Source organism: Benincasa hispida, chromosome 11, assembly GCF_027475165.1.
Source record: "Benincasa hispida cultivar pf3 chromosome 11, pf3_genome.v1.1, whole genome shotgun sequence".
NCBI classification, from domain to species: Eukaryota; Viridiplantae; Streptophyta; class Magnoliopsida; order Cucurbitales; family Cucurbitaceae; genus Benincasa; species Benincasa hispida.
In genome coordinates this window covers 8,131,312-8,203,400 of record NC_143488.1, presented here as the reverse complement: position 1 = coordinate 8,203,400, position 72,089 = coordinate 8,131,312, and the positions used below count along the sequence as shown (strand labels likewise).

General features: G+C 34.7%; 2 protein-coding genes, 1 long non-coding RNA gene and 1 pseudogene across 4 annotated transcripts in view; 3 read left to right on the top strand and 1 right to left on the bottom strand.

Moving 5' to 3' along the window:
* Window positions 1-33,212: 33,212 nt before the first annotated feature.
* LOC120069018 (uncharacterized) lies at window positions 33,213-34,068 on the top strand. Its single transcript, XR_016524664.1, has 2 exons — window positions 33,213-33,704; window positions 33,789-34,068. It is a non-coding gene; the product is annotated as an uncharacterized LOC120069018 (long non-coding RNA).
* A 7,904-nt stretch (window positions 34,069-41,972) lies between these two features.
* Window positions 41,973-44,921, top strand: LOC120069015 (short-chain dehydrogenase TIC 32 A, chloroplastic-like). Its single transcript, XM_039020674.2, has 7 exons — window positions 41,973-42,241; window positions 42,330-42,570; window positions 42,682-42,761; window positions 42,858-43,020; window positions 43,095-43,176; window positions 43,260-43,347; window positions 43,425-44,921. The coding sequence occupies exons 1-7, from the start codon at window positions 42,127-42,129 to the stop codon at window positions 43,661-43,663; spliced, it is 1,008 nt and encodes a 335-aa protein (XP_038876602.1). The 5' UTR covers window positions 41,973-42,126; the 3' UTR covers window positions 43,664-44,921.
* An 11,312-nt stretch (window positions 44,922-56,233) lies between these two features.
* On the top strand, window positions 56,234-57,668 carry KUF1 (KAR-UP F-box 1). Its single transcript, XM_039020691.2, has one exon. It carries the CDS (start codon window positions 56,438-56,440, stop codon window positions 57,554-57,556), a length of 1,119 nt encoding a protein of 372 aa, XP_038876619.2. The 5' UTR covers window positions 56,234-56,437; the 3' UTR covers window positions 57,557-57,668.
* Window positions 57,669-65,489: 7,821 nt separating this feature from the next.
* The window catches only part of LOC120069010 (putative glucan 1,3-alpha-glucosidase), a 6,757-nt pseudogene continuing 157 nt past the window's right edge, over window positions 65,490-72,089 (bottom strand). Inside the window, exons 1-11 of the transcript XR_016524498.1 lie at window positions 71,996-72,089; window positions 71,759-71,926; window positions 71,049-71,156; window positions 70,911-70,966; window positions 70,775-70,835; window positions 70,574-70,694; window positions 69,737-69,930; window positions 67,502-67,632; window positions 66,928-67,101; window positions 66,628-66,774; window positions 65,490-65,837 (exon numbers count right to left, since the gene is read on the bottom strand). The exon at window positions 71,996-72,089 is cut by the window's right edge and continues 157 nt beyond it. The product of XR_016524498.1 is annotated as a putative glucan 1,3-alpha-glucosidase (transcript). The remainder of the gene's footprint in view (window positions 65,838-66,627; window positions 66,775-66,927; window positions 67,102-67,501; window positions 67,633-69,736; window positions 69,931-70,573; window positions 70,695-70,774; window positions 70,836-70,910; window positions 70,967-71,048; window positions 71,157-71,758; window positions 71,927-71,995) is intronic.

Genomic DNA, 72,089 nt, shown 5'->3' with positions numbered 1-72,089 from the left:
AGTATCGCATACTTAATCCTATGACATAGACATATGAAGCATGTAGCAAACCACCGGGAGGTATGTGTTGCGTGGATATTGTGTGAAAATCCTATTTGCTTAGAGTGAAGCTGTAGCAACGTTTGTCTATAAGTGGACGCAACGCTTGTCTATGAGTAGAGTTAGCAGCAACCAACTGCTCGGGATGATAAGTAGTTGATCGCATTAAGCAATGTAAGCAAGTGTTCGCTAGAGATAGGAATAATCTTACGTCAACCATGTTTTATGTGATTATCTTGTATTATGAGTGCATCATTCATCATTTAGGCATACTCGGGAGAGTAGTCTAAAATCCAAATCGAGACTGGGAGAGAAGATTGGATCGCATAAGCAAGAAAGGGGACTTAGGAATAAGCTCCATTTGCCACTACATAGTGTATGCACCCTTTAAGTAGGATATGATGGTATGCGATCATCTTGCTTATGTGTGAGAGCACATGAGCAGGAATAGAGACTTACAAATAAGGCGTCTCGACACTTATCGCATATACACCGCATGTGTCTACGTCAAGTGTGTATAGCATGATCACATAACATGCATTGGCTGGGGTTACCCTTGTGGTCAAGCTTAGTATTGCGGTGAAGACATCATCGCCATTTTATCTATTTTCCCATGCATTTTACTACGCGTTAACAGTTGCCGTGTCTCTACCTCTCATCGCCATACTTCCACTGCTTAATCTGTTAGATAGGAGTAGGAGTAACGCATAGCCATAACCCTCAACATTCTTTTATTCTTCGCCGCAAACACATTACTTCATGACATTTAGCTACAAGTCCCTGAGTTCAACCTCGGATCACCCGAGAATCTTTCGATCTCGTTATACTTGGCGAGAGCACAAGAAAACTTGTGATAGGAATGCATGGTCATTGCATACGAGATTAATGCATACTTTCCATTCCAACGCATGACCACCGACGCATGAATGTAAACACATAGTTTAAGACATGCATCACATAATTGCGTTCTGAATTCTGATCATCAAGTTTTTGGCATCGTTGTCAGGGATTTTACAGCAAATAGTTTGTTGAGTTTTGTGTTTTCGCAGGCAACCATTTTACCCTGGGAGTATTGTAGCTTGTGTGACCAAGCTGCAAACAATATTTGAAGTGTAGGCGATGTGTCGAAAACCCGTATTGATCCCATGATAGAAGGGCAATCAGTCGCATGAGCTGAAGGTAGTTATAAGCGTGTGGTGGCCAACATGCGTCCAACATTTGCCAGAAGTTCCACTGGTCAGGGTGAGCCCCTTGACCTAAACAGTTGAGAACAATCTCCTGCATGGAAAACTCCTTATAGTGACCTCATTCCAATTTCTCTAGGGACGTCTTCTACTCTATCTTTACCTTGCTTTCCTAGTTTAGTTTATTTTTATTGTTATTTTGGATACGCGGCTGCTTTCTTGGATGTGGTGCGTTTGCTCCTTGTAGGTGTGATAATAATTCTCCTCGGTGCGCAGTTAACACGGAAGAATCCTCTCCATCATTTAATGCATGGCTTAAATCGCATGAATTCTAAAGCATGATCGCAAGTGTTATTCTACTCAAAGGTTCTTTCTTGTTACTTTGCACGCATTATCCTTTTGAACTTCTCTTTTGTCCGCTTGCCTACCTTTGCGATGCATCTATGATGGTACGTATAATTCACTACATCCACTAACTAAGTATCGCAAAGCTCACCTCACTTTTAATAGTTTATTCAAATTTTGACAGTCTAAGTTTTATTATGTATAAACCTCTGCTCAAACATTTGTTACCGCATTCCTGTTGAGTTTGTCTTTAGCTTTGTGGCGAGAGCACTGCCAATCTCTGAGTTTAAGGGTGGCAGCGGTCCCGAAGAAATACGTCCACTATATTGAGATGTTCTATAAAAAAAAGAAAAAAACTTTAAAAAAAAAGTTCGAGAATAAAAACTTCACTGTCAGTGACCTGGGAAAACTCATGCTGATAAGAGTTAAGTTGTGAAAGGTACTTACCCGTAGTTGGATACTTCACATGACACACGTTCAGGTAAGCCAAAACGAAGTTAAGTGGCCAAGATCAACGCAGAAGAGTAAATCCACTGTCTGGTGCAAAATCAAGCCAAAACAAGAGTTGAGTTGAATATGGTACGCAACTGAAGTTTGCTGTCTGCATGACACACGTAGGGGCAAGCCAAAACGAAGAGCGTAACCAGGTTCAACGCTACATTCGAATAATACATCGCAAAGCTTTGAATTGTCTCAAAGGATGCATTGTTAAAAGCTAAACGCAAAGTTGTGGGGAATGAGTAAAAAAATTTTGAGCAAAGGTTTGCCGGATTTAAGCTTAGAATAGATCTCTTTGAAGAAGTAGCCAAAAGTTGGGGAGAGTGTTGCTGCCAAGGTTAGAGGGATGAGTAAATTATATTCTGAGAGGCTGGTCATCACAAGAGAAAGCCAGATGGCGAATTAAGAATTTCCTAAGTATAAAGCATGCTTGAGGACAAGCATGATTCTAAGTTCAGGGGTGTGATGACAGACAAAAATGTACGTTATGTAAGTCTTTTATTTAGAATTATGAGGGCTGTTAAGTAGAATATGCGGCGATTATACTAAGGATTCATGAGAAAACGAGTTTGCATCGATCGACATTAAGAATCTCGGCTAACCCACTTTTATGCGTTATTATACGTTCAATTGTTTATTTTTTATGCGTTCAATTGTTTATTTTTGTAGCAAACGCAAAAGTCGATCGCATGCGCGGAAGCAAGGCTATAGTGAAGACGATCGCATGTGGTGATCGCATGGGTGTTGCGGCGATCAAGCGAATGCAGTCATCGTAGGGAGATTACGGCTAAGAGTAATAACCATAATAGAGGGATGAACGCAAGGGTGGTGGAATGCGTTGACACTTCGGAAACCAAGTATGAACGCATACCTCGGGAGTGTCAAAAGGTGATGTTGACATTTCACGTACCATGCCGTTAGCAGCAGAGATTCAGAAAAGGACCATCACGCCGCGAGTGTTAGATTCAGAGCAAGGCCATTAATGTTGTCGACGATCAAGCTCTATAAATAAAAGCCTTAGAGCATAATTTCATATCATCCAAGGTTTTCTACCTGAAGGTGTCCAGGTTTCTACCTGAGGGCAGATCCTTGTGATCCAGACCAAAGCGTGAGAAGATAGTCTTGAGAGTTCTTCATCCCCCCTCAACCATTCCGAGTAACGATCGGAGCCTTCGCTGGAGTTAGAGCTCGAGAGAGTCTACTCCACCGTCCATTCATGGCACCACCGGCAGCCTTGACACACATCTGCTGGAAGCAAGACATTGCTTCTAGCTGCCTTCCATTTCTCTTCTTTCCTTTTATTGTATTACATTGTGGCTTAAGAGATCAAGAAGTTCCAATGGTCAATGCATTTCTATATTTTTCTTTGATTCCATCTCCATCTTCATTCACTTAGCATCCTTTACTTTCATTGCATTACTAAGTAAGACTGCTAGAGTATCGCATACTTAATCATACGACATAGACATATGAAGCATGTAGCAAACCACCGGGAGGTGTGCGTTGCGCGGGTATTGTGAGAAAATCCTATTTGCTTAGTGTGAAGCTGTAGTAACGTTTGTCTATAAGTGGACGCAATGTTTGTCTATGAGGAGAGTCAGCAGCAACCAATTGCTCGAGAGGGTAAGTAGTTGATCGCTTAAGCAATGTAAGCAAGTGTTCACTAGAGATAGGAATAATCTTACTTTAACCATGTTTTATGTGATTACCTTGTCTTATGACCGCATCATTCATCATTTAGGCATACTCGAGAGAGTAGTCTAAAATCCAAATGGAGACTCTGGAGAGCAGATTGGATCGCATAAGAAATAATGGGGACTTAGAAATAAGCTCCGTTTACTACTACACAGCGTATACACCCTTTAAGTAGGATATGGTGGTATGTGGTCATCTTGCTTATGTGTGAGAGCACGTGAGCGGGAATAGAGACTTAGAAATAAGGCCTCTCAACACTATCGCATATACACCGCATGAATCTACATCAAGTGTGTATAGCACGATCGCATAGCATACGTTGGCTAGGGTTACCCTTGCGGTCAAGCTTAGTATTGCGGTGAAGACATCATCGCCATTTCATCTATTTTCCCATGCATTTTACTATGCGTTAACAGTTGCCATGTCTCTACCTCTCCTCGTCATACTTCCACTGCTTAATCTGTTAGATAGAAGTAGGAGTAGCGCATAGCCATAACCCTTAACATTCTTTTATTCTTCGCAGAAAACGCATTACTTCATGATATTTAGCTACAAGTCCCACAGTTCAACCTCGGATCACCCGAGAAACTTGCGAACTCATTGTACTTGATGAGAGCACAAGAAAACTTGTGATAGGAACGCATGGTCATTGCATACGAGATTAACGCATACTTTCCATTCCAACGCATGACCATCGACGCATGGGTATAAACGCATAGCTTAAGACATACATCACATAATTGCTTTCCAAATTCTGATCATCAAAGTTCATGTAATATGATCTACTATGTGGATTGTGCTGCCAAATATGATCCTCATCTAGGAAAGTAGCATTCGTAGAAACACACTCTGTTTTCTGTAGGATCATAAAAGTAACCCCCTCGTGTACCTTTGGGGTAGCCTACAAAGAGGCATAACCTTGACCGTGGTTTCAATTTCTTTGGATTAGCTTCAAGCACATGTGCTGGGGAACCTCATGTGCAAAAGGGACGCAAACTAGCTTTACGCCCATTCCACAACTCCAAAGGTGTTCTTGCAACACTCTTGAAAGGAACATAGTTGAGGATATACACTGCAGTCTCCACTACAAAACCCCAAAACAAGTCCCATAAGGAAGCATACCTCATCATCGACTGAACCATATACAACAAAGTTCTATTTCTCCTCTCCGCTACACCATTCTACTGAGGTGTACCTAGCGTCGAGAGTTGGGAAACGATTCCATGTTCTTGAAGGAACTCTTATTCTAGAGTACCTATGAGCAGAAGCAAATCTTTCCAATTCATTGTGATAAAATTTCTACATATACATTCAAACATACAGATATGCATTGTAAAGCTACATTACTAGCATGCTTAAAGGATCAATAAATAAGAGACCGAGAGATCATACCAACTGAAGACTTTTCTTCACAACAAATCTCGATTTTGCTAGAACGACAAGCTATCGTTTAACAACCCCAATCATCTACCACGAACAGTCTCCACATGAACAGAAGGAAACAGGGACGACACCACCACTCAGAGCCCTCAGTATTCTCGAAGTGAGAATCCAAAGGGAGGGCCTTGTTTGGATTTTGTAGAGAGGAGGAGGTGAAGAGATCGTATACAACTATCAAACAAGTGGGAGGAAGACTCGTCTATCGTATAGACAAAATGCTTGATCGTTTAGGTGAAGTATACGATCATGTAGGAAAAGGTAAGCGATTGTCTAAATGATCGTGTAGGAAAAGCTAAGCGGTTGTCTATATGATTGTTTAATAAAGCTCGGGCACTAAAGGATTGTTTAATAAAAGACAAGCGATCGTTTAGTACAAGGCGCACACGAGCGTAAACGTTAAGCGATCATTCAGCACTATTGTATAGGCTCTGATTTTTACTAAGCGATGAAACACTTAAACGCTATCTCTTATGCTTAATACACCATGAGCTATTTAAGCATCTCAAAGTAATTCTTCATCTTACTCATCCGTTACGAAAACAGAAGAGACATGGGCCAATTATCCCATAATTGTCCAATTAATAAATAATAAATATAATCTCATTATATCATAACCTATGGCTTAATATCATATATTAACCATAGTATTTTTCCTCCACTAGATATAAATTATATTTATATCCAATTTCCTTCAAATTAATGAATCTCATATATAAAGTCAATTATATCATTGATAATTAACTAGTTCAATTATATCATATATAATCGAACTCTCACTTGTCAATTTGAACATTTCAAATTGACCCAAAAACTGATTCTCAACTTATATCCAAGCTACCAAGGGGACCTTATGGACCTATGGCTCGAAGCTCCAACGGTACGTGAATAACTGACTAAACTCTTTAGCCACGATATCCACCATCCGTTAACTATTAGGCATTCCACTAAAGACTGATAGCTGAACTCTTCTTACCATAGATATATTTCTATGTCTATTGGATATAACCAATCATCAGTACAATGACCCTTAACAGATGCTCAGAAGTACAGCTGGACCAATTTACCGTTTTTCCCCTATAGTTACATCTTACTCCTTAAGTATCACTGATCCCTCTAATGAACAATACAACATAATCCTACTATATGTGAACACCTCTCAGGCCATGAGAAGGTGTGTGGCACCACATTGTTCAAGCCCCGAGATCAGCCTTTAAGGGAGAAATCTATCTACTTACTTGCTTCGGGGAAGGAGTGAACTCCATCTTGTGAAGCTGGGTTCCCAGCTCCCAAATCAGACAAATCCCGAAAGTGGTAGGTTTGAGTCGGCGCTCTAGCACTCGTACCCATGCAAATCAAAGGACCACCCTCAATGGCAGGAGTTCCCAACTCATTCAGGATTGAGGTCATGTTACCTATGGTCATCTTAGTGAAGTGAAGTCTCCATGATGAACAGAGTTATATGACGAGACGTTAACACTTCGTGGTCAGGTCTTATACAAACTCTCTGTATAGGACGCTCCTGCTCATATGTCCCCTACACGAATGATCAGGATCAGATCATTTATGACAAAGTGAGCCACGTTCGTAGTGTTACCAGGATAAGGTTTCCTTCATATATCCATATACTACAGATCATTTTGGTTATCACTTAAGACATGATCCACTTGTATGTCACTACATACATGCTTAAGTTACATAAATACAACCAGAAATTTTAAGTTTATAGGTTTGTGGTAAAGTAAATAAAACATCTAAATGTGCAAAGTCAAGAAGTGAAGTAGATATCATATATTATACATCACAAGCGTTCATATAAAATGTGTTTACAAACTACAGGACACGAGACTTTAGGGCACAAACCCCAACAGTTCTATCATATAGTTCTGGAACTCCGAATCCAAAAACACTCCATCCCGATTCTATCGATGTGTTTTAATCCATCTATCCAATGCATTTTTAACTTCAGCCTTGAACTCTCTGAACTTTTCAAAGGATTAAGACTTTCGTTGCATCAAATAAACATACTCATACCGAGAGTAATCATCAGTAAAAGTGGTGAAATACTCATAGCCTCCCCTGGCTCACACATTCATCGGACCCTAATGGTCTGAATGCATTAACTTTAGAGGCTCTTTGGCTCGATAACCTTTTCTAGTAAAAGGTCTTTTAGTCATCTTGCCTTCAAGGCAAGATTCACACACGGATAAAGAATTTTCTTCTAACTCGCTTAGAAGTCCATTCTTCACTAACCTCTCAATCCTATTGAGATTGATGTGCCCTAATCGAAGGTGCCAAAGCTGGGCATTTTCTTTAGAAGAAATCTTTTGTCGTTTATTTTGAGTAACGACAGTTTTAAACATCTCTATGTTATGAAGGGAACTTGTTTCTACTTAGCACATACAAGTTATTTTCCAATTTTGCTGAACATATCTCAACTCCATCTTTATGAATAAATACTTTATTCAATTATAAATTAAGAGTATATTTACACTGAATCAGATACTTTAAAGAAATCTGTTGATGATGTCCTAAACTCTCGTGTCTTGTAGTTTGTAAACACAGTTTCGTACGAACGCTTGTGATGTATAATATATGATATTTTTTTCACTACTTGTCTTTGAACATTAGATGTTTTATTTGATTTACTATAAACCAATAAACTAAAATCCTCATTTTCATTATGTAAGTTAAGCATGTATATGGTGACATACAAGTGGATCATGTCTTAAGTGATAACCAAAATGTTTTGTAGTATATGAATATAGGAGGGAAAACTTATCCTGGTAACGCTACGGATGCGGCTCTCATTGTAGAATAGTTACAAGTGTTATGTTTTGCTACAGATGGTCTAATCCTGGTCATTCATGTGGGGACGTGTGAGTGGGGGCATCCTATACAAAGAGTTTGTATAAGACCTGACCATAAAATGTTAACATCTTGTTATATAACATCGTTCATGACAGAGACTTCACTTCACTAGGATGACCATAGGTAACATGACCTCAATTCTGAGTGAGTTGAGAACTTCTATCTTTGAGGGCGGTCTTTTGATTTGCATGGGTACGTGGCCAGGTCCCGACTCAAACCTACCACTTTGGAGATTCGTCTGATTTGGGAGCTGAGAACTCAGCTACACAAAATGGAATTCACTCATTCCCAAAGCAGGGGTAAGTAGATTGATTGCTCCCTTAAGGGCTGATCTTGGGGATTGAACGATGTGGCACCATACACCTTCTCATGGCCCGAGAGGTGTCCACACATAGTGGGACTATGTTGTATTGTTCATTAGAAGGATCAGTGGTTAAGAAGTTAGATGTAACTACAGGGAAAAAATGATAAATTGGCCTAATTGTACTTACGAGCATCTGTGAAGAGCTATCGTATTATTGATTGGTTAAATCTCAAGGACACAGAAATATATCTGTGGTAAGGAGAGCTCAACTATCGGTCTTTAGTGGAATGTCTGACAGTTAACAGATAGTGGATCTCGTGGTTAAAGAGTTTAGTCAGCTATTCACATACCATTGGAGGTTTGAGCCATAGGTCCATAAGGTCCCCTCGGTAGCTCAATGGATTCAAGTTGAGAATCAGTTTTTGGGTTAGTTTGAAATGTTCAAAGTGACAAGAGGGAGTTCGATTATATATGATATAATTGAATTGGTTAATTATATATGATATGATTGGCTTTATGTATGAGATACATTAATTGGAGGAAAATGGATATAAATATGATTTATATGTAGTGGAGGAGAAAACACTATGGTTTATATGTGATATTAAACTATAGGTCAATGAATATAATATGATTATATTTATTATTTTATTTTGACATTTATAGGATAATTGGATATCGTTTTCTCCGTAACCGTGCGTTAGTGGGAAGTTCCAATCAGTTTTCTTAACTGAAGAATAAAATGAAAATCGTTTTCATTTTGCAAGGGATCACCGAATTCGCTCAAGTGAAGTGTGCTGCCTATCGCTTAGTAAAATCACAGACTATACGATAACTTGAATTTACTACATGATCGCATACACGCGCACGCCATCTTCTAAACGATCGTTACATTTTACTAAACAATCATATAGCACCCGAGCTTTACTAAACGATCAAATGGACGATCGCTACTTATTTCCTACACGGTCGTGTACTTCACCTAAATGATCAAGCATTTTGTCTATACGATAGATTAAGTCTTCTCCCACTTGCTTGATCATTGTATACGATATTCATTCCTTCTCCTCTCTACCAAATCCCAATAGAGCCCATTCTTTGGATTCTCACATCGAGAATACTGAGGGTTCTAAGTGGTGATGTCGTCCCCATCATTCTGTATGTGTGGAGGCCGTTCGTGGTAGACGACTGGTGGTTTGCTGAACGATTGGCTTGACGTTTCAGTGAGAGCGAGAGGAGCCTGTTCCCTTGGAGAGAGCAAGATTTTGCTATGAAGAAAGGTTCTTCGACTGGTAACTTTTCTTATTCTCTTGTTATTTAATCTTAAAATATGTCGGTAATTTATAGTATGATGCATATCTATATGTTTGAATGCAAATGTGGTAATTTTTTCACAATGTCTTTAGAAAGATCTGTTTCCGCTCAGAGGTACTCTTGTATAAGAGTTCCTTCAATTGGTATCAAAGTCAGGTTTCTGATATTCCAAATTCATTGATGCAAAGAATTACATTTACATTCTCGATGGGTGAAGCATGTCTACTTTCCGTTTAATCGTTAAATCATTTGTGGATGTGTGGGATTAATGGAGTTTCTGGGATGAAGCCTCAGATTGTTTAAATTCTTTTACATTTTTGAAGTTAATTGTAAAGGCCCCTGCGTTTTTGGGCATATTAACTGCTATCGAGTTTGTAATTTCAAAGAGTTTGAGTATGTGAGTCATTTGTGAAGAAGCTTCGTAGCAAGGGTTGTTGTTCTTCGAAGATGAAGAAGACCAAGTATTGATCGGGCCATATAAACTATGAGGTAGACGATCGTTGAGTATTGGATACTCGGGAGCTATTTTTCCCGCGCGCACTAGACAATTGCATAGCTTAGCAAGCTTTATCACTTAGTTACTGACTATACGACCGTGGAGTAAATCGTTTACCTTTCATGTGATAAGTGATCGCCTAGACGATCGAGCTATGCGACTTTGTTGTCGTCTAAATTATCGTTTAGCATCCGCGTGTTATCATCTTGTGCGCTACACGATTGTTTACCTGGTGAGCGTTTACTAAATAATGGGAGCTTCGCCTGGTGGTTCAAGACTGAACTGGTTTGGTCAGTGGAAAAATGTAATAGATAGAGTTTTTTCATTCCGATTTTTAGACATGGTTCATCTCGGTCCATTAATCTGTGTTATATACATAGGATGTGTATATTTATCTGTCATATGGTATGCCATATAGAAAAATCCCACCTTAGGTTATGCATTTTTCATGAATCATCTCTTTATTATAAATGTTATGATTTAGAGAAGCATGATATAAATTACGTAAGAGATTGCTCATGTATCATATAATATAAGAGTTATATTTATATATGCATAAAGCATTGACATGCATCATCTTTATATTATAAATGTTATAGTATAAGGGTGTATGGAAAGCATGTGCGCTTGGTTGTTACTTGCATATAAAAGTTATGTATAGTAATGACTGGACATTGCATGAAGCATGAAACATAGGTTAAATTTATAAGCATTATAAATACCTAGTTGTGTGACAATGTATGTTTTTAGTTGTTTCTTTTATAAGGGTTATAAAGAAATTAGAACTAAAATCGATAAGAAAGATATGCATGCTAACTTAGGTTTAAATCTTGATTTTAAAATTGTTTTAAAACTTGGATGAGATAGACTTAAGATCTCGATTCTAATATGATTAGCAACCTTAGGCTTTAATCCTTTTATCAGTTTAATATGATTAAATTGACTAATAAAAGGTTAAAGTGTAGCAAATCTATCTATAAGGGACCTTTTATCTAAGACAGGTTCTTTCTAGGCTAGGGTTTTTAAGGTGACGGAAACGGAATACCCCTACCTAGGAACCTACCTGGAAAGGTGAGTTAGATAGATTTGATGCATGCATACAAGATTAAGGACAGACCATTAAAGAGTTTAATGTGACTACTTGAACTTGTTTCATTTTCAAAGACAAAAGTTATTTTTGAGCGGATTAAAAATGACTTAGACTAAAATTAGTAGCCAAATTGTCTAGGTTAATGAACCTCTAGGTAGAATATTAAGTGGGAGGTACTTGGGGCATTTGATGCTTCATTTAACCCTCTCGCGTTTCTCCCTTTAATTATCCACACCGTGAGACCTATCCTCGGCCTCGTGGCACCCTAGGAGTGTCCCTCTAAAGAATGGTGTTTGGGTAGGTCAAGATCAAGGTGGATAGAGAGAATGTTCATAGTAAGTGGGAGCGGAAAGTGCGATAGCATATCCCACGGTCTCTCTCGTTAGGTTGAAAAAAGTTTCTACGCATCGCCTTGGGTACCCTGGGAGTGTCCCCCTATGGATGGCAGTTTTGCGCATTTCTTTATTTGATTTCTTGTATAGGATAAGGTTACTTAGTCTCTTGTCCTAATCTGCTTCTTCCTTACGATGGGCGCATTAGGGCGGGACTCTAGGGCCGAAAACGAGGGGTTACACTTACGCGGAATTGTTAAGGGTTAACAGTTATGGACCAAATAAATGGTGATTGTTAGGTTCAGTTCCAAGAGTTGGTTCTGCCTAATGGTTGAGAGTGTCTCATTTCTAGTGAAGGGGCATCTAATCACCCATCGGTGATGTTTATCCCACCTCGCTGGGACATCATTGCAAAATAGAAGTCTTAATCATTCAGGGTACTTGGTAACTGTTTTGCTAAAACTAATTGGTTAAAATGTGGTTTAAAAAATCCTTATAAAAGTTTTTTTTTTTTTTCAGAAACGGATTTAAAAATGCCTACAACCATTATTGCATCGCTAAGTGCCGAAAAACTAACTGGCGATAACTACGCTAGTTGGAAACATATGATCACGACGATACTCATCATGAGGATCTTATGTTCACCCTTATGGAGGTTTGTCCTCCTATTAAAACTCCAAACGTCGCTTGAAATGTTCGTGAGGCGTACAAGCAATGGACATGGGTGAAGAAGAAGGCCCAAGCCTATATCCTGGCCAGTCTTAGTGACTGTTGGCCAAGAAACATGAGCCCATGGTCTCAGCGCGTGAGATCATGAAGTCCCTGTGAGGGATGTTCGGACAACAATCTGAATAGCTCAAGCATAAGGCTCTAAAATACATCTTCAACTCCAAAATGGAGAAAGGTACCTCTGTTCGTGAACATGTGCTTAACATGATGGTCTACTTCAATGTAATGGAGATGAATGAGTCTAGAATCTATGAGTGCATTCAGGTTAGCATAAACCTACATTCATTGCTGGAGAGCTTCCTCCACTTTGTTAGCAATGTGATTCTTAACAAAGTGGAATATACCCTTAAAACTCTCCTCAACAAGTTGCAGACATACCAATCTTTACTGAAAAGTAAGGAAAGGAAAAGGGGTGAGGCAAATGTTTTTGTTGGGGTTGATGCCCTAAAGTCTTGTGCCCTGTAGTTTGTAAATAGATTGTACGAACGCTTGTGTTGTATAATAAATGATATTTACTTCACATCTTGTATTTTACTCAGTTGCTTGTTTTATTTGCTTTACCACAAACCAATAAACATAAAATCCCTGGTTATCTGTATGTGACTCAAGCATGTATGTGGTGACATACAAATGGATCATATCTTGAGTGATAACCGAAATGGTCTGTAGTATATGGATATAGGAGGGAAACCTTATCCTGGTAACGTTACAGATGCAACCTGCCTTGTAGAATGGTCACAAGTGTTGTGATGTCATAGATGGTCTGATCTTGATCATTCGTGTTGGGGACATGCGAGTGGGGGCGTCTTATACAAAGAGTTTGTATAAGACCTAACCACGAAGTGTTAACGTCTTGTTATATAACACCGTTCATGACAGAGACTTCACTTCACTAGGATGACCATAGGTAACATGACCTCAATCCTGAATGAGTTAGGAACTCCTGTCATTGAGGGCAGTCCTTTGATTTGTATGGGTGCGAGTGGCCAGGTCGCCAATTCAAACCTACCATTTTAGGGATTCGTCTAATTTGGGAGCTGGGAACTCAGCTACACAAGATGGAATTCACTCCTTCCCCAAGGCAGGGGTAAATAGATAGATGGCTCCCTTAAGGGCTGATTCCGGGGCTTGAATGATGTGATGCCACACACCTTCTCTTGGCCCAAGAGGTGTTCATACATAGTTGGACTATGTTGTATTGTTCATTAGAGGAATCAGTGGTACTTAAGGAGTGAGATGTAACTACAGGAGCATAATGATAATATGGTCTAGTTGTACTTACGAGCATCTAGGAAAGGTCATCTTACTCATGGTTGGTTATATCTAATGGACACAGAAATATATCTGTGGTAAGAAGAGTTCAACTGTTGGTCTTTAGTGGAATGCCTGACAGTTAACGAATGGTGGATCTCATAGCTAAAGAGTTTAGTCAGCTATTCATGAACTGTTGGAACTTCGAGCCACAGGTCCATTAAGTCTCTTGGGTAGCTTGGATAAAGTCGAAAACCAGTATTTGGGTTAATTTGAAATGTTCAAATTGAAAAGAGGAAGTTTGATTATATATGATATAATTAGACTGGTTAATTATATATGATATAATTGGCCAAATGTATGAAATACATTTTCTTGGAGGAAATTAGATATAAATATGATTTATATCAAGTAGAGGAGAAAATACTATAGTAGATATGTGATATCAAACTATAGGATAAAAAATATAATATGATTATATTTATTAATTAATTAAATAAATTGGTTAATTATAAGATAATTATGCCAAAAATTTCACATTCGGAAGTGGGTTAGTGGGCAACAACGATTATGGTAACTGATGGGTTAAAATGAAAAATGTTTTCATTTTTGAATAGTTCAATCGATAGTCCGTCATTCGCCCAAGAGAATTCGAAAGCGTGCAGTGTTTTTTAAAACGATCGCTTGAGAGACTATACGATAGCTCTTCTCCGCCTAAATGATCGTCTACCTCGCGTTAAACGATCGCACACTCTCGCTTACACAATCGGATAGCTTTTATAAATGATCGTATAGTGTGCTGATTTAACTAAACGATCGTACACCTTTTCCTAAACGATCGTTCAGTATATCCTAGACGATCGTATAGCTCCTCTAGACGATAAGTACTTCTGCTATGCGATAGCATTGTTTTCCCTCCCAATTGCTTATCGCCTACACGATTTGTATTTCCTCCGTCCTCTGCCAAATTCACCAAAGCCAACCCTTTGGGTTTTCACTCCGAGAATACTCGGGGCTCATTAGTGGTGGTGTTGTCCCCGTTGCGGTCGTGAATTCGCGTTGATCATGTTGCTGCAGTCGACGTTCCCACCAAGCGTTGGTAGATCACTTAGAGGGTTCCGCTGCGTTGGAGTTCTGAAGATTGAAGATTGTCTTCAACTGGTATGGAAATCTGTCCCTTTATGTTATTTGTTGTTAGTAGCATGCCGTTAATTAGAGTTTATTTGCATAACTGTATGTGTTGAATGTATAATGTTATATTTCGGTCACGGTGAGATTGGAGCGATCTGAACGCGCTCATGGAACTCTCGGTATGAGATCTTTCAGTTATATAACAAGACGTTAACACTTCGTGGTCAAGTCATATACAAACTCTTTGTATAGGACGCCCCCACTCACATGTCCCCTATACGAATGATCAAAATCAGACCATCTATGACAAGTCACAACACTTGTGACCATTCCACAAATCGGGCCACATCTATAGTGTTACTAGGATAAGGTTTCCTCCTATATCCATATACTTCAGACCATTTTGGTTATCACTCAAGACATGATCCACTTGTATGTCACCACATACATGCTTGAGTCACATACAGATAACCAGAGATTTTATGTTTATTGGTTTGTGGTAAAGCAAATAAAATAAGTAACCGAACAAAAATACAACATGTGAAGTAAATATCATATATTAATAACACAAGCGTTCGTATATACTATTTCCAAACTACAGGACACGTGACTTTAGGGCATCAACCCCAATAATAACACCGTTCATGAAGAAGACTTCACTTCACTAGGATGACCATAGGTAACATGACCTTAATCCTGAGTGAGTTGGGAACTCCTGCCATTGAGGGCAGTCCTTTGATTTGTATCGGTGCGATGGCCAGGTCGTCGATTCAAACCTACCATTTTGGGGATTTGTCTGATTTGGGAGTTGGAAACTCAACTACACAAGATGGAATTCACTCCTTCCCCAAGGTAGGGGTAAGTAGATAGATAGCTCCCTTAAGAGTTGATTCCAGGGCTTGAACGATATGGCGCCACACACTTTTTCTTGGCCCGAGAGGTGTTCACACATAGTTGGACTATGTTGTTTTGTTCATTAAAGAAATCGGTGGTATTTAAGAATTGAGATGTAACTATAGGGGCAAAACGATAATTTGGTCTAGTTGTACTTACGAGCATCTGTGAAAGGTCATCCTACTTATGATTGGTTATATCCAATGGACACAGAAATATATCTATGGTAAGAAGAGTTCAACTGTTAGTCTTTAGTGGAATGCCTGGCAGTTAACGGATGATGGATGCCATGGCTAAAGAGTTTAGTCAGCTATTCACGGACCGTTGGAGCTTCGAGCAACAGGTCCATTAGGTCCCCTGGGTAGCTTGGATAAAGTCAAGAATCAGTGTTTGGATTAATTTGAAATGTTCAAATTGACAAGAGGAAGTTCGATTATATATTTGATATAATTGGACTAGTTAATTATATATGATATAATTGGCTAAATGTATGAGATACATTATTTTGGAGGAAATTAGATATAAATATGATTTATGTCAAGTAGAAGAGAAAATACCATAGTAGATATGTGATATCAAACTATAGGTTAAAAATATAATATCATTATATTTATTAATATTTTAGTTGGTTAATTATATGATAATTAACATAAAAATCACGTTCGGACTTGGATTAATAGGAATGCATCGGTTATTGTAACCGATGAATTAAAGTGAAATTGGTTTTCATTTTGAATCATCTATCCAAAAAGAAATAGAGCGAGCACATTGGTGAAATCGTAAACGATCGCTTAAAAGAATCGAGAGCCTATACGATAGCCGCTCTGCGTCTAAACGATCGTCTACCTCGTGCCTAAACGATTCACACTAGTTTCTACACGATCGGATAGCTTACCTAAACAATCATATTGTGTGCCGAGTTTGCTAAACGATCGTTCAGTAAAACCTACATGATCGTGTAGTTTCTCCTAAACGATAAGCATTGTGCTATAGGATAACGCCTTTTCCCTCCTACTATCTTATCGCCTACACGATCTAGACTTCCTTCTTCCTCTACCAAATTCACCAAAGACCACGCTTTGGGTTCTCACTCGAGAATACCTAGGGCTCTTTTCTGGTAGTGTCTTCCCCGCGGCGTTTGTGTTCGTGCAGTTGTTAGGGCGTTGGTTGATCGGGTAGAGGTTTCCACTGCGTTGAGTTCCGAAGTTTGAAGAAAGTATTCGATTGGTATGACAACTCTCTCCCTCGTTTATTTCTTGTTCAAAGCATGTTAATTATGATTTATTTGCATAACTGTGCGTGTGAATGTATATTGTGTATTTTGGTCACGATGAGATCGGAGTGATTCGAACGTGCTCATGGAACTCTTCAATTGGTATGACAACTCTCTACCTCAGGGACAAAGTCTGCACTTTCTATTTCTAACTTTGGAAAGGGGAAGAAGAAGAAAGGTGGTAGGGGAAAAGAGAAGCCACCTACTAACCAACCACCTGTCGCCCAGAGGAATAGGCGTCTGCCGGTTGACAAGGGAAAATGTTTCCACTGCAACCAAGACGGACATTTGAAGAGGAATTTTCCTCGCTATCTGAAGGAAATGAAGGCCTCCAAGGCTAAGGCCAAGGCGAACAAAGGTAAATGTGATTTTCGTGGAATAATGATTCTGCCTGGATAATTGATTCGGGCGCCACTAATCATGTTTGTTCTTTTTTTCAGGGGAATAGATCCTTGCGAAACTCGAGGCTTGTGAGATGACGATGCGAGTAGGCATCGAGCACGTTGTCTTAGCTGTGGCAGTGGAAGGAATCCAGTTAACTTTACAAAATAGATTTCTTGTTTTAAAAGATGTATTTGTAGTTCTTAAATTAAAAAGGAACTTAATTTCTATAAAGTGCTTGCTACAATGTAAATATACTCTTTCGTGTAATGTGGATAAAGTGTTTATTCATAAAGATGGAGTATAAATTTGTACACCTAAACTGGAAAATAACTTATATGTGCTAAGATTGTTAGCCTTAAGTTCCCTCCATAACATAGAGATGTTTAAAACTGTCGTAACTCAATCTAAATATCAACGCATTTCTCCAAAAGAAAATGTTAAACTTTGGCACCTTTGATTAGGGTACATCAATCTCAAAAGGATTGAGAGATTGGTGAAGAATGGTCTTCTAAGCGAGTTAGAAGAAAATTCTTTACCAGTGTGTGAATCTTGCCTTGAGGATAAGATGACTAAAAGACCTTTTACTGAAAAAGGTTATCGAGCCAAAGAACCTCTAGAGGTAGTGCATTCTAACCTTTGTGGTCCTGTGAATGTGCGAGACAGGGGAAGCTATGAGTATTTTATCAGTTTTACTGATGATTACTCTAGGTATGGGTATATTTATCTGATGCAACAGAAGTCTGAATCCTTTGAAAAGTTCAAAGTGTTCAAGGCTGAAGTTGAGAATGCATTGGATAGACGGATTAAACTACTTTGATCAGATCGAGGTAGAGAGTTTTTGGATTTGGGATTCCAGGACTATTTGATAGAACATGGAATCATTTCCCAACTCTCAGTGTCGGGTACACCTCAGTAGAATGGTGTAGCAGAGAGGAGAAACGGAACCTTGTTGGGCATGGTTTGTTCAATGATGAGTTACGCTTCCTTACCGGACTCGTGTTGGGGTTTTGCAGTGGAGACTGCAGTATACATACTCAACTTTGTTCCTTCCAAGAGTGTTGTGAGATCACTTCTAGAGTAGTGGAACGGGCGTAAAGCTAGTTTATATCACTTCCGCATATGGGGTTGCCTAGCACATGTGCTTGAGGATAATCCCAAGAAATTGGAACCACGGTCGAGGTTGTGCCTCTTTATAGACTACCCTAAAGGTAAACGAGGGGGTTATTTTTATGATCCATCGAAAAATAGGGTGTTTGTTTCCACTAATGCTACTTTCCTGGAGGAGGATCATATTAGGGAGCACAATCCACGTAGTAAAGTCGTGTTACGTGAGCTTTCCAACGAAACTACTAAAACTTCAACAAGAGTTGTTGAAGGGCCTACTTCATCAACAATGGTTGTTGATGATAGTTCATTTGGCAGGTCGGTTCTACCTCAAGAGTTGAGGGAACCTCGATGCAGTAGGAGGGTTACGAACCCACCCATTCGCTATCTGGATTTCACTAAAATCCTGGCTATGGTAGCCGATGGCGACGTTGAGGATCCGTTGTCTTAGCAGAAGGCAATAGAGGATGTTGACCGGGATGAATGGGTCAAAGCCATAGATCTCGAGATGAAGTCGATGTACTTCAACTCAGTGTGGATCTTATAAAATAGCCTGATGGGGTAAGACCTATAGGTTATAAATGGATCTACAAGAAGAAACGGGGTACCGATGGGAAGGTGCAAACTTTCAAGGCTCGACTTGTGGCAAAGGGTTAAAGTCGATCCGCATCCTCCTGTCCATTGTTGCTTTCTCGCTTGTTGCCATGTTAAAGTCGCTTGTTGTCTACTATGAGTAGACTTTCTCGCTTGTTGCCATGTTAAAGTCGATCTGCATCCTCCTGTCCATTGTTGCTTATGATGATTATGAGATCTGGTAAATGTACGTCAAGACGACCTTTCTGTATGGAAATCTTGAGGAAATCATTTATATGGTGCACCCTGAGGGATTCATTGCCCAAGGTCAATAGCAAAAAGTTTGCAAACTGAATCAGTCCATTTATGGGTTGAAACAGGCATCTCGATCTTGGAATATTTGGTTTGATACTGCGATCAAATCATACGGCTTTGACAAAATGTTGAGAAGCCTTGTGTCTACAAAAAGATCTTCAACGGTTCAGTAGTTTTCATAGTGTTTATATAGACAATATCCTACTCATTGGGAATGATGTAGGTCTACTGACTGCAATTAAGATCTGGCTAGCGACCCGATTTCGAATGAAATATTTGTGAGAGGCTCAATTTGTTTTGGGTATACAGATCTTTCGAAATTGTAAGAATAAAGTGCTAGCGCTATCTCAAGCATCGTACATTGACAAGATGTTGCTCAAATACTCGGTGCATGACTCCAAAAGGGGCCTACTGCCGTTCAGACATGGAGTCACTTTGTCTAAGGACATGTGTCCTACCTTCACTAAGATGCCTCAAGAGGTTGACAAGATGAGACGGGTCCCATATGCATCTGTCATTGGCAATTTGATGTATGCGATGGTCTGTACTAGGCCAGACAAGTGGGAGACCACAGTTAGGAACATCCTGAGGTATATTCGAAGAATGAGGGACTACATGCTCGTGTATGGGTCTAGGGATTTGATCCTTACTGGATACACAGATTCTGACTTTTAGACTGATAAGAACTCTTGGAAGTCCACTTCAGGGTCAGTTTTTACTCTTAACGGAGGAGTTGTAGTATGACAAAGCACTAAGTAGCGGTGCATTGTTGACTCCACTATGGAGGTCGAGTACGTAGTGGCTTGTGAAGCTGTTAAGGAGATCGTTTGGCTTAGGAAGTTCCTGAAAAAGCTAGAAGTTGTTCCAGATATGTCTAGGCCCATCACCCTCTATTGTGAAATATTGGTGCTATGGCGAATTCCAAGGAGCCCAAGAGTCACAGGCGCGACAAACACATAGAACAGAAGTATCATCAGATCCGAGAGATAATGCAATGAGGGGACGTGATCGTCACGAAGATCACTTTGAAGCACAACATTGTTGACCCATTTACGAAGGCTCTCACAGCTACAATGTTTGAGGATCACCTTCAGAGTATGGGTCTACGGGACCGCCTGCTGCTAGACTATGGCAAGTGGGAGATTTTTATGTATTGGGCCTTAGTGCCTTAATTTATTGTTTTGTACTAGTTTTATGTACACCCCACTTGCTTTAGGACAAATGGGAGATTGTTGGGGATAATACCCTAAACTCTCGTGTCTTGTAGTTTGTAAACACAATTTTGTACGAACACTTGTGATGTATAATGTATGATATTTTCTTCACTACTTGTCTGTGAATATTGGATATTCTACTTGCTTTACCACAAACCAATAAACTAAAATCCCTGGTTGTCTTTATGTAACTTAAGCATGTATGTGGTGACATACAAGTGATCATGTCTTAAGTGATAACCAAAATGTTCTATAGTATATGGATATAGGAGGGAAACCTTATCCTGGTAACGCTATAGATGTGGCCCGCTTTGTAGAATAGTTATAAGTGTTGTGATTTGCTACATATGGTCTGATCCTGACAATCATGTGGGGATGTACGAGTGAGGGGTCCTATTCAAAGTGTTTGTATAAGACCTAACCATGAAATGTTAACATCTCGTTATATAACATCGTTTATGACAGAGACTTCACTTCACTAGGATGACCATAGGTAACATGACCTCAATCCTGAGTGAGTTGGGAACTTCTGCCTTTGAAGGCGGTCCTTTGATTTGCATGGGTATGAGTGATTAGAACGCCGACTCAAACCCACCACTTTGGGGATTTGTCTGTACTTACAAGCATATGTGAAGGGTTATCGTACTGTTGATTGGTTATATCCAATGGACATAGAAATATATCTGTGGTAAGAAGAGTTCAGTTGTTGGTCTTTAGTAGAATGCTTGGTAGTTAACAGATGGTGGATCTCGTGGCTAAAGAGTTTAGTCAGCTATTCATGTATAGTTAGAGCTTCGAGCCATAGGTCCATAAGGTCTCCTTCGTAGCTCAATGGATTCAAGTTGAGAATCAGCTTTTTGGGTCAGTTTGAAATGTTCAAATTGACAAGAAGAATTTCGATTATATATGATATAATTGAACTGGTTAATTATATATAATATGATTGACTTTATATATGAGATACATTAATTGGAAGAAAATGGATATAAATATGATTTATATCTAATGGAAGAGAAAACACTATGGTTTATATGTGATATTAAACTATAGATTAATGAATATCATATGATTATATTTATTATTTTATTTTGACAATTATAGGATAATTGAACGTCATTTTCTCCGTAATCGTGCGTTAGTGGGAAGTTTTAATAAGTTTTCATAACTAAAGAATAAAATGAAAATTTTTTCATTTTGTAAGGGATCACGGAATTCGCTCAAGTAAAATGTGTTGCCTATCATTTAATAAAAACAGAGACTATACGATAGCTTAAATATACTTCACGATCGCATACACACACGCACCATCTTCTAAACGATCGCCTACGTTTTACTAAATGATCATATAGCACCCAAGCTTTACTAAATGATCCTATAGACGATTGTTGCCTATTTCCTACATGATCGTGTATTTCACCTAAACGATCAAGTATATTGTCTATACGATAGACTAAGACTTTTCCCACTTGCTTGATCGTTGTATACGATCTTCATGCCTTCTTCCCTCTACCAAATCCCAATAGAGCCCACTCTTTGGATTCTCACACCTAGAATACCGAGGGTCCCAAGTGGTGGTGTCATCCCCATCCTTCTGTACGTGTGAAGGCCATTTGTGGACGATCGGTGGTGTTGTTGAACAATTGGCTTGACGTTCTGCGAGAGCAAGAGAAACCGATTACCTTGGAGAAAGCGAGATTTTGCTGTGAAGAAAGGTTCTTCGACTAATAAGTTTTCTTGTTCTCTCATTATTTAATCTTAAAGTATGCCGACAATTTATAGTATGATGCATATCTGTATGTTTGAATGTAAATGTGGTAATTCTGCCACAATGTCTTTGGAAAGATCCACTTCCACTAGGAGGTACTCTTGTATAAGAGTTCCTTCAAAATCAAGTTCTATTTAACTCGGGAACTACATAAACATCATTCAGAATGATAAACTTCTTCTGTAAAGTCAACTGGAGTCCTCCCACTGCTACAGCTGAGACGATGTGTCCGGTGCCTACTCGCATCGTCATCTTTCTAGCCTCAAGCTGCTACAAGGATCTAATCCCCTGAAAAGAAGAACAAACATGATTAGTGGCCCTAGAGTCAATAATCCAAGTAGAATCATCATTCTTCACTAAACAGGTTTCCAAAACTAGTAAATCATATTTACCTTGTTTTGCCTTGGCCTTAGCCTTCTTCTTCTCCTTTATCCAACGTGGACAATTTCACTTCCAATGCCCATCTTGGTTGCAATGGAAACACTTTTCCTTGAAAAACTGGCACCTTCCCCGTTGGGTGACAAATTGTGGGTTAGTAGGTGTCTTCCCCTTCCCCTTATCACCCTTCTTCCTCTTCCACTTGGAAGTGTTAGAAGTACAAGATGCAGACTTTGTTCCTGAGCTCGAACCTTTATAAATATTTTTTTGATGACGAGGCAACATTTACCTCACCAACCTTCTTCTCCTTCTTTTCAGCAAGGATTGGAATGTCTGTAACTCGTTAAGGAGAGTTGTAAGGGTATAGTTCACTTTGTTTAGTATAGCGTTACTAATAAGCAAGTGGGAGAGTTTAGAGTCTAACATATAAACCGATGCTTAATCATTTATTAAAGGCACACAATCGTATAGGTAATCAGGTCTGATTGTTTAGACGATCGTTTAGTGAATCTCGCTCAGGCACACGATCGCTTAGTAAAAGCTACACGATCGTTTAGGAAACTGCGCGTGTACACGATCATTTAGGAAACACTTGAGCTGTCGTGTAGGCTCTCGTTAGCTAAACGATAGGCAGTGTGCAACTTGTGAAGCGATTATCTGATTCCATTTCCAAAATGAAAATCATTTTTATTTTATCCTTCAGTTATGAAAAACTGAATGAATCCTCCCACTTTCACACATAGTTATGGAGAAAACCACCAACAATTATCTCATAATTGTTTTAATTATAAATAAATATAATAACTAACTTATCATATTATATTTATAACTTATAGTTTTAATATCATAACATATGCAACATTAAACGATTGTTCTTTTCTCATTTAGTTGATATAAATCATATTTATCATTTCCCTCCAATTCATGTATCTCATACATCATTTCAACTATATCATATATAATTGAACCAATTTAGTCATATCATATACAATCAAACTCCCTCTTGTCAATTTGAACACTTCAAACTAACCCAAAAACTTATTCTCAACTTGAATCCATTGAGCTACTAAGGGGACCTTATGGATCTATAGCTCGAAGCTCCAATGATACGTGAATAGCTGACTAAACTCTTTAGCCACGAGGTTCACCATCTGTTAACTGGCGGGCACTCCACTAAAGACCGGCAACTGCACTCTTCTCACACAGATATATTTCTGTGTCCATCGGATATAACCAGTCAATAGTATGATAACCCTTCACAGATGCTCATAAGTACAACTGGGACAGTTTACCGTTTTGCCCCTGTAGTTACATCTAACTTCTTAAGTATCACTGATCCCTCAAATGAACAATACATCGTAGTCCTACTATGAGTGGACACCTCTTGGGCTATGAGAAGGTGTGTGGCGCCACATCGTTCAAGCTCCGAAATCAGCCTCTAAGGGAGCAATCTATCTCCACATACATGTACGATGTGGCGCTGTAATGGGAAATATATATGTAGTGGGAAGAGTGTAGCTGCCGGTCTTTAGTGGAGTGTCCGACAGTTAACAGATGGTGGATATCGTGATCAAAGAGTTTAGTCAGTTATTCACGTACCGTTGGAGCTTCAAGCTACAGGTCTATAAGGTCCCCTTCGAAGCTCAATGGATTAAATTGAGAATTAGTTTTTGGGTTAGTTTGAAGTGTTCAAATTAACAAGAGGGAATTTGATTATATATGATATAATTAAATTGGTTTAATTATATGTGATATAATTGATTTGATGTATTAGATACATTGATTGGAGAAATTGATATAAATATGATTTATATTAAATAAAGGACAAAAGATCTATGATTTAAATATTACATATGATGTGATATTCAAACAATATGTTATAAATATAATATGATAAGTTAGTTATTATATTTATTTATAATAAAAACAATTATGTGATAATTATTTGTTGGTTATTTATTTTCTCCGTTAACTGTAAAAGTGGGAGGTTATTTTTAGTTTTAATAACTGAAGAATAAAATGAAAAATGTTTTCATTTTATGTACATCGATTCATTATTGATTTCTAATTGATCGCTCACGAGAGACTATACGATAGCCCTCACGAGAGACTAAACGATCGAGCGAGAGATTACTAGATGATCAAGTACTCACTGTCTATACGATAGACAAAACCATTCTCCAACTTACTTGATCGTGTAGCTCGATTGTGTACTTCTTCCTTCCCTCCACCAAATTCACACAGAGCCCACACCTCCTGGATTTTCACTTCGAGAATACCAAGGTTGCCAAGTAGTAGTGTCGAGAGGTTGTTGTTCGAGGATCAGACAGTTTGTGATTGTGACTAGAGCGAGAGATTATTGTACGATTGCTCACGAGAGCGAGAGATTTCCAGAAGAAGAGTTCTTCGAAGGTATGTCTCTCAATTCCTTTTGTTTTAGTAAGAAAGCATGTTGTAATTTTCTTGTTTGTGAATGCATTTATTCTTTCACAATGGGCTTGGAAAGATCTTATTTCCGCTCACTGGTTCTCTTGAATAAGAGTTCCTTCAATTGGTATCAGAGTCAGGTTGTTATGATATTCCAAATCCATTGATGTATTGAATTGTATTTACATTCTTGGTGGGTAGCATGTCTACATTATGTTTAAGTGTTAAATGTATTTGTGGATGTGGATTAATGGAGTTTCTGGGATGATTGCCTCTGGTTATTTTTGTTTTTACATTTCAAAGTTAATTGCAAGGGCCCCTGTGTTTTTGGACATATTAATTTGCTATCGAGTCTGTAATTCAAAGAGTATGAATCTGTAAGAGTCGCTCGTGATGAAGCTTCAAGGCATGGAGATGCAGTTTACTTCAAGGAAGAAGAAGACCAAGAGTCGGTCAGATCATTTAGCCCAGGCTAAACGATCGTTTAGATTTGGATAAATGATCGAGTAGAAAAGTTCTAACTCGATCGTGTAGCATTTACTAAATGATTGTATGGCTAATGCTAAATTAATGAGTAAAGTGTTTACTTAATCGGTTTGCGTTGGCTACTTGATCGTGTAAACGATGAGGGTAAATGATCGTTGAGTATGGGATACTCATTGCATGGTACGCGCACGCACTAAACGATCGTGTAGGCCAGCATGCTTCATCGCATAGTCACTGGCTACATGATCACTAGATAAATGTTACACGGTTCTTGCTCTTCGATCGTCTAGATGATCATGCTTCATCGCATAGTTGTCATCTACACGATCGTTTAAGGTTGCGTTTAAACTTGGTGTGCTGCACGATCGAGTGGCCTTCATGCTTCATCGTATAGTCAAAGGTACTCGAACGTTGCTACACGATCGTGGTTACTCGACCAACTTTACTAGACGATCACAAGAAAAAGCTACACGATCATGGAATGAGGCTTTGCCTAGGCGATTTAAGACCCGATTCGCCTGTTTGAACAGGTTTACTCGATGGTTTAATGTAATAGATAGATTTATTTCCAATTTTTTAGGCTAATCATCCCAGTCCATTAATATTTATTTCAAATTTTTTAGGCTATTCATCCCAGTCCATTAATTTTGGTGAATGTACATGAGATGTATGTTTAAATTATATGTCATATAGTTTTAAATCCCACCATAGGTTATGAATTTTGTCATGCATCATCTCTATATTATAAGAGTTATGATATAGTAGCTTACATGATTAAATTACTTCAAGAGCATACTCATGCATCATATAATATAAGAGTTATATTTATGCATGCATTAAGCATATTCATGCATCATCTTTATATTATAAATATTATAGTGTAAGGGTGTATGAAAGCATGTATGCTTAGTTCATTACTACTTTATATAAGAGTTATTTATAGTAATGAATGGACATTGCATGAAGCATGACACATAGGTTAAATTTATAAGAGTTATAAATACCTAGTCTAGCTTAGCAATGTGGATGATTTTGGTTGTTTCCTTTTATAAGAGTTATAATAAAAATTAGAACTAAAATCAATAAGAAAGACATGCATGCAAACTTAGACTTGAATTATGTTTTAAAAGAGTTGTAAAATTTGATGGAGATAGACCTAAGATCTTGGTTCTGATGAGATTAGAAACCTAAGTTTAATCTTTTAATCAGTTTAACAGGATTAAATCGACTAATAAAAGATTAAATATGTACCAAATCTATCCATAAGGGACCTTTTGTCTAAGGCGGGTTCTTTCTAGGCTGGGGTACTTAAGTTGACGGAAACATAACACCCTTACCTGGGAACCTACCTGAAAAGGTGAATTAGATAGACTTGTTGCATGCATATAAATTTAATGATATTCCGTTAAAGTGTTTAATGGGACTTGATTTGAACTTGTTTAATTATCAAAAACAAGAGTTGTTTTTTAGCAAATTAAACTCACACTTAGATAAAATCAGTAACCGGATTGTCTAAGTTAATGAATCCCTATGTAGAACATTCAGTGTGAGTCATGCCATGAACGCGAGATGACTAAAATACCTTTTACTGGAAAAGGTTATTGAGCCAAAGAGCCTCTAGAGGTAGTGCATTCAGATCTTTGTAGTCCGATGAATGTGCGAGCCAGGGAAGACTACGAGTATTTCATCACTTTTATTGATAATTACTCCTAGTATGGATATGTTTATTTGATGCAACGGAAGTCAAAATCCTTTGAAAAGTTGAGTTCAAGGCTTGGATAAATGGATTAAGACACTTCAATTAGATCGGGGTGGAGAGTTTTTGGATTCTGAGTTCTAGAACTATATAATAGAACATGGAATCGTTTCCCAACTTTCAGTGCCTGGTACACCTCAGCAGAATGGTGTATCGGAGAGGAGGAATAGAACCCTGTTGGACATGGTTTGTTCGATGATGAGATACGCTTCCTTATCGGACTTGTTTTGGGATTTTGCAGTGGAGACTGCAGCTTATATCCTCAGCTGTGTTCCTTCCAAGAGTGTTGCCAAAACAACTTTGGAGTTGTGGAACGGGCGTAAAGCTAGTTTGCGTCACTTTCGCATATGAGGTTGCCCAGCATATGTGCTTGAGGTTAATCCAAAGAAACCGAAACCACGTTTAAGGTTGTGCCTATTTGTAGGCTACCCCAAAGGTACACGAGGGGGTTACTTTTATGATCCTAAGGAAAACAAGGTGTTTGTGTCGACAAACGCTACCTTTCTTGAGGAGGATCATATGAGGGAGAACAGTCCACATAGTAAAATCGTGTTATGTGAACTTTCCAACGAAACTACTGAAGCTTCAACAAGAGTTGTTGAAGGGTCTGCTCCATCAACAAGAGTTGTTTATGGAAGTTCATCTGGCAAGTCAAATCCACCTCAAGAGTTGAGGGAACCTCAACGTAGTGGGAGGGTTGTGAACCCACCTATTTGCTATATGGGTTTCACTGAAATCCTAGCTATGGTAGTCGATGGCGAGGTTAAGGATCCATTATCTTATCAGAAGGCAATGGAGGATGTTAACCGGGATGAATGGATCAAAGCCATGGATCTGAGATGGAGTCTATGTACTTCAACTCAGTATAGGATCTTATAGATCAAAATGATGGGGTTAAACCTATAGGTTGTAAATGGATCTATAAGAGGAAACGGGATGCCAATGGGAAGGTGCAAACCTACAAGGCTAGACTTGTGGCAAAGGGTTATACCTAGGTAGAGGGAGTTGACTATGAGGAGACTTCTCATTTGTTGCCATGTTGAAGTCTATCCGCATCCTCTTGTCCATTGCTTCATATTATGATTATGAGATATGGCAAATGGATGTCAAGACTGTCTTTCTGAATGGTAATCTTGAGAAGACCATATATATGTTGCAGCCCGAGGGATTCATAGCCCAAGGTCAAGAACAAAAGGTTTGCAAACTGAATCGGTCCATTTATGAGCTAAAACAGGCATCTTGGTCTTGGAACATTAGGTTTAATACTGCAGTCAAATCTTATGGCTTTGACCAAAACGTTGATGAGTCTTGTGTCTACAAGAAAATCATCAACAATTCAGTAGTTTTCCTAGTGTTATATGTAGACGTTATCTTACTTATTGGGAATGATGTAGGTTTACTAACATCAGTTAAGAACTGGCCAGCGTCCCAATTCCAAATGAAAGATGTGGTAGAGGCTCAGTTTGTTCTTGGTATTCAGATCTTTTGGAATCGGAAGATCAAAGTGCTAGCGCTATCTTAGGCATTGTACATTGATAAGATGCTCGTAAGTACAGCTGGGCCAATTTACCGTTTTGCCCTTGTAGTTACACCTCACTCTTTTAGTACCACTGATCCCTCTAATGAACAATACAACATAGTCCAACTATGTTTGAACACCTCTCGAGCCATCAGAAGGTGTGTGGCGCCACATCATTCAAGCCTTGGAATCAATCCTTAAGGGAGCTATCTATCTACTTACCCCTATTTTGAGAAAGGAGTGAATTCCGTCTTGTGTAGCTGAGTTCTCAGCTCCCAAATCAGATGCATCCCCAAAGTGGTATGTTTGAGTTGGCGGCCTAGCCACTCGCACCCACGCAAATCAAAGAACCGTCCTCAATGGCTGGAGTTCCCAACTCACTCAGGATTGAGGTCATGTTACTTATGGTCATCCTAGTGAAGTGAAGTCTCTGTCATGAACGATGTTATATAACGAGATGTTAACACTTTGTGGTCAGGTCTTATACAAACTCTTTGTATAGGACGCCCTCGCTCGCATGTCCCCTACACGAATGATCAGGATCAGACCATCTTTGACAAGTCACAATACTTGTAACTATTCCACAAAGTGGGCCGCATCCGTAGCATTACCAGGATAAGGTTTCCTTCCTATATTACAGACCATTTTGGTTATCACATAAGACATGATCCACTTGTATGTCACCATATACATGCTTAAGTTACATAAAGACAACCAGGGATTTTAGTTTATTGGTTTGTGGTAAAGCAAATAAAACATCCAGATGAGTAAAATCAAGAAGTAAAGTAAATATCATATATTATACATCACAAGCATTCATACAAACTGTTTACAAACTACAGGACACAAGACTTTTGGGCATCAACCCCAACAAATACATCATGTAAAAACCCTGAAATAATTTATTAACATCTTTCTGAAACTCCACTACTCCACTGCCCGAACATGAGGGAGAGCCCTTTTGCTCAATCCCTACTAATCTTAGTTGAGAGAAATCCTTTTTTCTCGATCTCATCAATGTCGATAATATAGTCATACGTGCACATAGAGCTAGATTAGGTCTTGACCACCTTACCATACCTTCGGTGTCAAGGATCCCTAACATCATTGTAATCTGGGTATCTTACCATACCTTCGGTACCAACATTGGAGTAGGGTTTATACAAGGCACCAACATTTAAACATTTAAGAACATATACAAAATATGCATATTTGAAATAATCACACCTCATGGTTTCATATCAATGCATAGTGCTTTGTAAAACATGGAATATACTTGATTAACTTCATCATGCAATAAAATATGGCATAATATTACTGGAAAATACATGCTAAATCCTTAAATAACTTCATCATATAAAAACATGGATTATGAGATCAACATTCATTTTAAGGCATGTGTTGGAGACAATCATGATATAAAAACTTCATATGAAATGAATGTTGTGTTAGAAAACATTTATTAAAATTTTTCACTCACTGTCTTATCCAAGGGGTCGTACGCCTCTCTTATTTGCATTTGTCCTGAAAAGGCAAGGTCCCTTGGTCAGTATACTTAGCTCCCTTTTGAGCTTAGTGCATAACTTATCTTTACTGCATACTACTAGTCATTACATCCTAGCTAAGTTCAACACATTTAAACTATCCTTAACACATCAACTATCCTTGGCCATCTTACCTGATAACTTGGTGGATAATTAGAAATCTTTTCGCAAGATGCTTGGTTAAGCACTGAAAAACTTCTCAATCTATGCGATATAAATCCACTATGCGATGATTGCCTTCGTTGTGGGTTGGCTATGTTGTACGTGTTAACGCATAACATCACTGAGTCAGCTATTTGCTTGTTTTTCATATGCAGTTGTCTGCTTATTCATCCACAACATCATTCCAAATACAAGTTCCCAAATTTCCTAACTGTAATTCCTACATTTATTTAACTAAACTTCTTCCAAAGAAAATGCTCCTAAACATCTTAACTTTTGCCTACCTTAGAATTTGAGCATTATTTCCTCCAGAATCGATAAAAAATCCCTCAAATTCTCCTTTAGTTGGTCAAGAGTATAGGATTGTATCAACAACAACGGAAGCATAAGGATCATCTAAGCATTCAAATTCACTAATTTTGGCAAAATATAAAGCATGTTCTTGCAGAAAAACAAGTGAGTTTCAAGACATATCTCTTGTAGAACTTCTACAAAGCTCATTCTCTAACTGTTATCTTCTCCATATCTTGTTGAAGACCACCTCAAGATCTTCCCCACTATTCTCTTGGTGCTCTAGATTGAGTTGTGGGACTCAAAACAAGTTTGAATCAAGGGATGAAGGAGAAAAGCTCACTGCAACAACCTTGTTGAAGAACTCTTTCTTCAACCCGAATTTTCTCTAAAATTCTCTATTGATTGCATCCTCGTTTTTCACTCCAAAATTCAAACAAATTCTAATTAGAAAATTGTAACTAAATCCAAAATCAAGTTTTAGCAAAAAGTAATAATGTACCCATAACCATTATTTATTTGCAACAATATTTTAGTGAGTCAGACCGTGGGACAGTAGATACTCCTTCACTAAAACAAACAATTTTGACCAAACACTATCCCCGGAATAGCTCTTATTCCTATTGTTGTTTAGTTATCATTTTCGATCAAGATCTTTACTAACAACTTAGTAATTCTTGTAAGTGTGACCCACCATTTTCAGATCTTATAGAATGGTATGAACTTGCCTCCAAAATGGAAGACAATATCCAAGATGGAACTATAAAACCCTATTCATTTTACTGAAGTCTGGTTCTGAATTCTATTTTACAACCCTTCGTGTGGATAGTCGTCGCTAAACGATTAGCAAATGGCCGCTTAAGGCAAACCAGCAGGCGCAACATAGGAATCTCATGGTTCAGACTAATGGAGGAGACCATAGGATATATTGACACATATCCTTCACCCACTTACTATGAACTACTTCCTCCGTTTACCTTGATATTGACTCATACAAAACACTTTCCGTAGGGAGGTCACTTCCAGGGTGACACAAAGCATCATATGAATCTCATAGTGTAAACTATATAGAGATGTAGCAGTTGAAATCTATTTATCGTATAATAGACTTATATTTGAACAACTTCCTCTTATTCATTGAAATCTAGATTTAAGCTAAAAATTACTCTCAGCAGGGAGGTCACTCACAGGGTGACACGAAGTACTGCTTAAATCTGGATTGTGAACTCTTAGAGACGTGAGAGCTAAAAATAATGTATCGTATATGTTATTAATCTCCCACTGAAGTTTTCTAATAATTCTATCATATAGAAGATATTAAACTGCCACTAAAGTGTTCTATTTTGGCTAGATTTATACTTAGGCTCTTTTCGGCTAATAAAACAACCCTAAATCAATGTGGTTTATCCAAGTATAACTCTTATAATTGGATTTTAACCTACGATGTCTAGGTAATAAACTATTTTATTACCTCATATCACTCACGTATGCTCATAAAACCGGTTACCAACGCTCAATTATTCGGCCATAATCCCCAGGTAGGAGGTGTTTTGTAACCCGTCAACTTAAATACCCCAAGCCTTAGACAGGATTATATACTGGTTGAGTTATTCTATGTTTTATAAGTTTTAACAATTAAAACAGGTGATCAACCTATGTGAGCATGCAACCGTTGTTTATGAATTTTAAATGTCTAACCCAATTTTATAACAACTTATAAAACTTTAGACATGCTATTTATCCATAACTTACATGAGGCATTCAACATTTAATATAACATTTATATTAAATACAAGAAACCCTAACATGCATACTATATATTATAACAATTATAACATACTTTCAATGTATGTAACATGCTTCCTATGGTGAGATTTTAAATCTAAATGGCATACTATATGCACATACAAGATTATAACATACATCAAATGGATAAATAATTAAATACAGACTGATATGGTTTTAGTTTTGGCAAAAACAAGCAAATAGAATGTAACACACCGAATTTTCACTTTTTTTTATATATAATTTCAAATTTTGTTATTGGAGGGCATTTTTGGAATTTTGGATTTAAAGCATAAGTGCGGGAATTTAAGTGTTGATGTGAAAATTATTCAATTTTGAAATTCAATTTGAAAATTAATGGCAGGAATTAATTTTCTTTTAAAAAAGAAAGAAAATATATAGTATAAAGTGAATTAAGGAAATGATTTAAATGTCTTCCATTTTAGATATTGTCTTCCATTAAGTAAAAAATAATAATAACCAGGCTTCAAAGCTCAAAAGGGATGATTTAAATGATTTAAATGATTTAAAGAAAGAAAAATAATAATATTATTTCCTTTTTACTTATTATTATTATTATTTTTTAAATAAAAAGAAACTCATCCCTTTCAGTTATTATTATTATTATTATTATTTTAAAATAACAAGAAACCCATCCCTTCTCCCCACGCAAGAAACCCTTCTTCCCCAAACTTTTTCCTCCTGCCGCTGCTGCCACCCTCACTGCCCAGACCGACCTTGTCGCCGCCTCCCCCACTGTCCAGACCGACCTCGCCGCTGCCCACGTCTGCCAAACCTGAAGCCGCCAGTTTTCGTCTCGTCGTCGATCAGCCGCCGCAGCCGTAGCTCTAGACGACGTCACGTCGTCACGTCTGAAGGTCTCGGTCGATGGTCGGTCGTGTCGCACGCCACAGATCTGCCGAGCTATGCGCTGATCTTCCTTCACTGTTCACCGTATCGTTGCCGAGCCAGTCGCCTGTTAGTTTCGTCTGAGCCACTCTTCTCCAACAAGCCGACGCCGTTGGATCTCTTCAGCCCAGACCACTCACCACCCTCGGACGTCTTCGGCTCCTTCTCGTTGGATTTTGTTTTGATTTCGCCGGAATCCTTGATTTTGGGTAAGGTTTTGGTGATTTCTTGAATTTGTTTTTGTTACCTATTGGGTATGAGTTTAAATTATTTGTTTTATGATAATTTTGGAGGATGGTTTTGGGTATTTTATGAAGATTTTGGAGTCAAAGCTTGGAAGTGACAGTTGATCAAGTTTGCTTTGGGTTCTAGTTCACACTCTTTACTTTATCATCAATTGCTTGTTTGTAGAATAATGTATTTAGATTTAATTCTGAGGTAAGTAATCTTACTATTGGAATCGCTTTTGTGTTGATAAATCTATGATTTATGTTGAGGGGTGTAAGAATAGTTACAAGGATAATTTTGATTGTTTTGAGATTGAATGAAATCTTTGGAAAAGATATATGAGCATGTGATAATATGTCTGAAGCATGTTAATGTATGAGCATGATTTAGAATTTTATGAGATATATGAAAAGGATGATTGAGCATGACCCTAACTTATGAGTTAAGCGGCACTATTATTGGAATGTCTTAAAGTTAGGCAAAAGTTGAAACTTTTGTTGATGTAACGTGCATGAAAGTGATGTACTAGAGTGGGTCCATTAATAGTAGATTAATTACGTATGTTGAGGTTAATTAATATGACCTTGATCAGGAGATTTTAGAGGATTCATAATCATGTGAACGTTATATGTAATATGAAGTTAAATGCAATATATTTTCCTTTCCAGACTATGTGATTGCATGAAAGTGATGCATGTCCAAGGGCACTAGTACATGAAAGAGATGTACTAGAGCTGGTGTGTATGAAAGTGATACATACCTAGAGTGTACTAGTGTGTACTAAGAGGTGCACACTCAGTGGGTTATGTGTATACGAAAGAGGTGTATACATAACCATGTGTACGAAAGAGGTACATATCCCTACATTTATAGAGAGGATCTGGGGTGTACGAAAAAGGTACATACTCAGTGGGTTATGTGTATACGAAAGAGGTGTATACATAACCATGTGTACGAAAGAGGTACATATCCCTACATTTATAGAGAGATCTGGGGTGTACGAAAAAGGTACATACTCAGTGGGTTATGTGTATACGAAAGAGGCATATACTTAACCAGGTGTATGAAAGAGGTACACATTCAGTGGGTTATGTATATACAAAAGAGGTGTATACTTAACCAGGTGTACGAAAGAGGTACAAGAGGTACACATTCGGTGGGTTATGTGTATACGTAACCATGTGTATGAAAGAGGTACACATTAAGTGGGTTATGTGTACACGAAAGAGGTGTATACGTAACCATGTGTACGAAAGAGGCACACATTAAGTGGGTTATGTGTATACGAAAGAGGTATATACGTAACCATGTGTACGAAAGAGGTACACATTAAGTGAGTTATGTGTATACGAAAGAGGTGTATGCATAATCATGCGTACATAAGAGATTGTGTTTCCTTCAGGATTAACTATAGGTTGTGGGTCCTACGGGACTTACTAGAGGTAGTGGGCATATTTAGCTACAGTAGGATAGAAATCAGTTTTTCATGTATGTATGAGTCCCAGGAGGACTAGGACAGTTTATATGTTCCACCAGAGGTTGACATCTAGAGGACATAGATGCTTAACCTGACCCTAGTAGTGAGGTTACTTATTGAGTATTTTTATGCTCACCCAGAGTAGGGACGCATTGGCGAGTGACAAGCGGAATCCGTGATCGAGCCACTGGGACCAGTTTTATGCTTCTGCTCATGATGTTTAGATTTCTTTAATGTTTTTTTCCCACTTTCAGTCTTCATGTTTGAAACTTACTGATTAGTATTCGTTTCCAAACTTTTATGGTTTTCTAGACTCATTAAATTTCTAATTATGATTTATGGGTATCCTGTTATTTGGCTTTTATTTAGTTTTAATGAAAATATTTTATTTGACTTTATTTATTTAGCATTTATTTCGCTATGAAAATGTATCATTTTAAATTCTATACATGCATGTATATAGTAACGACCTAGCTCGAGTCCTAGGGAGTCGGGTCGTTAGATAGAAACCTAACTATTACAAATCAGCTTCAAAATTGCCTTTGAACCGTTCGAACTGCTCCAAACCGAACCCAAGTAGCTTGAACCAGACTCGAACCGTCTGAACCGGACCAACCAAGAACCATTCGAAGCTGAACCAGACTAGACCACAAGAGAACCGGTCGAACTAGCAGCCTTTGCTCATGTTCAACATCTCGCTATGTCTCATCGTTTAGCAATGACGACCATCATCTTGCATTTTTCCTTATCGTTTAGTAAATGTTTGATCGTTTAGTAAATGTAGTATTTTCCTTTTATCGCATAGTTACACGATCGCTTAGTGTCTACACAAACGCGCAGGTCTATCGTTTAACACTGACAATTTACTACATGATCGCTTAGCTCTATAAAGGTAAACGATCGCTTAATGCCATTGCATAGCATTCAACGCATCGCCCAGCTGTCGCACAAAGGTAAGCGATCACGTAGTGCTATCGCTTAGAAACTCAACGTATCGTTTAGCTTCCGATCAAAGATAAACAATCGTAGTAAGCAATCGCTCAGGGCTATCGTATAGCTCTTCATCGTATCACTTAGCTCCCACTGAAGCTACATGATCATGTAATGCCATCGTATAGCAATATAACACATAACACATCGCTTAACTCTAGCAGGTACACGATCGTCTAGCGCAGAATACCTCAACGATCAACACCCAAAGCTACACGATCGCTTAGCTTTTCTTCACATTGTCTAACGCATGAAGCTAAATGATCGTTTAGCTACTGAAGCTCAACAACGATAAGAACATATGCTAATTTTCTAGAACAACAACTCGACCTCTTCGCTTGTTTCTTCGATTTACAGCTTAATTTCAACTCTAATGACTCCAAATAAATTACAGACTCTTGGGAACACATTACAGCTCATCACGCAAGAGCCATTTACAAATTTAAATGAGAAATTAAAGAGAATTAAATAGCCAAATCTCAGAAAATCATATCAGTGCACCAGTTTCATATTTCTCATATAAAACACCCACAAAACCAAACTTAAACCGAATTTAATGTTTATTTGATACTTTGATACCAATTATAGGATTGTATCAACAATAGCGGAAGCACAAGAATCATCTAAGCATTCAAATTCACTAATTTTGGCAAAATATAAAACATGCTCTTGTAGAAAAACAAGTGAGTCTAAAGACATACCTTTTGGAACTTCTTCAAAGCTCATTCTCCAACTGTTATCTTCTCCATATCTTGTTGCAGACCACCTCAAAATCTTCTCCACTATTCTCTTGGTGCTCTAGATTGAGTTGTGGGACTCAAAACAAGTTTGAATTAAGGGATGAAGAAAAAAAGCTCATTGCAACAACCTTGTTGAAGAACCCTTTCTTCAACCCGAATTTCTCTAAAATTCTCTATGGATTGCATTCTCGTTTTTCACTTCAATCTCTTTACTATATTGCAGATCAACATGCAAAGGAGTGAGTTGCATGAGTTGCAGCTCATAATTGAAGAAGACAAAGCCAAGAAGATGCATTATGTGTGAGCTACTTCAAAGATGGATAATGGAAAATCTTCTTTTTCCATTTTGTGTTTTTCTCTTTTCCAATTTTATCATTTTGATTTTAAAAAATAAAAATTTTAATTAATTTCATAAATTAGTTATTAAATAAAACTTAATTAATTTAATATCAAATATTAAATTAATTTTAACACATATCCATATTTATATATTTAAATCATATCTAAATATATATATATATATATATATATATATATATATTCCTATTTCGTTTAATTATTAAATTAAACATGTAATTATATCTCATATAATTACTAATTCTCTTAATTCTAATTTGAATATTTCAAATTAACTTATCACGTTATTCTAATGCTAGTCCATTACGAGCTAGTAGGGGGACCTTGCGGACCTACAGAGATTAATTGGCTAAACTCATTAGACCAAATTAATCCCAATTCGTTAACTAATGGGTCACTCCACTAAAGCCCATAGTTGCACTACCCTCACTGTAGATATATTATGTCCACATGATTTAACCATAATCAGTAAGTTGACTCTTCACAGATTGTTCGTAATAACGGCTGGGTCAAATATTTACTTTACCCCCGAGATTACGTCTTATTCCTTAAGTCCCTACTGATCCTCTAATGAACAACTGATTTGTGATCCAATCATTAAACCAGACTCTCTTAGTCCAGTGAGAGGATGAGGCCCCTTGTTCAAGACCTGGAATCAGTACTTGAGAGAACAACCTTTCTCCTATCCCTAAATCAAGTAGGCGTGAACTCTATCTTGCACCCTATGTCCCCAACTATCTATCCAATCTTACCCCTAAAATGGGAGTCTTATTGAGCCAACCCTCAATTATGCAAATCTAAGAGCAATCCCGAATAAACAAGAGTTTATAGTTAGCTCAGGATTAAGATCGAGTTACCTAAGTCATCTAGGTGAAATAGTCAGTCTTAAATATTAAATAACGTTATAAAGTAAAAGTGACTTATTTCTTGGTCCTGATCTTATGCAAACTCATTGCATAGGACGCCTCCACTCCTCATGTCATAACATATACGAATTAGGATCATAGCGTATGTAACACTTTACAACTCTTTATAACAACTACAGTGTAGGCCGCGTTCAATGGTGTTACTAGAATAAGGTAGCCAACCTCGTTCATGTACCATAGATAATTTAAACTATTTACTCGAACCTGATCCACTCTTATGTCTCCACATAAAGTTCAAATACTCATACAATAGTCGTGGGTCTTATTTTATTGGATTTAGACTTTCATACAATTTATGAAATCAATAATAAGTTTATTGATTATAGAAAATGTTTATCATTTTATAAACTGTGAGTTTTTAGGACATAAAACCCAACAAAGAGTTCTTCAACTTCCAAGGTTTTCATATGGCAACACTTCCTCACTTAGGCATTAGAAAATTTTTGGCTAAACGGTTTTCTTCTTGGTTAAGCCTCTTTATACTTGGGTTTGCATGAAGAGTTTGCTTAATTAATTGCCACTTGGCGAGCTTATCCCTTTATTAATGTTTGCAAGGCTATCACCTACCTTACTTATTTGTTAATTAAGATGAATTCCTTAGCTTAAGGTTGGTCGCATGGTCTTGCGACCATCTAAGAATTCTCCCTTTAATGCATGATCGTCTGTTGCATCCTTTGTCAACTTAGCCCTCAACAATGGTATACAAAGTTGGTTGCATAAACCCTACATACCACTTGCTATACTTAGCCACCTTGGGGATTTTTGATTGGTGCTTCCCCCCCCCCCCCCCCCCCCCCCCGGCCTCTTGTCAGGTCATTCAACCAAGTTGGCTGCATGGCGCCTACCAATTCCAATGCATAGAACCCTCTCCTTTCTAACTGTTAACTTGTTCCTACTTCACCTAAGAACCCAACGTTCCATACTTAACATATTTTCTTGCCCTTTTTTGGCTTACCATTAATAGACTTCTCCAACTCTCTACACGTCCACCGTGTTACAACCTGAACGCATATAGTCATAACACTTAGAAAATTTTCCTTCTCTTATATTTCAAACACATCATTCACTATACATAACTACTTTTTCATTGACATTAATTCACATCTTAACTCATAATTAAGGGGCCTTAAACTTGATTATCCAATAAAAAAAAAGTTCAGGGGTTTACACTAATTATACAACCTAATAGAGGATTTGTGATTCCAAAATAATAATAATAAAATCAATATCACCTCCCTATAAGTTTAATCTCCGTTGGATAACTATTTCGTTTTTAATTTTTTATTTTTAAAAATTTAGTTTATAGACCCTACTTTCACCTCCAAATTTCTTCATTTGTTACTTACTTTTTACCAATAGTTTAAAAAACCAAGTAAAATTTGGAAAAAAAAAACTTTTAAAAACTTGTTTTTGTTTTTGAATTTGGTTAAGAATTCAACTATTGTACTTAAGGAATATGCAAATTATTGTAAGAAATGAGGAGAAAATAGACTTAATTTTTTAAAACAAAAAAAATGAAAGTTTTGTTTCGTAATCATTTTGCTTTTGAAAATTAAGTCTATGGACACTATTTTCACCTCTAAATTTATTCCTTTGTTATTTACTTTTTACCAATAGTTTTAAAAAATCCAACAAAATTTTCAAAACTAAAGAAAATAGCTTTCAAAATTTGTTTTTGTTTTATAAATTTGGCTAAGAATTCAATCGTTGTAAGATCTAAATCATGGTAAGAAATGTGGATGAAATATACTTAATTTTTTAAAAAATCAAATGTTTACCGAACTGTCTGAAATGATTAACCAGCGAGATCTTAATAATTGATACCATTGATTTAAATCTCTCTCATTTTGGGTGTTAGGGTTTACTAACCTTTGAATTCACTTGTCCTTTTTTATCCTTTCATAACTATTTTTTTTTTTCTTTATTTGGATGAACGTTTGCATTTTAGATTTTTCTAATTTAAAAATGATAGCGACCCTATTCAATATAATATGCTGTTTAGTCTGGCCGTTTGGTAAATTCCTTTTCCTATTTTACCCACTGGTAGACGAGGGACACACGTAACAACAACCGTATATCAATGCATGCTTTACTCAGTTGCTATACAAAGGCAATATCATTAAACCTCACTTTGGCCACAGATGTAATAAAACTATATATATTTGTGCTATTTTGTATAATTATGTAGCTTGTCCCTTAATTTAATCTCGCCATTTTAATTTCATATCACTATATGATTACTTTATTCCAACAACACTATTAAATATATACCCTTAAAAAAAACCAACACTATTAAATAAGAATATATTCTTATTTCTTTTAGTATAATAAATATGGCTAAATTTGAATCACAGGTTTCGTGGTCGCAAATTCTATACAGATTTATGCTCATTTTGACATATTAATCAATATTGGTTCTAACAAAGTGGTAAGATTTCAAACCTAACTCTTATGAATGGTTAGGGCTTGTTTGGTAGTCAATTTGAAAAGAAGTCCTGTTTGATTTGGTAACCATTTTATTTTCTATTTTTTGCTTTGTAAAAATTAAGCATATTTTCTCTCAATTTCTTACCATGAATTTCGTCTTTATTAAATGATAGAGTTAGATTCTTAGTCAAATTTCAAAAACAAAAAATAGATTTTTAAAAACTACTATTTTGAGATTTCAAAACTTGGCCTGATTGTTAAAGATATTGGTAGAAATTAGATGACAAGGTAAGAAATTTATGGACGAAAGAGATGTTTATAGGCTTAATTTTAAAAAACCAAATGGTTATACGGGATATAAAAGATTCAATAAACCAAATTTTGTTATGTCTAATAATATATTTATCATAAAACTAGCTAGGCTTAGTTATCCAATAAATACTAAATTGAATATAAATTATTGTATTAATTAATTTATGAACATGTATTATGTTAATCAATTTGTATAATTATTATTTTACAATAAAATATATCAGTCTAACAAATATGAACTAAGTTTAAAACTTAAATAATATATGTGTTTTAAAATTTCAAATTTAAATCTAAACACACTGAAAATATAACAAAATAGAAAAGTTTCCATAAAATGCATTTGTCAAACACACTCAACAAAATGAATCATAAAATAAAAAATAAAAAATTGCCTACCGAACTTGCCCTTGCAAATGTAAGGATCATTTTAAGCTATCCTCATTTTTTTTTTTTTTTTTTGCTAGTGACAAACAAATGATTTTAAATTAGCTACATGAAGTACATATTTCATCTTTGAAAAATATTTATGTGCATCTCATACTCCACCTATTTTTGTATATTTCATCAAATTGTAAATATCTTTATACTTTTTTTAAAAAAATAATAATAATTCATTCCTTATCTGTATGATGCATAAAGACGAGTGCATCCTGAGATGCACCCACATATTATTCTTCATTTTCATTTTTATCCTTTCTAACAATTCCCTAGACACGTAATATTTATATGCAAAAAGAGCGGGATAATCTATAAAAAAAGATAAAATATAGAATGGTATTGAAAAATAATAAGATAGATAATGTCAAATGAGATATAATATAATTTGGAGTAATACTTCAAATAAACTTAATTCAATGATATTGGTACACTGTAAAATTTTATTATATTTATAAATATTTGGGTTTATTTTACTACATTCAAAACAACTATTATTTTTACAAAGTTAGCAAACACGAAAACAGAAAAAACTTTCATCGACAGGGTGGATTGTTTTAATTCGGATTTTCACATTCATTCCCTTTTGTTTTCCTTACTAATTAATTAAAATTATCAATGTCTCAAAATAATAATAATAATAACAATAAAATTATCTTTAGTTTCAATTTCAAATTCTCCAAACCAAACTCATAACGTCTCCTCAAAAGTCTCGGCCTCTTCCATTTCCATCCTTGAAATGCTCAGGTACCTTGTCGGTTCCGCCGGAGCAAGCGGCTACGGCTCCAAATCCACCGCCGAAGAAGTCACTCGATCTTGTACTCATCTGAGTTCCATCACCGTCATAGTCACAGGTTATTTTATCTGAACTCCGAATTTTGATTCTGATTCTGATTCCATTACATTTCATTTTTTAATTCACTCTAACAAATTTTGGCGCAGGAGCAACGTCGGGAATCGGAGAGGAGACGACGAGAGTCTTAGCCAAGCGCGGCGCAAGGATCGTCATTCCGGCTCGCAACCTAAAAGCCGCTGAGGAAGCGAAGACGAGAATCGTATCAGAATTGGAATGTTTCGATCATTCAAGAATCACGGTGATGGTTCTCGATCTTAGCTCTCTGAATTCCGTCATGAACTTCGTCTCCGAATTCGAGTCCTTAAATTTGCCTCTTAATGTCCTCATGTAATTCATCCAAAAACATCGCTAATTTCACTCCGTTGAATCGAACGAACAAATTAAACGACATTTAATTGATCGAAGAGACTAAAACTCAGTTTCGTTTCTAATTTTCAGAAACAACGCAGGCAGGTTCTGTTACGAACGTGCGAGTTCTGAAGACGGAATTGAAATGACCTTCGCTACTAATTATCTAGGCAAGAACATTATATATAGAACAAATTTATTTTCATCTCTTTTAATCATGAGGCCTTTCACCATTACTGATCGAATCGATCAAATCGGTAATGTAGGTCATTTTCTCTTGACAAAACTTCTGTTGAACAAGATGACAGAAACGGCCAAATCGACGGGAATCCAAGGCCGAATAGTGAACGTGACGTCCAACATCCACAGCGGGTTTTCCGGCGACATATTCGAATATCTCAGCCAGATAAGCCGGAACAACAACAATAGGTACGATTAATTCTCCTTTTCTTATGCATTAATGGCGCTCTGATCATAGCGATTGTGATGATCATTCGAAGTAGAGAGTACGATGCGACACGCGCTTACGCGTTCTCCAAGCTCGCAAATGTCTTGCACACCGTACAACTAGCTCACAGACTCCAGGTTTTTCTTCCATAAATCATAATCATTGCTATTTTCATGGAAGGATTTCACGTCCATGTTGGATATTGACAAAATCGAAACAGGAAATGAAGGCAAATGTTACGGTAAACTGCGTTCATCCGGGCGTTGTGAGAACCAATTTAAACAGAGATCGTGAAGGCTTCATCACTGGTATTACTGTTCATTCTACATGGAAATTAATCAGTCTAAAAAGTATATATGAATGATCAATTTTGATGAGAATGTAGATTTGATTTTCTACCTGGCGTCCAAATCAAAGTTGTTGAAGACAATTCCTCAAAGCGCAGCAACAAGTTGTTACGTAGCCACGAACCGGAACGTGGAAAATGTGAATGGAAAATATTTTGCGGATTGCAATGAACAAGGAAGCTGTGATTCCAATACCAAATCAGCGCACTTGGCCGAACGTCTATGGTCCGCCTCGGAAACCATCGTCTCCACTTTAAATGGTAAGCCTCAACCCTAATCTCAACAATTCAATCAATCAATTGGATTGAATTGGTTTATGAACTTTTATATTGCTTTGATTCTTTGAGTTCAAATAAATAATAGTCATATATCATCCTTTCTGCCTAATTTTGAAAATAAACTATTTCAAACAGTAATTCCAACAACATCTAATGACATGTTTGGAAGAATGATTCTACAATGGTTAAAATCCCCTTGTCATTTTCAAAATTACTCAAAAAAATATTTTAATTATTCAAAATCAACAAACAAAAAATCGTGATTAGAAGTGTTAAATTAAATGTGTATTACATAGTGATTTTAAACATGATAAAAGTAAATTTTAACTATTTAATTGGTATTATATGGAGTTAATTTTGGAGGTCATTTGAATGAGACCTATTCCGGGTAGTTGGGTTTTGAGCCAACCAAAACGGGATTGAACTAATGTCTAATTTGACAAGTAATCGATCGATTTGGTTCTTCTTGGTGTTTGGGATGCTAGGGATCGTAACCAGATAGAGAGAGAATATGAGAGGAAAGGTGTGTCCAATAGGTTGTCCGTCGTTTGACGGCGCTATTGCATCGTCACTGCAAGGACAGTGGCGCGACGTTGTAAACATAAGTGATAAACTGTTGAGTGAGAGAGCGCAAGGAAGGTGGCTGAAACTTAAAAGTGAGGTTTAATATTAGGTTTTTTGTATAGTTTATTTACTATCAGTTTGGTTCGATTTTCATTGTTTTTCAAACGAAAAGTATTAGGTTTTCACAAATATAAAACCGAGATGTCCAACACTATACCCAAAAAGAAAAAAAAAATCATATCCGAACCAAGTCATTGAATCAGCTTGGTTTGGTTCAATTTTTTAATTTTCATGCCCAACCCTACATAGGCTGTCATATGCTCCAAAATTGGGGTGGTCAGAAGTCAGAACTAAGATGCGGCTTTGAATTAGAATTAGTTTGAGAAATTGATAAGTCGCTGTTGGTGAGGAAAATTAAACTGGGAGGTCCCTGCTAGCATGTGCCATAGGGACATAATAGGTGCATGCACCAAAACTTTCAACCCTCTCAAGTCTCAAGTAACACACACCTCCCATTCCCAACTATATAATTCAAACCCTCCCTTCCATGATTTATGTGATATGTTTTCTAAATTTTAAAAGTAGTTTTCTAAATTTTAAAAGTAGTTTTCGATTTTTTTTTTTTTTTTTTAAAGTAAGTGACTATGAATTTAAATGTGTTTTTAAGAAAGAATTTAAGGTGTTATAGCTAAAATCGGATGAAAAACATTTCTCAAAATATATATATATATATATATATATATATATGATGAAAAATAGATAAGATGATTAAAAAAAGAAAAGAAAAAAAAAAACAATGAAGTTTTTATAAAAGGGAACTTTAGCTGGTCCATATGGTAGGATTAGTATGACAAGCCTAGAGGGTAGTGATTATGGTTAATTTAAACTAATGAATACTAATGTGGGCCAATTAAATAAATTAACAAACTTTTGTTAACTAGTAATTTAAACAAGAATTTTATATAAATACATTCAATTCAAAATTATCAATAAATTGACAAACAAATTCAAGAACAAACTATAGCAATTAATTCTATGCAGTGAAATCTATCAATAAATTAGTTGTAAAATTAATTAGGGAGAGGGATAGAGTAATTGACATCGAGAATTTTATAGTAGTTCGATACAACCGACCTACATCCACTTCTCAAACTCTTCTTGGACATATCAATACGAACTTGACTCTTTTCATAGCTTAGAGTGAACCGTTACAACGTTCTTTTTTTCTGGAGTAAGAACGAACATGACCCTTTCTACGGTTGAGGATCAAACTGTTATAACGCTCTTGTTATGGGTTCAAGAGTAACCCTTTATAATATATTTAGAAATGAAGAATAGGATGAGAGAACTCTCTTAAAGAGTAGATTTATAAATTTGAGTACTCAACTAATAAATCCTTACAATACATAAATCTCTCAAGAATAAGATGAAAAGAAAAAAAAATTAAGAGCTTGGAGAAAATACCAATGATGGCTTTGAGGATTGTAAATATATGTAATTGTAGTCTAATTGTGGAGAGAAGATGGAAAGTTTAAAAAGAGAGGAAAATTGGTGAAAATTACACTTAATTTGGTTTATTAGATCTTGGAAATGAAAAAATCAATGGTGGAGAGTTAAACTCAACTAATTCTTAGACCCCAACAAAATAATAATATAATAATATATATATCTTTGAAAATTATTGCTTTTAAAAACAAATAAAAAGCAAATATCCGCAATGTGTGTAAAATCAGTAGTTTGACACAAATATAAAATAATATTAAATTCAATTTCTTTTTAATTCATTTTCTTTTTAAAACCAACCAAAAGGTCATCATGTGTCACGCCTCTATTGATCTAGGTGGCACATTTAATTAGTCCACCTTGATGAGAAAAATTCTCATGATTTGTTCGTTAACATTGTTTTGGTCATATCTTCTTCATTTAAACTCCAATTTGAGTTTTTCAAATTGCATTGAAATCGTTATTCCGAGCTCTACACAATAGAAACTTAAAAACACTCAAATTGTTAATAAATAAGAGCGGGTTTGTTATCATCAAAATAGTAATTAATTAATTAATTTGAGATTAAGGGTCTAAAAGCCAACAAATATGTTTTCGAGCAATACTTAAGTGCAGTCTAAACTGCACCTAAGTCCCATGCTCCTTATTTCTTTAAACAAAAAAAATATATTTTTTTAATAATTAAAAAAATTGTTCTGTGGCCCTGTACCTAAGCTTTTTCCTCTATTTAATATATCCTTATAATTTTCCAATTTAAATCCCCTTTCCAATGTTAATATATGTGGTCATTAAGTAATGACCTCAACATATGAAAGAACCTTTTGTTCAAACACATCTAGAACCATGAATTTAAAATTATGATCGGACAATTACGTGGATATAATTATATTAAGGAAAATTTTAAAAGTTAATAAATATAGTATCGTATGTCATAAACTGAATTTATTTTTGTTAAATTAAAGTATATATTATATAATGTATTCTAAATTATATGATAAATAATAATTACACTTTTTTTAATATAGGATATGTTTAAAAAAAATAATTTAAAAACGTAAAATATATTCATGAATTAATTAATAAGGACAATTGCAAATATATCAATTAGACTTAAAGTATTAGTGGATATAATACAATATAAAAGAATTTACAAATATAGAAAAATTTAGATTAAGCTCTCGAGCTAAATGGAGTCTATTACATTTTGGTATATTTGCAGTTTTTTTAAAATGTTATACACTAAATTATTAGTTGTAAAAATGCTACTCATTACAATAACCTAAATTAATAATAACTCGACATAACATTAGTGAATAACTATCACTAATTTTACCATGTATAAATATATTCTAGAACAAATATTGAACAATTGTTTAAATTGGAATCCGATTTTTTAATATGACACATATATGAAAATATAAAATATAACTACTCTCTTTTTCTTGAATATCTTCAAATTGCCTACCGAAAAGGCCTTAGTATCCCTTTCAAAGTTATGTTCAATATAGTTGTTTCCTGTCTCTCACCTTTGTAAAAACTTCTGACATGAGCTATGCTCTTGTTTTTTCCCTCACTCTAACTCCCTTTTCTCACTATAATTCTTAATTCTATGGGCCTAGTTACAAATAGGCCACCCACATAATGGTTCACTCAGTAAACTGAGCCAACTAAATGGCTTATGAGACAAAACCACTGTTAACAAAACAAATAATAAGGCAAATATCTAGGATTAATTGTCCAAAAGACCTATTTTAAAAGTCCAAAATGACAAATGATCCAGTTTTTGAAAAAATATGTCAAATGCTCCTTTGCTGATGTAATGACCATGTGAAATTACGTTATTGCCCTTCTTTTTTTCCTCTTTTTCTCCGGTGCGAGAAATCTTTCTCTGTACGTCGTCTTCTTCTCCGACTTCTTCTCCTCTATACGTCGTCTTCTTCTTCTCCAGCACGACGAGTCCATACGAGTAGTTCCGATGCAACCAACTTCGATGAGCAAGAGATGAGAGAGATGAGTAATTTTATGAGTGAGGAAACGAAGAGAGAGCAAGAAGAGCGAGAGCGAGACGAGCTAATTATTTCTTAGTGAAAAAAAGAAGAGAGAGTGAGATGAGCTAGAGCGAGAGACAATGATTTGTGAGTAAAAAAAAAAGAAGAGAGAGCGAGATGAGTTAGAGCGAGAGACATAGTGATTTGTGAGTGAAAATAGAAGAGAGAGCGAAACTCCTTTTTCGCATGTGTGCGAGTATATTTTGGTAATTTCACTCGAATTTGACATTAGCAAAGGTTCATTCGACATTTTTTAAAAAACCGGATCATTTCACATTTTTTGTCTAATTTTTGGGTTATCCATCCTAGGGACCCAAATATCTATGTGTAAAACATTGTTGTTCCTAATTCCTATTTTCACTCGAGAAAAAGTTGGGAATTATAGTTTAGAAATTAACAAAATTTATCACTTCAGATATTAAACGGTACTTCACAGGGGGAGGGGACATAAGACATTACAGGTCCAAAACTAAGCTTCAAGTTCAATAAAATCACTAAGGACTTGATGTTACTTTTGTGGAGATTTTAAAAGAAAATCCCTTTGTCCCCTTCCAAGAGTCATAGTCTTATGGGGCCCATTGATAATAATAAACGCAATGCAATATATACATTTTGAACCAAAAGTAATAATAAGAACAAGGAAATTTTTTTTTTAATGATGGATATATGGAAAACTAGACTTTGATCAAAATAAAAGATTTATTATACTCATGGACTGAAATACCTAACAAGAGTTTAGATGATGTACTTTTTAATAATTTAAAAAAAATCTTTTGATGTGAAGTTTTTTACTTTTGGAATTCTTCTAATAAGCTAGAATTAGAATTAATCATATCAAAATAACGACTATTTTTTAGTCAATAAATGAATTACATCAATAAAAATAATTTATACTTATCAACATAAATATAGTTTAATCGGAAACTATATAGTTCAAATGTTAAAATCTCTATCATCATATCAAAGATTTTTTTAGAAAAAAAACTTAGGTGCAATTAATTTTTTTTATGTATCTCGATTAGCACTCAATAAAAATGTGTCACATGACTATTATTATTTTAAAAAAAATGCCACGTGGTGTTTATTTATTTTTTAAAAAATAATTTCTTTGTGGGTAAAGAAGAGGGAAGGCTACACTTAATTATGATTTTTATTTATTTAAAAAAACCACGGAAACTTTTAAAGATAGAAAAATAAAGAAAATTATTTACACAAAATAATAGAATTTTAATCTTTTTCGATAAAAATCAATAAAAATCTATCAGTGTTTATAATATTTTTTTATTAATTTTATAAATAATTTGACATTTTTTTTACATTATAATAATTCCCATGAGAAGGAAGGTAGTACATAGAGAGGGCGTGGAGATAAAGCGTAGTACAACTTTTGGAATATTAATTTTGGTAATATTATAACCCATTTTTATTATTCGAATTCCATTCACTTTATATGGATTCTTCAACTTTTAATTTCACTTTTCTTCTTCTTCTTTTTCTCTTCTGCACGTTTCAGATTATCCCAACTTGTCATTTGTATTTTGTTTAATATAGATAACATTTTAGGATAGAGGATATTCCATATTTATACAACCATATAAATTTTACTTTCAATTTCATCAAAAATAAATAAAAAATAAGTTGATGGGATGTTATTCCTTATTTTTATACCATGGCATTTATCTTTTTTAGCCAATGAATTTTGATTGGGGTTAAAGCTATGAAGCATAGATACTTTGTGTGAAACAAAGAATCCATATCAGACATGTATATACTTCCAAATATTTTTCAAATACGTATCTAGCATACGATTTGATGTATCTATTATAACGCTTACCTTTTATAAAAGAAAAAAAATAAGCAACTCATTTAATCTTTCCCAATCTAAAATTAGGTAGCCTATTTAAAAAACTTCCTACTCGAGTCCAAAACTAAAAGAAAAATAAATAAATAAAAGACCAAACCCTAGAATCATCTAATTTTCATCTTAACATTTGAGTTTTCATAAAGTCTACTGAAATATAACCCACTTTAATATCTTCAGCAATTCAACTAAGAAGTTGTTCGTTTATCTTCATACTTCTCCCTCTAATCTTCTTCTTCTTCTCTGATCAATATGGACACTTTTCTATTGCATTTTATTGACTATTGTTCTTCAACATCTTAGATGTTGCTTTTTGTATTGTACTATTGTCATTTACTTATATGCAAAATTTATCTATATCGTAGACTCTTTTTTTTAAAAAAAAAAAAAAAAAAAAAAAACATATCTTCAACATATCAGTATCCTAGTTTTATAGAAATTGACGTATCGTCGTATCTTATCGTATCTGTATCTCGTATCTGTGTCTGTGTTTGTACTTCATAGGGTTAGAGAGATTTGAATATCTGTCTCTTGGTTGAGACTAAGAATATATGTTTTAACTCGTTAAACTATGCTTAAGTCACATTTTTAACCATTAATATTTAACACTTTTTATAAATAACTCATTTACTTTTATCACATTTTTTTAATACAATAATTACAAGAATAAAGTTCGAACTTTTTCTAAAAAAGAGAAGATCGATTATGGTTGAACTAAACTCATTTTAGCCTACATCTTTATCACATCTATTTTAATCATATACTATAAACATTTATTAGAACATTTATTAGGTATTGGGTTGGAAAATCTTATGGTTGAATTTGGATACATTGATATAATATTAGAGATAATATAATAAAAAGTATGGAAATAAATGTATAAAGCTGGTATGAAGTTAGGAATTCATGCTTATCAAGTACATATAATAAAATAAAATACATATAAAAAGTTGAGAGGAACCATAAATAATAAAAGTAGTGGGAAGTTATTATTAGACTTCAGAGAAAAGAATGCATAATTTAAAAGAGAAGGAAATAAATAATTAAAGGTGGTGGGGAAAGGTAGCGGAATAGCAGTTAGATAGAGCATTAAAGGGGACGGTGGAGTTGGAATGAGGTGAGGACCCGTCATGACAAGGGAAAAAGATAATGAATTGTCTCGTAAATAACTTGTATGGTTCCACTGTCCTAAAATATGAACTATAGACTAAAACGTCAAATATTCGTAAAAGATAAAAGTAAAATTTAAGCAATTTTGCCCACTATAGTTAAAAGCATTTATCTTCGATTGGAATGTCAGAAGTAAATCTTCAAATGAGATTTGACCTAATTTCTTAAAGTAAATGAGAGTGAGAGCAAGGATAGGGAAGAGGGGGCAAAAACTCAAAAAGTTTATTGAAGCCATTAATGTAACTCCTTAGGCCCAGGATTCGGATCAAAATTTGAAATTCGGATTCGACATTTCTTGGTCCCGACATTCTCCTATATTCCCTATTACTTGGCAACATCATCACTGCTCATCTAGAACTACTTCGAAGAGTGAAGGTTATCTCCACAAACCAACACGGATACTTTCAACATGTTTTGTTCTCACTCACATATTTCTTAGAAAATTTTTCAGGAAATCACCCAACATAAAAGTGCTCCAAAGTAAGCACGTTTAACTTTGAAGTCCTCATGATTTAGCCATTGAAAAAAAATATGTACATTATTGGTATAGGTGGTAACTTTCAATTCCATTAAACGCTTTTTAACCATACTTTTATATTCTCAGGATCTCTCATTCGGATGTGATGTCGGTTTATTCATGTACCTCTCATAAACTTAGGTGGTATGACCAAAGGATTAAAAAAACATATTTTATAAAACTAGATCAAATCTCATTTGAGACAAATTTTTTTAGTATAACAATTATATGACCTCTAAAAAAAGAAGATCATGTCAATTAATATTGAACTGAAGTCACCGATCATCCTTAAATAAAAATCCAAATAATTTCATATAATTTTTTTTTTAAAAAAAAACATATAATTATAATAGATTAGATATCTTATAAATGTAAAGAAAGAAGGAGGGGGACCACATGAGGTGGGCTGGGCCTTGGGGTGGGTTGTACAAGAAGAAAGCAAACGCGCTTCTCTATCTCATCTCTCATGTCATAGAAACGACAAAATCGCCTTTTTGATATTTATTATTATTTTTATATATTAAATTTGACAACGCCCAGTTTTTGTCGTGGCCTTCTTTCTTTATTTTTTTTAAAAAATTGTGGTTCTGAATTTACGATCATTTTATTGATTCTGCCACTCCCCTCTTCTTTATTCTCTACTCTCTTTTCTCTTTAAATACCATTTTTGTCCCCTTATCTATACTTTTGCTTCATTTTCACTTTTAAATACTACTTTCATTTCTATATTTTTTTCTTCCATTTTATTTTAATTTCTGTATTTTTAAAATATTCATTTTGATTTTTATAATTTCAATTTTAATTCATTTTGATCATTGTACTCTTAAAAAGTTCATCTTGATCCTTATACTTTCATATTTGGTTCATTTTTTGTCCTTAAATTTTTTAAAAAAACTATTGTTTTGATCCTTTAAATATAAAGTAAAAATGAAAAGAAGATACTAAAGGACCAAAATGAGACAACATTGAAAGTGTAGAGACTGAGATGAATCAGAATTGAAATGGAACATTTTAAAAATATAGGGACAAAATATACCAAAACCAAAAGTACATAGATCAAAGTAGTATTTAAACCTTAAACTATTCATTTTAGTATGTGTAATTTAATTTTTAATTATAGGCAAATGGCAAAAAAAAAAAAAAAAAAAAAAAAAAAAAAAAGGTATCTTGGTAGTTACAATTATTCCTTCAAACTTTCAATAGTAAAAGTTGAACATTCAAGGGCATTTAGGGCAAGAAGTTGGGTATTATAGTCATAGATTATTATAATTGGTTTATAATAGTATGTGTTTGAAGTGTAATCTATTTTAGTTTGAGAAGAAAATAATAAACACTGTAGGAAAAAAAACAATGAATGTAAAATAGTAAAAATAGTAGTAAAAAGTAAATACGGTAGCAAATGAGAGTTTTGAAATATTGTTGACTGTAACTAATTTGAGATTTTGTAGTAAGAGATGGTTATTATAGTCTTAGGATAATATTTGTCTCAAACGCCCCCTCCAACTTATACAAATGTTAAAATTGAACATTCAAACTTACATAATTGTAAAAATTATAACAACGGTATAAGTTTGATGATTCATTTTTTTTTATCATTTATGGTCAAATTTCTACAATTATTGAAAGTTTGAGAGTCTAGTTTTAATATTTGATGACCCAATTTTTAGAATGGATAATTTTAAGGTGTATTTACAACTACCACCAGAGATGATTTTCGCAACTTGACATTTATTTAATTTTGTCTTTGTACTTTCAAAAAGTGACTATTTTGATTCTTTCATTTTTGTTTCATTTTCAAATGATCGAAATGGTCCTTAAATATCAAAATGAACTAAAATTCAAAATAGAGATATTCAAATGAAAATTTTAAAAGTAGGGATAAAAAATTAGTCTTTGATTTTTTTTCTCATCCCTCACCTTATCTTTATTTTTACTTCTTCTCTTCTTCACTCTCTCTCTCTCTCTCTCAATTTTCTTTTTTAAATTATCATTTAGTTTTGAGTGAAATTTACAACACTCAAGATTCTCCATGAATACCTATCATTCTTAAAAAGTAAGGGGAAAATAGAAAAAGAGTAAAAAATCCTCCATCAAAATATTCTCCATTTTATCCTTTAAAGGCCATACATTGGATAATGAACATAGTCAAGTCATGGATCTTGGTAGTGATGATGATATAGAAACACTAACAACTGATTAATATATATATTTTTTTCATAGGATTGATTGATTGCTTTTTTTTTTTTTTTATTATTATTATTATTATTATTATATTTGGTAAATTAATCCTATCTGATATTTTCTTAGCAACTAAAAATAGACCACTTTCAATGACAAGTTAGAATATGGGAAAAAAAAAACAAATGGCAAAGTTTAGGTTTTGAATTTTGAAATTTGTGACTATATTAAATTTATTTGATCATTCAATTTTAAATATTGAATTAATTGTTCAATAGATTTCGAAGTATTTAACTTCTTTTATCTAATAAATCGTTGACGCATCTTATATTTTAAAAAAAACTATAGACCTACTAGATACAAAATCAAAAGTTTAATAATTCTACTAAAAATTTAATTTTATATCAACTAAATTATTCGATTCTTTTAAACGAAAAATCAAATTGAAAGTTAATATACGTTTATGAATATATAAATATAATTATAAAAAGTTAGAAATTAAAATAAAATAAAATAAAATAAGAAAACAATAAAGATTTGTTTGGAGCCTTGAATTGATTATTATAGCAAGTAGTTGTTATAGTACAAGAATTATAATCTTCTGTTTTTGGATAGTCTGAATTACAAACAATGGGAATAATGGTTACAAAATATTAAACATAGTAGATAATAGTAGGTTTTGCACGCTACATTCAACACTATTTCAAAAACCTCATTTGTTACAATATTTACTATTTTCCATTCATCACATTTTTTTTTTATTATTTATCATACTGTTTACTAATTTCTTCTTAAACTAAAATAGTTTAAATCTCAAACACATATTATTATAATCTAAATTAAAATAATCTCTACCTTAAATATAAATTATTATAATCGAATTATAATAATCAATTTATTGTTTCAAACATTCTTTAATAATCTATTTAACACGAGATAAAAGTTTGAATTTCGAAGGCCCCTAAATAATGGGAGAGACGGTTTAGGTGTAGTTTGAATTGAATGATGGAGGAGAAATGCGTTGGGAAAAGGCCAGCATTTAGAACCACACATTTCTTATATACAATCCTTCCTCAAATCTCTATTATATGTCTCTCTCTTATTAATGAATGATGACAATTCAGAAGTAAGCTATTATAGCCATCTTCTCTCCCAAAAAAACTTTATTCATTTATTCATATTCTTACACATCACGTCTCCTTTTCTCTCTCTTCCTCACTTTACATTAATTCAATATTGCGATTGCAATCTAACCAAAGCCTTCTCTTCCCGTGCCTTTCCCTATTCAAAGTCCATCCTTTCCCACTCAAATATTAAACGTCGTTTTGGATAATGAATGAAGTTGTTTAGTTGATAGAATACTTTCGTTTGTGGGATTCACAATCTTAGGAGTTAGTAAATCGTGGGATCGGTGGTTTTTAGTCGTGAAGCTAATAGTAAATTTAAAGATTTTTTGTATTAAATAAGGTGTAAATCGTCTTACCTTGTACCCTTTGAGCCCGCATACCCTAAGATACTATATATATTTTTAGAGGGTAAATTACAAAGAAAAAAAAAGAAAAAAGAAAAGACGTTTGTTGTTCTAAAAAAGTTACTCATGTTTTTACAAAGTTACAATATTACCTTACATGAATAAAAGATGTTTCAAAACTAGCATTCGGACAGAAAATATTTAGAATATTGGATGAAAATTTGATGTGATAATGACAATGATGTTGTTGGGATTAAGTCGATAAGAATGACATTCAGACATGTCGACTTTTTGTCCAACATTTTAAAACGTTTATGAAAAGTCAAATATAATATTGAAATTTTTTAAAACATTTTTAGTCATTAAGATCAAAATGCATTAGATAAAAAATGAGCCATATCACTTTTTTCTTCTTAATGTAATATAGAAATTTCATTATAAAAGAAAATTATGACGAAGGCATAAAGTCAAACTTTGTATGTACTTGTTGAAAGGAGATAAGGAAAAAACTTAAATCATTTATTTAGTAAGAAAAAATCCCCTTTGCCCTTTCTATTTTTATATAGACAATAAACACCTCTAGATATATTGACATGAACAGAATTCAATTAAGGAAGAAATCGTATTTTTTTTTAAATCAATAATAACATAGGTGAGAAATCAAACTATCAACTGTGAAATAGTAATTGGTGTCATGAATGTTTTTTAGAAGTGAAATTTGTCCTATTTAAAGTTCTTATGATTGAGTCATCGAAAAAGAAGGTATACCTTGTTGATATAGGTAGTAACTTTCTATTATTTTAAATCTTTCTTAACCATACTTTCATGTTCTCAAGATCCTTCTCATTTGAATGTGATATCGGTTTATTCATGTACTCCTCATAAACCCAGGTCGTTAAATACCTATTCATCATCTTTTTTTTTTTTGTTACCATATTTACTATTTTCTACCAGATTTGCAACTCAAATAGGGATATTTATCATCCATAACTAAGCGCCCAAAAATACTCCTCTAAGTTGAATAGTCTATGCTGACTCTCTCTAAATATAGATATAAATTGAGTTGACTGGCCTTGGAGTATTTTTAACGCTCCATGTTTTTACTTTTAAATTTGATACCTTAGTGTAAATTAGAGAATTTCAAGAGATTTAAGGACAAAAGTAAAAGAAAATTCTAAAAGATTAGGGACTATTTTGTAGTTATAATCATGAGTTCATATAAATATATATATTGTGGAAAAAAGGAAATAGAAAGGGAATTGTGGGAGCATTAAATATAAGGCAATATATATTGAGTCATTGGAAAAGGAAGCGTTGGCTTTTGGTATCTGCCGAATAATGACTTTACGCCGTCTAATTCATGAAATCATTCTAACCCAATTTCAGAAATGAACCCCGCCTCCGCCTCCGCCCCCGCCCCCGCCATCGTATTCTCCAATCCCCTCCTCCTCCGCCCTTCTCATGGTCCCCGCCACCGCCGACTCCGCCTCTCCCCCCTCCTCCAAGCGCAATAAACTGGCTCTCCACCGCCACCACCCCCTTCCGCCGCTCCTCCCTGGCCTCCCCGATCACGTCGCCCAATTCTGCCTCTCCCATCTCCCCCCTTCTCTCCTCTTCTCCGTCTGCCGTTCATGGCGGCGCCTCCTCTATTCCCCTTCTTTTCCCCCTTTCTCCTCCCTATACGCCCTTCTTTCTTCCTCCTCTAATTCCCTCGATTTCTTCAATTTCGATCCAATCTCTTCAAAATGGACCCCTCTCCCTCCTCCTCCCAATTCCCATCTCTTGATCCACCACCCTTCTTTCCTCTCCCGCCACCTCCCTGTTCAATCCCTCACCGTCTCCGGCCACCTCCTCCTCCTCGCCGCCACCACCCACAACCTCCTCCCCGCCCTCCCTCGCCCTCTCCTCTTCTCCCCCTTTTCCAATTCCTGGCGTTTCGCCCCTCCTCTCCCTACCCCTCGCCGTTGGTGCGCTGCCGGCGCTCTCCGTGGCTCTGTTTATGTCGCTAGTGGGATTGGATCCTTCTTCTCCACTGATGTAGCTCGATCTGTTGAGAGATGGGATTTGAAACCCAACGGTGGTGGTGGTTGGGAGAAGGTGTGTGGGCTTAAGGATGGGAGATTTAGTAGAGACGCCATTGATGCTGTGGGATGGAAAGGGAAGCTCTGTATGGTGAATGTGAAAGGGGATGCGCCGAAAGAAGGGTTGGTTTATGATTTGGAAAGGGGTGAGTGGGAGGAGATGCCGGAAGGGATGATCGGAGGATGGAGAGGGCCGGCGGCGGCCATGGATGAGGAAGAGATGTATGTGGTGGATGAAGTTAGTGGAAGTTTGAGAAGGTATGATTCAGAAACGGATTTCTGGGAGGAGGTAATGGCGTCGAATCGGTTGAAAGGGGCGGTGCAGATGGCGGCCGGCGGCGGCAGAGTCTGCGTCGTTTGCGGTGGTAGTAGAGGGGAAATCGTCGTGGTGGATGTGGTAGCGTCGCCGCCGCGGTTGTGGGTTGAGGCGACGCCGCCGGGAACGGAGGTTGTCGCCGTCCACGTGCTGCCGAGAATGAATGGTGCTGCAGAGTCATGATCGTCCGTCGGTTACAGCCAGGAAGTGATTTTTTTTTTTTTTTTTTTTTTTGAATATTGCGTTCTTGTTTAATATATTAATAGAAAGATAATACGAAGAATTTAGACCCAAAGATTTTGTTTTAAGTTTTTATTTTTAAAAATTAAGTTTATAACATTTACTTTTTTTTACTCGATTTAGATGAATTTTTAGTCCAATTTTAAGAATAAAAATATTTTTTTTTAAATATTTTTTTTTTATTTTTAAAATTAAGCTTGATTTTTTAAATCATCGATGAAAATTATATAATAAATGAAGAAATAAAGAAATAAAGAAATTTAGAAATAGGAGTAACATTTAAGAATTTAATTTTTTAAAATAAAAATAAAAGATAAAATAATTATCACCTAATTAATTAATTAATATATATATATATATATATTGGTGAAAGTAAAGGAAAAGTGAAAATTTGTGGGTTCAAAGAAGAGCAGTTGTTATTGGTTTGAGTTGGTGAACTATTCCCTATTCAAGGTCTTTAAGTTCCCTTTTGGGAAGAATATTTTAACCTTTTTTTTTAATAATCAAATTTTTAAAATTTTGTTTATTTAGAAAATGATGATCAAAACTAAGAAATGAGATACAAATTCATACTCCACTGTGGATGAAAAAAGAGTTAGGATAATTATTGATATAATTAAATTTGATAGTCAATCGATAATTTAATAATCATTTTATTATCATTTTTAGTTTGACATTTGTGAGGGAAGCATAAATTTAAGATGGTAATATATGCTTTACTTTGATGAGTTATATATGTTGATTAATTTGTTATTTGTTTATTTAATTGAATGAGGACGTGAGATTGGTATTGATCTTTAAAATAATGAAAAGGTATTTGTGAGATTAGTATAGATTATTTGAGCTATAATTAAAATTTGAAAGTTTTAAAATCATTCTTAAATTTGGTCTTAAAATGAGATTGGGATACAGTTTTAGTTATGTATTCGTTTTTACTCTCGAGCTCAAATTTAGTTTATTTAGTCTCAAATTTAAATTTAGTCTTTATTCTCAATTTTAGATTTATAGTAGCGTACGAGGATGGATCTATAAAAGGATCAAAGACACATACCCCTCACATCGTGTCGTTATATATATATATATATATACTATTTTTTTTATTAAATATAAAAAAGTATTCATATATGGAAGATATGTAACATGTGCCCTCCTAAAACACATATAAAAGAGTTGTTTTAGTGGTTATGTGGTGTTCTCTATAATTTGGTGATCGAAGTTCAAGCCATTTGGGAGATAGTTGATTTTTTTTCTTCTTTTTTTTAACCAATTTTTTTTTTCACATAGGTTCATGTTTATATACAAATATTTTTAAAATTTTAGGCTTGTTTGATAACTATTCGATTATTGAATTTTAGTTTTTAAAAATTAAGGATATAAACATCATTTTTACGTTAAAAAATTTTACTTTGTTATTTACTTTACTATTATTTTAAAATTACATTTAAGTTAATATAATGTTAATTCTTAACTTTTAAAATCATGACTAATAAATATCTAAATTAAACTTTTAATTTTAACTCTAATATAAGTCCCTTAAAAATATTTAATAGATATATAAATTTTCAATTTAGTATTGAAAAATCTCATAAAATATTAAAAATACTTGACAATTAACTATTGTATTAGACAAAAAAGTATTTTTGTTTTTAATTGAACTAATCACACCCTTTATATAAAATCCTAGATTCGTCATTGGTAATGTACATTCATATTTTGTCTTTTTAAGAATGAAGAAAGTATTACTATTATTATTATTTAACTAAGTTTGATACAAATTAATGTCAAAGTAATTAGGACTAATTTTTAGATTTAATTAAAGTGTAGACACTCAAACGAACGAGACTTTAAAGAACAACTTTTATCCTATAATTTGCTTATTTGGCTTTTACCGTCTCCCTCAATTCTGTTTTCTCTCTAATTTCTTGTTCTGTTGATGTAAAATTGTAATGAAAAGAGACAGTTCAGAGAAAGTCTCTTGTTCAATTTTTTTGTGATCGTTTTTAATTTTGCTTAGTCATATCTTCCTCGTTACTCAATAAGCTATTTCTTTTCATATTTAATAATCGAAAAGAACATTTAAGACATTAAATTTAAGATAGATATTAATTTTTTTTTTCTTTTGCAATGGTATTGAATTGCAATGAATCGAAGAAAACTCCACAACCCGAGATTAAAGCACAACCAAAACACAAATACAACCAAAGGAATCAAGAGAAGAACAAAAAAGAAAAAAAAGAAACTTAATACATAGGAAAGATATACACAACAGAGGAAAAATCTCCCCAAACATGTGAGCATGTTCAACTCCTTTCAATAGAAGCCTTAAGCCATTAAGAACATCACAAAAAAAATAAAAAATAAATAAATAAAACCTCAAATTGCACAACTTGACTAACCACCAGAGAAGCCGTAAGGTAGTTAACTTCATGGACTCAAAGATTGTGTTTGCTCCAAATATGATAGATGATAGTACTGAAGGTTTGTGAAAATTGATGCAGAAGAAAGACCGTGTCCCAAATTTGATTTTTACATAATATGAAAAATACAAAGAAGAAAAATATGCATTCTAACAAAAATTTATACTACATGCTTTAGAAAATATAGAAGAGGAGAAAATTAGAGTTTTAGTCTCACTAACTCTTGAAGCCACTAAATCTTCACATTCCAGTTGGTCAGCAAACCTTCTTGAATCACGATCTCAACAAAATACAGCAACTCCGAGAACATAAAAGAAATTCCAAATCTGTATTTGGACACCACCATAATAGATATCTTGGTATTCTTTTTTGGTTGAAAATTCACAAGAGTTTATAGGTTTTGTGTTAATTTTGGAAGAGGGGGAGAGAGTATTTTTATGTAGAGAGAATTTTTGGGAGAACAGTATCAATTGATCAACACAGACCATGTGTGTTTTTGGAAGAAAAAAATGATCGAGAACCTATAACTACCCACTCACACAATTAATTGAGAGATTATAGGAGAGGGAAGTTGTTTTCATAATTCCCTCCCTTTAATTCAAATTAAAATATAATTTTTATTTTAATAAATAATAAATATATATATATATATATATATATATATATATATATATATATTATATATATATATATATGTTATATCAAATACAATACATAACATATAGTTTATATTATATCAAATATAATATAACATATAGTTTGAAAAACTCTCAATAATCTATGGTATTTAGTATAAATCAAATTCATATTAAATAATTATATGAATCCAATTCATATAAGTAATATTTGAATCATATTCAAATATTTGTTTTGTCTCAAAATAAACTTTATATTATAATGTATCAAATACATAATATTAATTATATCATATATAATTAATTTTCTCAATTAATTTGAACAATTTAAATTAATCCAAAATTAATTTGGTTCTCAATAATCCTAGTTGATCTACCTAGGGGATCTTATGGGTCTATAGTTTGAAGCTCTAATGGTATTTGGATAATTAATTAAATTATCCAACTTCCATTAACGGTCGGTTACTCCACTAAAAATCGATAGTTGCACTTTTTGCACTATAGATATACTTTTGTGTCAATTGGATATAATCGATCAACGGTGCGATGACCCTTCACAAATTGCTCGTAAGTACAGCTGGATCAAAATGACCATTTTGCCTTTATAGTCACATCTAACTCATTAAGTACCATTTATCCCCTAATGAATAATAAGTCATAGTTCAACTATGACCAAACCCCTCTAAGACCAAGAGAGGGTGTGGCGCCATATTGTTTAAGCCCATGAATCAATCTTTAAGAGAACAATTTCTCTACTTTCTCTAACTATAGAGAAAGAGTTAATTCCTTCTTGTGTAGTTGTGTTCCCAGTTCCCAATTAGACGAATTCCCAAAATAGTAGGCATATTGAGCTGGCGAACTGACCATTCTCACCCATACAAATCAAATGACTGCCTTCATAGGCAGAAGTTTACAACTCACTTAGAATTCAAGTCAAGTCACCTATTGTCATCCTGATGAAATATAAGTCTCTTCTATCAATGGTGTTATATAGTGAGACTATTTATTTCGTGGTCCGGTCTTATACAAACTCTTTATATAGAACATCTCCACTCACATGTCTTCATATGAATGATCAAGATCAAATCATTTGTAACACTTTACAACAATTGTAACAACTACAAAGGGGGTGGTATTTGTAGTGTTACCAGGATAAAGTACTCAACCTTATCCATCTGCTACATACCGTTTAGGTTATCGCTTGGACATGATCTACTTGTATGTCTCCACATACATGCCCAAGCTACAGAAGACAACCTTGGATCTTAGTTTATTGGTTTTGTGAGTTAATGCTACTAAATGTCAAATAAAATACTTCAGATTTTTTTAAATAAATAAATTATTTATACTTTCCAATTACAAATTACAAGACCCACTGAGATTTAAGGCATTAACCCCAGCAAGTATATTAAGTAACTCTCAAACTTGAATTCATTCTCTCTTAAGTTTTTAAATATCTATATTGAAATATATTTTATGACGAGAGATTTGTTAGGAAAGAAAAATCAATAAAACAACTAGGTAACTCATTCTTTTAATCATCTTTGAGGTCCATTTTTTTTTTTTAAAAAAAACAACGGTAGCATATATACTATTTTCATTCATTATAAACCAACTTAAGGCCACGTTTACCTACTGAAAACGTAATAGATCAATGGAATGAAAAAAGTGAGTCTCATTGATTGCTTTTGGTTTTGTTTACTTATGTTCTGCATTTGTACTAACATATGGGTCTCACATTCAAATCTGTAATGAAATAACGCAATTTGGTCAATGAATAAAAAGTACTTACTCCAATTGCGCCTGAGAATTACGTTTTATCATTACCATTAAGACTACCATTATTATTACTGTTACAACTGAAAATTTATCAATTTTGACATATTTACAGTTACCATTACCACTTGACCCTAAGAGGTAGAGGTAGAGGTAATGATAACAGTAAATTTAACAAAATTCATAATTTTAAATAAATACGATTCGAGATCAATTCAATTGCATTTGCGATTCAAGCTCATTACAATTAATCCATCAATGAAATTTCATTACGATTACATAAATTTTCATTACGATTTGGTAAACTTAGCATAAATACAATCCAAGAAAAGATGTGGAGTCCAATAACAATAAAATATTAATTAATAAAATGGAAGTGGCATGATGTGAAAAGGGAATAGCATCAAATAAATATCTTAGAAAAGAAATTCACACTTTCAAAACGGTGCACAAAAAAGTACCCAAAACAAGGTTTCTAGTTCTCTTTTATTTAAAAGTGTGCTTAAGAAAAAAAAAGTTTCCAATTTTTAGGGGATAATTTGTATGAATGAGTCAAATTTTGAGCCCACAAGAAATTTGACCCACCTTTAAAAAATATTCGAAAATTGATTTTCTGATGATGTCAGCCGCCTGCAAAAGTACTATTTTAACCCCAAAATATGCACGAGACCAGATGCAAACTAGATTTCTCTCTCTTTCCTCTTATTCCTTCATCTCGTTCTTCTTGTTCCTTCATCTCGCTCCCTAATTTACGTTGCTCTTCATCATTTTTTCCTTGATTTTTTTTCCATTCTTTTGAATTCTTCCTCTGGCTTTTTCTCATCAATTTTGTTGTTTTTTCTTTTGCGTTTTTTCCTTCATTTGAATTCTCTCTCACTTCTTCCTCTTGTTTCTTGGTCTCACTCTTGCTTCTTTCTCTCGTTCTAATTCACTCTCCTCCATCTCGATCTTACTTCTCTCTTCCTTAAAAAAAACACAAAAAGAAGAAGAAAAAGAAGGGCAAATAAAAGAGGAAGAAGAAGGCGAAGAGGAAGAAGAAGAAGAAGAGGGGGGGAGGAAATGTGAAAAAAGAAAAAGAAAAAATCTTGAAATCGGAGGAGAAGAGAAAAGGCCATAGGGGTTAAACTGGCAATTTTACGGGTGGATGATATAAGCAAAAGACCACCTTTCATTTATTTTCAAAAGTGAGACCAAAATTCATTTGGACCTCTTATTTGAGGCCTTTTGTACAATTCTTCCATTTTTTGGTACATGTTTTCTTTATATTTCATGATTTTTTTTTTCTTGAAAGTATATTAATCCCAACATTTAAAGTGAATTTATTTAGGTCTCTTTGGTAACCATTTTGTTTTTAATTTTTAGTTTTTGAAAATTAAATCTATTTTCTTCACTTTCTTACAATGATTTGCATCTTTATTAAGTATAATTGTTGAATTCTTATCTAAATTTTGAAAAGAAAAATAAGTTTTTAAAAACTACTTTTTTTTAATTTTTTTTTAAAATTTGGCTTGGTTTTTTAACTATGATAATGAATGAAAAAAATTTAGAAATAAAAATAATGTCTATAAACTTAATTTTTTTAAAAAAAATAGATGATTACGAAACAGATCTTTAGCCTTTTCTTATATAAATAAACCTATTTTTATTGGTTGAATGAGTACATATTTGACCCATCAAAAAGTGTCAAATTTGCCTTTTTCATAAAGTTTCTTCACATTATTTATTCTTCACATTGTAACTACCATGGTCCATAATATATATATATTTTTATCATGAGTTCAACCATAATTCCTTTTTGCAACGTTTATTTTTATTTTAAAAAAATATTAAAACATTGCTAAAGACATTACTTTACCTGCTCTGCCACCGCCCTAAAAAGAGGCAAAAGCATTACAGTAAGTAATATTATAAAATAAAAAGAAAAAGAAAACTTGCAACTCAAACGTTCACTGCACATTAACTTTTTTTTCTACATGAGTTGAACCATAATACGCGTTAAAAAAATTAAAAATAAATAACATTTTAATCCATAAATTTTAATTTCTAATAATTCAGTCCCTATTATATTTTATAATGATAACAATTCACCTTTAAACTATAATAAGCAATTTCTTAAGTTTATATACTTTACAATTTATGTCGCATTTCATCGTTATTATAAAAAGTAACTATTAGAATTTGATGAAATTTTTTACACGTGTAAATTGATGAATTGATTAAGAATCACATTTGTTTAATAAATTATAAAGATTAAATTATTATATAATAAAAATTGATAGTTAATTTTGATTTGATGTATTACAATATGGACTAAATTGTTATATGTTAAAGTTCAAAAACTAAATTATTAGAAAATTTGAAAGTATAACGACTGAATTATTACCAACTAAGTCCATTAATTAAATTTTTACTTCTATAGAATTGAAATTTTGGATAAAATAATATTTTGATGAAAAATTTTCACATGTAGAAAAAATGTCAAAACTATTTACAAAAATAGCAAATAAAAAAAAAAGAAAAGAAAAAAAACACTGATAGACACTAATAGATTTCTATCAGTGTTTATCACATAGTATCAATGATAAACTTCTGTTACTTCTATAACGGATAAACACCGATAGACTTCTATAAGTCTTTATCAAATAAGATTAAATTTTGTTATTTTGTGTAAATAGTTTTTTCTATTTTTGAAAATTCCCCTATTTTGATTATTTGTATTTTGTGTTCCATTTCATTTTAGCTCATGTACTTTCTATAATTCTTGAATTTAGCTATTATATTTTCAATAAAGTTAATTTTTATCAAAATTGATTAAATAATAATAAAAATATTTATGCAAGAAAAGACGTAGTAGGAATATATTTTTAAACTGTATAAAAAAAAATGTTAATAGAGATCTTAAAAAATAGAAAATCATGAAAACTAATTTTAAAATTCTAAAATGAAATGATACTCAATATAGGGATTAAAATGATATTTTTACCTAATTTTTTTTATTCCATCTGCTAAAGCCAAGCCAACCAGAAACAAACAAAGAAGAGAGATGGGTTAGTAGCAAATCTATGCAACCTTTATCCAAGAAACTGTTTCCAGTTAGGCTGTTTAGTGGTTCAGGTAACTGCAAAATAATTTATTAGAACAAATCATGGACTCAGGATAAGGAACATTGATTAAGAACACAAAACAGGGTTAAAGCTCAACAGCTTTAAACTTATTTGGCATATTCATAAATGCAGTTCTTCATTCAAACAATCAATGGGATTTAGATCACCTCGTAACTATGCGAGATTTGGAGCGGCGATTCCTTAGACACCGGTCTCTGTTCCGACCATAGCTCGAGGTTGACTGTTCCGGTAACCCAGTGAATGAGACATTTATCAACTAGCTTCCACTCACCTGGAATGTTAATTTTAGTGATAAATTGCCTTTACTTTAGCAAGCAAGAGATCAAGCTTAAGAAAAAACATAAAAACATATTTCTTGCAGCTAAGATTGAGCCTTGAACTTATGTTTATGTGACAGTTCAATGATTATGTGTATGTGTCCATTTAATGTTTATGTGACATATGAACGATATCATCTGTTAAGAATTATGTGACAGGCTAATTTGGGATGGGATCAGACATTTGATGACATATCAAGTTAAGGCTATGGAACTATTAAACATAGTTGAATGTTCATGAGCGTATCATAATCTTTTAAGTAAGAGATTAATAGATACAACTTTAAAAATTCAATAACATACTTGAAACTTTTAAAGTACCAAGATCATATAGATAAAACCTTGCAAGTTCAAGGTCCAAATTTAAATTTAACAGTACATTTTCTGAAGTTCAAAGACTTATTCAAATCATTAATTTGGAAAAGTTGAAATCTTCTTATTGAATGATCATAATATTTTCCAATAATCATCAATGGAGGGTTTCAATATCAACATTTTTGTTCAATAAGATACTAAAGCGGTTGATTGACTCATTCAACACTAGAAACACTCGTTGGAAATCCTTTGACAACACATATTTCTATTTCTCGACAATATTCCACGTTCAAGACAATTGGATATGTTGAATGTTGTCTGATAAGATCTTGACTTTTAGAAAACAGTGAATGAGTCAGATTATTAAAAACAAAACTGTTGAAAATTGAAAAACTTATAGACTGATAAGTGAAAGAATATGATTATTACTATTAGGTAAAAGATCTCCCTCCAAATACTGCTTCCCTGACTCAGGCCAGATTTCATGCACAGATCTGTCGGTGGATGTGAATGAAACAAAAGATTCTGTGGGATGTAAAAGATTGAACATCGGATGGATTCTTTAAACAGGCCAACCTGCAAAAAACAAAGAAACATTATATAATTAGGCAACTAAACAGATCTCTTCCACTTTTCAAACTTGTACTCCTCCAAACATTTTCCAGTGCTGAATGAAAATCTCTCAAGTTGAGAATAAAGTAGTAGCATATAGTAATATTTGGGGCAAACCTTGAGAATCCACCAGAACCAGCACCTACTTTGACAGTTACAATGCTAGAGTTAATCTTAAGTACTTTAGCATCTTCCTTGGGAATGTATATTTTTCTTCTTAGAGCTAACCCTCCATCGACATCATCTTCAAGTTCAAGAGATTCCTCATCCCCTGCATGCTCAAAGTTTCGACTGAAAGAAAATGAGTTGTACAATAAAATTTCTGCCAATTTTGGGCATTTTCTACACCAACTTGAACATTTATGTAGCTTGACCTTGTGTGTTTCAAATTTGATGAACAAATTTTGTTTACCTTTATTAGTTGACTTGGGAGTTGGGAGTAATTTCCTATATTTTATTTTGAGAATGTATTAGTTGAACTACTTAAGTATACAGTTCAATTTATTGAATTCTACAAATGAATACTGAATACTCCCCATACAAGTAAACAAATATTTATTAACTATTTCACTTGTCAAGAAACACAGACATCTATTATACGATTTAATATTCATAAAGAAATGAAGTGTTGAGGTTATTCAAGCATAGGTTAGGAATGTTGAGGTTATTCAAGCATAGGTTGGGAATTTACTCAATGATATTATATTCCTCAGTACATCCAGCAGATGGGTACTCCGTACCACTGAACACTTCATAACCATTGATTTCAATCTTGCTATGGAGCCATTGTATCGCTACACTCACAGACAAAATGATATCAACCTATCCTATTACATTTGTTGACACAGTTAAAATAATATTTTCTTAATAGTAAACTTTTTTTAAGTCACAAATATAATGTCTTTACCAATTCAATTATGCTCTAAAAGTAAATGTTATGGGCAACATCATCATTTTGAGAACATAGCAAAGCTATAACGTAAACAATGATCTTCGGAATCACGTAATTATTTGCCAACTTTCGTCATTAGAAACAGCCATGCTAGGATCCCTCCACTAAGATTTACGTATTCGATTTCTAGGTGCTGGAAATGGATGGTGATTAGTGTTAGGCCTCCGATTGTATTACAATATCAAAAGAGGGAAGAATAAGGGTAATTTGAGAAAAGAGGAAGTTACAGCAATTAGGGGGTTGGGGACCACAACTAGTGAACTTCAATTTGGTTAGGAGAAGGTTTTTGTTTAAAAGTATAGGGGAGGGGAAATGAGGGAAACTTTTGTAATGAAAACATTTTGGAGGAGGGGAAGCTGAACTCTTGCATGTGGGAGCAAGCTAAAGTCGGAGTTTGATTGTAGGGAGATTTGTAAACGCGTTGCTTATCGTCTAGCTCATCGAGTAGACGATCGTATAGTGAAGTAACAACGATCGTGTAGTGAATATCAATGATCGCTAGTAAGTAGCAGCGATCATGTAGAGAATAGCAACGATTGTGTAGCGGATAGCCCGATCCTTTCATCGAGTAGCTAATTGTGTAATAGATCGTTTATTAGATCGAGTAGACGATCATGTAGCTCAACGAATTATCAATAAAATTCTTCTAAACGATTTGGTTTCTATCAAATTGGTATCAGAGCGTTCACCTGGGCACGAATGGCTCAAAAACGATTCGAGGAGAAATTGAAGTTGTTAGATCAAGAGATTTCTGGTCTTAGAGTCTAGATGCAAAAACTACCAACAATTGAGGAGAACTTGGCATCGTTAACCAAGAGTATCGATTGATTGGGATTACAAGCAGAGAAGCATCAGAAAATGTTCATTTCGTACGTAGCGGATATGGCGAAGGGAAAAATGAAAGCAATAGAAGAGAAAGACGGATCGAGGAGTGCAATGACGGAAGGATCGAATAGCAATAATACGAATGGGATGAATAATTCGGTTAAATCAGGGGGAGAAGAATCGTCAAGCGATCAGTGTAAATTCAAGAAAGTGGAAATGCCAGTGTTTAGCGGAGGCGATCCAGATTCGTGGAATTAGCTGATATGCAAGGGTGTAGCGGAGGAAATTTATGAATAAAAGATGGACAAAATCAAGGAAAAATAATGTTTAGTTAAAGGATTTGAAGAGATGAGATAAGCATTAGAGTAGCTTGGGGATGGAACAATACACATTGTACTCTATACTTTTGGAGAATATACTCTTATCATTTATTCAAAATAATGATACATATATATAAGCAAGTAAGAAATCTAGGGCATGTAAAATTACAACAAAGGAAAACTATACGTAATAATATAAATACATACTATAACATACATCTCTGCAGGTGGAAAGTAGGTTAGGCCGTAAGTAAATAACCAGCTATTCCTAGCTAAAGGGAGAGTATAAATATTCGAGACTTCCCGGTAGAGAGTCACGAAATTAGATTACAACGGAATTGATCGAATACATTGCTGAATTAAAGATAGTCACGAAGATCGTGCCGGAGCACAACGTTGCTGATCATAGAAATTAGATCGACTGGGATTGACTAAAATTTGTTTCCCATATAGAAATGCTATGTAACTATGTTGAAGCATAAGTTTGAGGAGAACAATACAGGAGAAACAATACCTAATTGATGATGATATTCCTTCTCGCTGATGGGTACCAGGTCAGCCACTTCTTGCTCAGAGGGAAATCTCAGTTGCAAAACTTCTCCATTTTTGCCCAAGAATCAATCTGGAGGCATAGAGAATTACAATATGAATAGAGTAGAGAGCTCGTAAGAGCTTTATCCAAAAGCAAATGAAGATTTACTTTTAGGTTGTGGAGCACAAATAGAAGCTACGGCCCATTTGTCACACCAGGGCATGTGGTGCTGTATTGCCCTTTGTATCCCAACACTTATGGCCTCAATTAAAATCCTCTAACAAAATAAAAACGTACCTCTGCCCCTTCATCCAGTAATATTTGAACATGCAGCCGCCGTTTTGGCCTTGTCCATGATCCTTCAGTTCTAGAAACTTGAACAGTAACAACTGAAGATTCTAGTTCTGCAACATAATGTGTCAATAGGTACGCACCTAAACTGAAATCATATCCATCGCCATCATCTTCAAATAGAACACCTTTAGCCTTTCCTGTAAATAATATTAAAATTTATTAAACTTAAACAAGAAAAGAGTTGCCAGAAAAATGTAAACTTGCCATCCATAAAAACCCTGAGAAATTAATACAATTTATCTAAATTATAAAGAAAAAAACCTTCATACATTTTAGATGTAAAGAATGAAAGGCTTTCCTTAGGTGGGCTTCAGTTAATAAATGGTCTTGATTACTAGGTCAGTCTGCACCTTTTGAGCGAAGGAAAATGAATGACTCCGTTAAATTCTACCAAAAAATTTAAGTTGATGTGTGAAGGTAAATTCACTCTCCTCTCACTTGTAAGCTTGAAATATGTAGAAGACTCAATAAGTAAAAATCAAAATTATTTGGAGCGAAACAACATTGTAAAGATTTGAACACAAGATCTCATACATTGCTACTATGTTAAATTACCGATTGACTCAAAAGCTTAAGTTGATGGGTGGAGATAAATTGAATATTATATCATCTAATAGACTCTTTAGTCTTTACACAGCCAGAAAAGGATTCACAATTATCTTTCCAACTAGTGAAGAAAAGAGTAGGATAAGAATATAAGTATTCGTGTGGTAGACAAGGAAAAATATACGTCACTTCATGGTCTATCCCAAGAAAATGGGAATAAGATGATGCCATCACCATTTCCATCCAAAGCCACAAGAAGAGATATGTGATCAGATAGATTGGCTTCTGCAGTATGCTGGTGTGCAGGACCTAAAGGAACAATTGATCCACCTTGCAAAAATAAGGCTGGTAGATCCTGCAATGGTCCAATGCACGTGAGAAAAGATGACATAGAAAGGCAGTAACAATGCAATTAAATCAGCAAGCAGAAATTACCGGATGTGAGTCACCAAAATCAAATCTCAACAAAATTCCTTTAGGCAGCGTGGGAAGAGTGCTGCTCAAGAACCAGTGTTAGCAAAACAATTATTGGATTGATACTCTACCAGCCCCACTATTGAACACCAGAAACCAATATTTTATAAATGAAAGAATTTTCCAGTTTCCCCAAGTTGGGATCTTTTGGATCTGCAAAATAATTAAAAAGAAGTAAAAAAAATGTTACAACCAGAAAAAAAAGTTATCAAAGTTGGACAAGCAAGGAAAAAACAGGAGTTGCAACAGGAACACTCGTTGTATGAGCCATATAGAAAAGAGTGTACATGTGAGGTAATAGGCGGTAGCGTCTCTTCAATGCTAGGTGGCAAACTTCTTCACACTAAACGAATGATCAAAGCTAAAGTTCAAATTATTTGATTTGAGGATATGAGAAATGATCCATAAACCCATAACAATTTAAACCATAAGCAATAGATACAGACGTATAACCCATGGCAATTTAAACTGTTAGCAATAGCCAATAGGTACCTTTACAAGCATATAATCCATGACAGCAAAGGTATTCATCACTCTTAATCCTCTAGTATGAACGGCATTTACTAAGAAGGTGCCATTGGAGTTAGATGAAATAGTAATTTAGAAAATAATCTTAAAAGTACATGCCATCACTTTAGTCTTTACACAACAATTCTACAACCTCATATACTAGCAGCAAAAACTACATGCCTCAATGGAAGAATAGGCAACACAGACATCTTCAATTAGCATATCAAGAAGAAGATACATACACAAACCCAGCTCTTCCTTACTGGCTCTGTTGTATCATGTTTGTGCCTTGTACATTAATTATTCATTTCTGAAGTGAGGTTCAAAGTCATTTAACTCGCAATCTTCTTGGAAACAAAATGATCCTCGTGTATATAACAGACCCTGAAATGATGACCAACAAAGAAAATATAATATATTTAAGTTTAGGGAAACCTCTTCTCCAAATGACCATGGTTCATGGTCAGCAGTGCTGGCTTCAGAATGTCCACGGCAGAGAGGAAACATTGCACCAATCCCCGTCCACCTTTCGAAAAGCCTAGGTGTTGCATTTCCAACATAGCCACCAATATCAGGTCCAGATAGTGGTTTACCACTGAGTCCCTGAAGAACTAGGAATGAGAACACAATAAAATCTAAATTGAAGCCATAATCATAACTCATTCTTAAGACCTTAGTGAAAAGTGAAAGCATTTAAGATTCTCTCTGCCATTGATCTTAATAAGATTGTTACGACTAGCCTCCATTGACATGAAGTTGAGATTGC

Bases quoted from the DNA above. Each gene is read 5' to 3' on its own strand.
- LOC120069015 (XM_039020674.2), top strand. From the start codon at position 42,127: ATGCTCAGGTACCTTGTCGGTTCCGCCGGAGCAAGCGGCTACGGCTCC. The intron at 43,177-43,259 runs GTTTTTCTTCCA...AAATCGAAACAG, and splicing joins AACTAGCTCACAGACTCCAG to GAAATGAAGGCAAATGTTAC. The intron at 43,348-43,424 runs GTATTACTGTTC...ATGAGAATGTAG, and splicing joins TCGTGAAGGCTTCATCACTG to ATTTGATTTTCTACCTGGCG.
- KUF1 (XM_039020691.2), top strand. From the start codon at position 56,438: ATGGTCCCCGCCACCGCCGACTCCGCCTCTCCCCCCTCCTCCAAGCGC.